Raw genomic sequence first — 72,089 nt, forward strand, 5'->3', positions numbered from 1 at the left:
TGTCTTCATTCAAGAACAGTAGAAGCTATCTATCAAGTGCCCACATATCTTACCAGTAATCACATGACATACAAAGCCACAGTGAAGTTGGAAAATGTAGTATATATATTTTCAGCAACATTTGGAAGATTTATTATTATGAAGAAGGAGGATTGAATAGCAGAGGGTAATCTGTTTTCTTTCTTTGTTTATTGCTACATTCTCTATGAGTTCTAAGACACCATGATGCAGAGAATGTAGCAATAAGCAATGAAATATTACATAATATATGTGGAGCTTGAAATGCTGCTCCATGACTAACAGGCAGAGGCTATGGAACTGTTCTTAGGGAATTTCAAGACACTGTGATGCAAAGAAAAGTTACACAACCTTTGTGCATCAGCCATGGGGCAACATTTCAAGTTCCAAATATATTATGTAATAATTAATTTTTAAAATGTCAGTTTGAGTTCCCCACCCACCCATAAAAGAAAAGACTGAGTAAGGATTTGAGTGAACGTAGTTCATTACAAAATGATCCAGAAAGCTTTATGAGAATATGGGGAAGTTAAGCAGGGAGATTATAAAAGCCAGTAAGTCACCACAGTGGATAATCAGGGTCTGATTCTATTAGGGACTTTCTGAAAAGCTGTGTGCTCTAAACCCTCAATTTGCCCAATGAAAAACAAGGAATGTAGGGTCATTATTCACCATATTCATCAAATTCCTTTCTTCATTTGTTGAGGTTTGCTCCTAGGAGCTGACTATTAGACAGTAGTGCCCTGCCCTGTGTATGAGCCAAACACAGTCCCCTGGCCCAAGAACACCATATTGAGATGCTAAAGAAGCTGTGTGCATGTATATGCAGGTAACCTGGAAAAAAAAAAAAAAGGCTGAAGAATTATGAGCAGGGCACCAGCAGTGACTGCTAGAACCCTATAAGATAATATATCTCCATTTTCCCAGTAAGGACATTTGATGCTATTAAAGGTTTTGAACACCTGCAATGTGGGATAACTGGGTTCAGTCCCTCGCTTGGGGAGATCCCCTGGAGGAAGGCATGGCAACCCACTCCAGTATTTTTGCCTGGAGAATCCCATGGACAGAGGAGTCTGGTGGGCTGCAGTCCATGGTGTCACAAAGCATCAGACACAACTGAGCAACTAAGCACAGCACAGCACGGGTTTTTTGAAACTTGCCTTGTTAGGGTCCCTGTAAGACTTCTAATCCTTTCCAATTTACTACATATCCTATGCTAAACAACTGATCAACTAGAGAATTCAAAGGCTCTCACTGTAAAATCTCTACTCTTTTCTTAGAATTGTGATCCTTCAATTTGACTGTGCTGTAAAAACTTGTCTAATTTTCTCCATTGATCCAAAGATGCTATTCAGTCTTCTTTTCACTCCAAAGCAGCTTCCAGTCCTTCTAAAGCAGCTCTGACTCCATTTCTTCCATTTCCAGAGTCTGTTGGTGGTAACTGCTGCCATGGAATAATTGGTTAAATAATGTAGCATTGAGTTGGTTGCTTGCATTTCTTATCCTCTATGAATCTGTACACTGCTATGGGAAGGACCAGTTTGACCTAGAGGAGGCTTAATATAATGTTGGTGCTGGATTTTCTGTGAACTTCTGTTTATAGGCAGAGAAAGGTAATTGTCTCCACCTTGGGGAGCATTCCCCTTAAAGCAGTTGAAGCGGTTTGAATTTTATTTTTCAGAATGAAGGGATGAAGTATGTACATTGTGTGTGCTAGTGTGTGTTTCTGTATCCACTTCTAGACTAAATGAAATGTGTGGGTCTGTTCCCATAAACTAATTTTTTTCCCATTCAATATATGATGTTACACAGAAGTAACTGAAAGATCAAAGAGAGAACAAAATTTAAACTTTTCCCAACCAATGAATTTTACCTTTTCTGCCTTTCCTGAGAGACTGCTACCAAATTAGAGGGGGAGGGGAGAATCTTTCCAAATAAGATATAATACTATAATATTCCTTCTTTCTTAAACAGAAAAAAATACAACTTATTGAAGACTTGCTTGATGACTCAGCTGCATTGATATTTAACATCACATTCTCTTTAATTCTCTCTCTCTCCCAATCCATCTCTCTTTCTCTCTCCAATACAATCTGCCTGGAATGTGTCCATTGTATCCTCACCCATGCCCCCTAGCTTTGACCCAGCCCTTGGACAACTTGGTTGGTTTGTCATATCCTCTGGGCAGTGCTTCTAACCCCTGGCATCACTTTCATAGGTTTACACTCTATTTAACAGTATTTATCAGCCTGGTGGGCTGCCGTCTATGGGGTCGCACAGAGTCGGACACAACTGAGATGACTTAGCATCAGCAGCAGCAGCATCCCAATTTTAAGTTTATAGTTATATAAATAATTATTTGTGTGACACAAGATTCTCTCTATATATAAGCCTTATAAGGACAGAACCCATATATTCCATTTTCACCACTGCATTTCCAACAAAATGTAAGATACAGGGCAATAAAAAAATTTGGCTAGATAATGATTTTAAAATGTTTAATTTAAAATAAAAAATAATAAACTATTTTCATTCTTTCACATATTCTTCTATTCAAAAAGTACAGTTTTTAAAATTTGTCATTATTTTAACTACAATATAAACCATAATTCCAAACTCTTTTGGATTTGAGGTCTTATCAAACTTGGATTTTACATATATATCTTCACGTGTAAGTGCTAAGTCTCTTCAATTGTATCTGACTCTTTGAGACTATGGATGATAGCCCACCAGTCTCCTTTGTGCATAGAATTCTCCAGGCAAGAATACTGAAGTATATGTACCACAGCTTCCTTATCCATTATCTGTGGATGGACATCTAGGTTGCTTCCATGTCCTAGCTATTGTAAATAGTGCCAATTTGTACTGATGTATGGCAAAAACTATCACAACACTTTAAAGTAGTTATCCTCCAATTAAAATAAATAAAAATTAGAAAAAAAAAAAAGAATATTGGAGTGGGTTGCCATGCCCCCCTCCAGGGGATCTTCCCAACACAGAGATCAACCTCTCTTCTTTTACATCTCCTACATTTGGCCACCTGATGCGAAAGCTGATTCTTTTGGAAAGACCCTGATGCTGGGAAAGATTGAGGGCAGGAGGAGAAGGGGACAACAGAGGATGAAATGGTTGGAAGGCATCACCAACTCAATGGACATGGGTTTGGGTGGACTCTGGGAGTTGGCGATGGACAGGGAGGTCTGGTGTGCTGCTTCATGGGGTCACAAAGAGTCGGACACAACTGAGCGACTGAACTGAACTGACCATTGGCAGGCAGTTTCTTTACCATTAGTCCCACCATATCTTCATAGTCTTACCTTATTTAATCATTTAAATAATGGTTTCACATTGACATTGGGTGGTGACAGCACAGCAGTGTTGTTAATTCTTCCTAAATGGCTGGATTTTTATTATTTTCCATTTTTTATTATTATGTCTTATCTTGCAATAAGCAATCTTTATGTGCATAAAACTTTAAAATTATTATTTATTTATTTAGATCAATTCCTAGAAGCAGAGGTCTGTATGTATAGATATTTATGCCTTTTTTAAAGAATCCTATCACTTCATGGCAAATGAATGGGGAAACAATGGAAACAGTGAGAAACTTTATTTTCTTGAGCTCCAAAATCATTGAAATAGTGACTGCAGCCATGAAATTAAAAGACACTTGCTTCTTGGAAGAAAAGCTATGACAAACCTAGACAGTATATTAAAAATCAGGGATATTACTTTGGCAACAAATGTCGATCTAGTCAAAGCTATGGTTTTTCCAGTAGTCAGGTATGGATGTGAGAGTCAGACTATTATAAAGAAAGCTGAGAGCTGAAGAATTGATGCTTTTGAACTGTGGTGTTGGAGAAGACTCTTGAGAGTCTCTTGGACTGCAAGGAGGTCAAACCAGTCAATCCTAAAGGAAATCATTTCAGTTCAGTTCAGTTTCTCAATCATGTCTGACTGTTGATTACTCCATAGACTGCAGCACGTGAGGCTTCCCAGGTCCATCACCAACTCCTGGGGCTTGCTCAAATTCATGTCTACCAAGTCGATGATGCCATCCAGCCATCTCATCCTCTGTTGTCCCCTTCTCCTTCTGCCTTCAATCCTTCCCAACATCAAGGTCTTTTCCAATGAGTTGGCTTTTCACATTGGGTAGCCAAAGTATTGGAGCTTCAGCATCAGTCTTTCTAACGAATATACAGGACTGATTCCCTTTAGAACTTAAAAAGCAAATTAAAAGATGTGATATTGAAACTCCAATTCTTTGGCCACCTGATGTGAAGAGCTGATTCATTTGAAAAGACCCTGATGCTGGGAAAGACTGAAGGCAGGAGTAGAAGGGGACGACAGAGGATGAGATGGTTAGATGGCATAACTGAGTCAATGGACATGAGTTTGGGTAAACTCCAGGAGTTGATGGTGGACTGGGAGGCCTGGCATGCTGCAGTTCATGGGATTGCAAAGAGTCAGACAGGACTGAGCTACTGAACTGAACTTAAAAACATCTTTTTAAAATACTCTCTAAAAGTAATATATCAGATTTAATTTCTCCCCACTATATAGGAGCCCCATTCTCTCTTTCCACTTCCAAGATAAATTAAACAACTTGGTCTGTATACCTTCACATTTTTCTCTATTTGTAGAAGCTTGAAAACATAAATATACATGAAAAGAAAGGTGTGTTTGTGCATTTCTCTTTTTCTTGATTTTTTTTTTTTGCTCAATCCTCCACCACATAAATTAAGGAAGATATAAAATATTATTTTAAATAACTACTATTTCATTGAATAGATTCTCAAAATGCATTCTTCTATTAATAGCTATTTTAGATTGTTTACAAGTTTTCTTTTGTTTTTGCCAGAGCAAATAATACTGTATAGAATATTCTTGTGCATAAACTGTACTTACCAAAATGAAACTTTGGAAGTTTCACTTCCACTCTCTAAAAAGAGATTTATACAAGTGAGATAACTGAGTCAGTCTATCTGCCTGTAAATTTCAATATTGTCAGATTTCTTTTGAAATATACTATAAAATCCACCTCTTCACTATATGAGATAAAAATAAAAGCAATCGTTTTCTGTTTCCTTGCCAAGCCTAACTGGGTGCTGATAACTGGATTTTTTTTTTTTTTTTCATTTCTGACTTGCCAGCTTCCAAATGCTGCCAGTTTTCCTATGTGTAATTTATCTTTTTCTCATGAATTTTAGGACCTGTTTTTGTAATTAATATATACACTTTTATCTGTAATATGGATTGCAAAACAGTTTATTAAAAATATATTGTTTATATATTTTTTCTTTTTAAATTAGTTGATGCAATAAAATATGCTGATGGCCAAATCTCTAACAACCATGGGTCTTATGGCATTGCACAAATGGAAGTCTGCATGTCTATGTCTAAATTTATATATCCTATGTCTAAATATTTGACAGTTATAAAGTATTATAAAATATGATGCTAAATAAAATATATCAGATCTCTGAATAATATACCTACATAACTAAATGAAAATTCAATTTAAAATTTAATACATACACAATGGCATAAGGACCCCTGGACCACATTACCATGAGGATGGGAGTGATTTCTATTTGTTGGACTTCCAACAGTCATCCTATATCATTTTCATTATATATTTTTTGAAATTTTTGGAAGACAAACATTACCTACCAACAAGTAACAATGACTGATAAATTGTTCAATGTTTTTACTTTCTTCTCTCTATACACCCTCATGCCCTTTCTTTCTTAATTTTTTCTTCCATTTATCAGTTTCTTCTGAATAATGTTGAATAGAGGCCATGATAGTAGTGATTCTAGTATCTATTCTACTACATAGTAGTTATCTAATATATCCTATAAAGTTCTCAACCTTGTAAGAAATCATTTTAAAGTGTCATGACTAATACAATGATTTCGGTAGATTTCTGAGATAGACATTTGGTCAAGTTAAAAAGAAGGCTTAAGATGTATTTATTTCCTAAAATTTTGAATGCTGAATGGTTGCTTACTATATCAAAATATTTCTTTGCACCTATTAGAATGATGGTAGAGTACTGTTATTTTAATATTCTACTGTAGTGTGTAACATTTCTGATTTTGAACATTTACTCACTCTTAAGATAATCATATATTTATGTATATATGCATTTATTTTTACAAATTTCTATAAATACGTTTTTAATGCACTTTTTAAGTTAGTTCAGTAAATATTTCTAAACCTGGCATGTTTTGTGTTTTTGTTTTTTTTTTAATTTGCTTTTAAAGGTGTTTTATTGTCCCTTTCATGGATTTATTTTTGTGTGTCTGCCTTCAGTAACCATGAACTCACTTTTTTTTTTTTTTAATGAAATCACTTCTTAATGTTGCATTCTCTCTTAACACAAGTAGAAGTCATTGCTCCAAAGAGCATGGGGAAAATATTTTAAGTATGCAAAGATCCCACTTTATTTGTGACTTAGTCATTCTGAATTTTACATGTTGTGTGTGTGTATGTGTATAATAACCTCATTTATGGAACTATACTATATTTTTCCTGTATTAGCTGGAGCAGGAATTGTGACCAGTGATTAACAACAGAAACTTGAGATTCATCTTGGCTCTACTTAACCCTTGCTCATGTTTCTAAATATATATACCATCTGATCACAGCAGAGTTATTTAGTTGACTCCTCAAGCTCTTGTTTTGTCAGTTTCTTTTTGTCTTCTCTGCATTGTTCAAGGTCAGCTTTGCTTTGCAACTAAACATCACTGTTCTGTCTTAACCATGATCTTTCTTCATAAATCTAATATAATGTATCAATGCCAAGAAACAAATATTAATATTTAGGCTTTATGAATCAGTTCATTGAACTGATTCTAAGTATTCCAATAGAAATAAACTACATATTTTAAAATAAGGGCACTAAGAAATTCTTTTTGGGTGCTCAGAGATTTTTCTTGCTTACTCATATTCTCCATATTTTTTCTTGTTGTTGTCCTACATAGCTTTTATTTTCTAGAGTTTATGATAAATTATGTGCTACATGGATGAAGGCATACATTGACGGTCAGATAAACACTTGTCGTTCAGTATCTCAGTCGTGTCTGATTCTTTGTGACTCCAGGGACTGCAGCACACCAGGCATTCCTGTCTATCACGAATTCCTGGAGCTTACTCAAATTCATGTCCATCGAGTTGGTAATGTCATCCAGTCGTCTCATCCTCTGTCGTCCCCTTACCTCCTGCCTTCAATCTTTCTCATCATCAGTGTCTTTTCCAAAGAGTCACTTCTTCACATCAGGTGAGCAAAGTATTGGAGTTTCAGCGTCAGCATCAGTCCTTCCAATGAACATTCAGGATTAATTTCCTTTAGGATAGACTGGTTTGATCACCTTTCAGTCCAAGGACTTGCAAAGTCTTCTCCAACACCACAGTTCAAAACCACCAATCCTTTGGGGCTCAGCTTTCTTTACGATCCAATTCTCACACCCATATTGGACTACTGGGAAAACCATAGCTGTGACTAGATGGACCTTTTTTGGGAAAGTAATGTCTCTGCTTTTTAATATGCTGTCTGGGTTGGTCATAGCTTTTTTTTTTTTTCCCCGAGGACCACGTTTCTTTTAGTTTCATGGCTGCAGTCACCATCTGCAGTGATTTGGGAGGCCAAAAATAAATAAATAAATAAAATATCTTGCTGTTTCCATAGTTTCCCCCACTTAATTGCTATGCCATGATGGGACCAGATGCCATGATTTTAGTTTCATGAATGCTGAGCTTTAAGCCAGCTTTTTCACTCTCGTCTTTCACATTCATCAAGAGGCTTTTTAGTTCCTCTTCACTTTCTGCCATAAGGGTAATGTCATCTGCATATTTGAGCTTATTGGGCATTTGTCCTGGCAATCTTGATTCCAGCTTGTACTTCATCCAGCCCGCCATTTCCCATGATGTAATCTGCATATAAGTTAAATAACAGGGTGACATTATACAGCCCTGATGTACTGCTTTCCCAATTTTGAACCAGTTTGTCATTCCATGTCTGGTTCTAAGCATTGCTTCTTGATCTGCATACAGACTTCTCAGGAGACAAGTAAGGTGGTCTGGTATTCCCATCTCTTGAAGATATTTTCACAGTTTGTTGTGATCTACACAGTCAAAGGCTTTAGTGTAGTCAATGAAGCAGAAATAGAGGTTATCCTGTAATTCTCTTGCTTTTTTTATGATCCATCGGATGTTGGCAATTTGATCTCTTGTTCTTCTGCCTTTTCTAAATCCAACTTGAACATCTGGAAGTTCTCAGTTCACGTACTGTGATAGCTTAGCTTGGAGAATTTTGAGCATTACTTTGCTAGCATGTGAAATGAATGCAATTGTGCGGTAGTTTTAACATTCTTTGGCATTGTCTTTTTTTGTGATTGGAGTGAATACTTTTCCAGTTCTGTGGCCACTGCTGAGTTTTTCAAATTTGCTGGCATATTGAGTGCTGGCCTTTTTATTTTATAAGAGTTACAAATATATTGAAAAGCATAGTCATGAAATATTCTCTTTGAGATAGAAATTCTTAATATTTAAATATATATATAATAATATCTTTGGATGGATAAAATGAATATCTAGGAAAATGGCAGTGAACTAAGAGTTAGTCAATCTGGACTTGGTTTGACTCTGTCTGACTACACATTATGTATTGTAAAATTTGTAAATCCGTGTCTATATTAAATTTTAAATAAAATAAACTTTCTAAATAGAACTTTCAAGCACATAGATGAATAAACATTTCCAACAATTCTACTCCTTTTTCAAACTAACAATTAACAATTTCCAGTATATCCTTTGACATTTTTGTGTAACCTGATACAACTGTTTAAACCTAAAGAGTTCTGTTTGTTGTTAGCTTTTACTTTGCTAATAAAGAGTCACATTATTAAATAATCTCATTGTTTCATTGTTTTCTCTAATAATATACCAATGGAAATTTTACAAGGTAACAGTTATTGATAGGTCTCAACCTTGTTAACTAAAAGACATTATAAAATTCAATATTCAAAAGACATTTAAAATTTGTTGTTTGGTTTTAATACTCAGTTTTTGCAACAAACTTACTCAAAATATATGCTTATATATCAGTGCAGTAGCTCAGTCATGTCCGACTCTTTGTGACCCTATGAATCGCAGCACGCCAGGCCTCCCTGTCCAACACCATCTCCCAGAGTTCATTCAAACTCACATCCATCAAGTTCATGATGCCATCCAGCCATCTCATCCTCGGACATGCCCTTCTCCTCCTGCCCCCAATCCCTCCCAGCATCAGAGTCTTTTCCAATGAGTCAACTCTTCACATGAGGTGGCCAAAGTACTGGAGCTTCAGCTTTAGCATCATTCCTTCCAAAGAAATCCCAGGGTTCATCTCCTTGACAATGGACTGGTTGGATCTCCTTGCAGTCCAAGGGACTCTCAAGAGTCTTCCCCAACACCACAGTTCAAAAGCATCAATTCTTCAGCACTCAGCCTTCTTTACAGTCCAACTCTCACATCCATACATGACCACAGGAAAAACCATAGCCTTGACTAGACAGACCTTAGTCGGCAAAGTAATGTCTCTCAAAGGTTGGTCATAACTTTTCTTCTAAGGAGTAAGCGTCTTTTAATTTCATGGCTGCAGCCACCATCTGCAGTGATTTTGGAGCCCCCTAAAATAAAGTCTGACACTGTTTCTACTGTTTCCCTATCTATTTCCCATGAAGTAGATACCATGATCTTCGTTTTCTGAATTTTGAGCTTTAAGCCAACTTTTTCACTCTCCTCTTTCAGTTTCATCAAGAGGCTTTTTAGCTCCTCTTCACTTTCTGCAATAAATGTGGTGTCATCTGCATATCTGAGATTATTGATATTTCTCCTGGCAATCTTGATTCCAGCTTGTGTTTCTTCCAGTCCAGCGTTTCTCATGATGTACTCTGCATATAAGTTAAATAAGCAGGGTGACAATATACAGCCTTGACGTACTCCTTTTCCTATTTGGAACCAGTCTGTTGTTCCATGTCCAGTTCTAACTGTTGCTTCCTGACCTGCATGCAGATTTCTCAAGAGGCAGGTTAGGTGGTCTGGTATTCCCATCTCTTTCAGAATTTACCACAGTTTATTGTGATCCACACAGTCAAAGGCTTTGGCATAGTCAAGAAAGCAGAAATATATGTTTTTCTGGAACTCTCTCGCTTTTTCCATGATCCAGTGGATGTTGGCAATTTGATCTCTGGTTCCTCTGCCTTTTCTAAAAACAGCTTGAACATCAGGGAGTTCACGGTTCACGTATTGCTGAAGCCTGGCTTGGAGAATTTTGAGCATTACTTTACTAGCATGTGAGATGAGTGCAATTGTGTGGTAGTTTGAGCATTCTTTTGCATTGCCTTTCTTTGGAATTGGAATGAAAACTGACCTTTTCCAGTCCTGTGGCCACTGCTTAGTTTTCCAAATTTGCTGGCATATTGAGTGCAGCACTTTCACAGCATCATCTTTCAGGATTTGAAACAGCTCAACTGGAATTCCATCACCTCCACTAGCTTTGTTTGTAGTGATGCTTCCTAAGGCCCACTTGAGTTCACATTCTAAGATGTCTGGCTCTAGATTAGTGATCACATCATCATGATTATTTGGGTCATGAAGATCTTTATTGTACAGTTCTTCCATGTATTCTTGCCACCTCTTCTTAATATCTTCTATATAGCATGTGACATTAAGGATTGCCGTATCAAAGTTTGTCATTATTATTATTATATTTTAACTTTTTGAATACTGTGAGATAATACCCAAGACATTGTGGTAGCTGACATTTCCGCAAGCAGTGGATGAGAGGAACAGTGTTATCAGCAGGTCTATGATCTGTCTAAATTGTTACAAGCATGATGGATTAAAAATAATATGTTTTAATTTTAGTTACTCTTATGGAGATTTAATATCTTTATTAGCGATTTTGATAACTTCAATAATCAACTGTCTGTCATGTATCTGTCAACAATATTGTGACATGAAGAAGAGTTGGCATTGCCCAGGGCAAGACAAAGTGTGTGCTGTCATCTTTTACATTTCAATACAAGTTTCTGTTGTAAAGAAGAACTAAAAAGCTTCTTGATGAAAGTGAAAGAAGAGAGTAAAAGGTTGGCATAAAGCTCAACATTCAGACAACTAAGATCATGGCATCCTGTCCCATCACTTCATGGTAAATAGATGGGAAAACAGTGGAAAGAGTGGCTGACTTTGTTTTTCTGGGCTCCAAAATCACTGCAGATGGTGACTGCAGCAATGAAATTAAAAGACATTTTTTCATTAGAAGGAAAGTTATGACCAACCTAGATAGCATATTAAAAAGCAGAGACATTACTTTGCCAACAAAGGTCCATCTATTCAATGCTATGGTTTTTCCAGTAGTCATGTATGGATGGGAGAGTTGGACTATAAAGAAAGCTGAGTGCCAAAGAATCGATGCTTTTGAACTATGGTGTTGGGGAAGACTCTTGAGAGTCCCTTGGACTGCAAGGAGATCCAACCAGTCCATCCTAAAAAATATCAGTCCAGGGTGTTCATTGGAGGGACTGATGCTGAAGCTGAAACTCCAATACTTTGGCCACATGATGTGGAGATGTGACTCATTTGAAAAGACCCTGATGCTGAGAAAGACTGAAGGCAGGAGAAGAAGAGGACAGCAGAGGATGAGATGGTTGGATGGCATCACGGACACAATGGACATGGATTTGGGTGGATTCTGGGAGTTGGTGATGGACAGGGAGGCCTGGTGTGCTGCAGTTCGTAATGTTGCAAAGAGTCAGACATGAGTGAGTGACAGAACTGAACAGAACTGAATACTCTTTGATAACGATGATTGGAAAAGAAATGATTTTGCCATATCAGTAGTTATAGTCCAAATACCTGATGCTATACTGATATATTCCAGTACAGTCATCCCAGGCTATAGATGTTACAACTTGTCAAGTTGTAGTTCTTTGTCATCATACATTTGAAGGCAATAAAGGGAAATGGACTATAGTTATAATGGAGTTCATCATAGTACAATTTAAGTCTTTTGTGTTGGTATTTATATAATTCTTCCTGGGATAAAACATTGTTTTTCATTTATTCCGTTAATCAGATAAGGACTGTTTCAGGAGCCTTTCCTTGATAACTTATTGCATAATAACTCTTAACTTTCAGAAAATAATTATAAAGTGGACATGGCAGACAAAGCCAAAAGTTCTTACATTTTTTTTAAAGACTAATAAAATGGCAAACTTCTGACACAACCAATGAAAGAACAATAGAGTTAGTTAGAGACAAAGAAACAGAATGTACACACATAAGCACACATGCAAGTAGTATTACATATAAAAAGCAGACATATGCTTAACTTTGCTGGACATTAGAAAAATACATACATAATTTCAAAAATGTACCAATACATTTGAAAACTCTTAGAACACTTTACTAAAAATATGTAGTAAACAAAATTTGCTCAAAGAGAAATAAACAATATGAATAAACCTAAAAATATTAAAGATAATAAACTATCCCCTAAGTAACTCTATTTTACCAAGATGCTTTACATATTGAAACTCAAAGTGAAAGTGTTAGTTACTCAGTCATGTCAGACTCTTTGTGACCCCATGAACTGTAGCCCACCAGGTTCCTCTTCCCATGGGATACTCCAGGCAAGAATACTGGAGTGGGATTGCCATTCCCTTCTCCAAGGGATTTTCCTGACCCAGGGATCAAACCCTGGTCTCCTACATTGTAGGCAAGTTCTTTACTATCTGAGCCACCAGGGAAGCTCAGTTTGTATATTAGATAATATCAATATTACTTGACCCATATCATCATAACACAACTAAAAAAGAGGGGATTCTGACAAAATCTATTCTAAAGTCACTATAATCTTTATAGCAAACCAGCTAAGGAGTGCAATTACAGACTACTTTCACTCATGAATATAGGTACAAAGACTCTTAAACTATTAGCAAACAAAATCTAGTAATGTGTAAAATAATATCAAATGAAGTCAAGTTCCTAGAAATGCAATGATTATGTTATAAAATCTGTTATTTCTTTTTTTTACTGAATTATGAGTTAAAGTGAAAACTCATAAAATTTTCTGAATAAATATAAAAGTGTGTTTGGACTATTTTAACACCTGTTTGTTTTAAAACCCTTAGAAAACTAGGAATAGTATCAAAATTCTTTTACACGATGATTATCTACAAATCAAATATCATGCCTAATGATAGAACATTAGAAATTGTTATTTTCATTTCAGAAATGAGTAAAATATATTAATAAATACTGTGTCTACCAGTCTAGAATTGGAGGCTCTAAATCAACAGAAATAACAAATAAATAAAAACAAGAACATTTTGGAAGAAACAAACCTATCATTAATTGAATACAGCAAGATTTCTCATAAACTTAGAGATTATAAAGGCAGATATAGAATACAATGCTTAGCAGATTTTTAAGATATAAGGTCAGTATATAAAGCTAATGAAATATACTTTTATCAATTTATACAACGTATGTTATGAGTCATACATGTAAACTAGCCATAAAATGAAAGTCCTTAGGAATGAGTTTTATAAATCTTATAAATGATCCTTCAAGAGAAATTTAATTTTCCAAAGTGTTTTGTGGAAATTGACAGTTTCTTAATTTTATATTAATAAAAGATCAAGATTGCTAAGAAAGCAGTATTGTACAGAATAGCCCCCAAATGAAGACAACCCACATATTCATCAATCTGATAAATGATTAAATATATATATATATGTCCATAAAATGGACTTGCTTGACTGTAATAATAACAATGAAGAATTGACATATGGTACAATATGGATGGATGAACCTTGAAAACACTATGCTGAATGAAAGAAGCCAGTCACCAAACACACATATTACATGACACTACTTACATGAAATATCTAGCACAGGCACACTTACAGATACCAAAAGTAGTGTTTATAAACCATAAGTGTTTATTTATGGCTCTGTAGATGATGGGGACTAGAAACTGACTGATGCCGGGGAACACGGTTTTATTACCAGGTGGTTAAAATGTCCTTAACTTAAACTGCAGTGATAGTTGTATAACCTGGTGAATATACTAAAAATATATTAAATTACACTCTTTAAATGGATGGAGATTTTAGTACATAAATTATATCTCAAAAAGATGCAGAAAAATACTGGCTACAACAGTTTGCAAAGGAACAGCTGTATATATTATGACAGTATGCTTTTGACACTGATTGACAAAAAATAGAGAGTGAAAAACAAGAGTCAAGCCAGAGATAGACAGATGCATTCATAAAAATTTGTTGAAATGGCTTTATAAAACATTGAGACAAAAGATGAAATAGTCAACAAATGGTTCTTGAAAAAATAAAATGGAATCCTTTGCATGATACACAAAAATAAAGATAAGTTAAAAAGCAGGAGAGAAAAAGATTAAGTCTTTTGGAGGGAATACATAAAAATATGTTTATTATGTTAATATAAGGAAATAATTATTAATATATAAGAAAATATAAGCCATGAAAGAAAATATTGATCAATATATGTAAAATTTGTGCATCAAAAAAGTAATAAAAATGATATGATAAGCCACATTGTACCAGAAGTTATTTACAGCAAATATATTACATTTTTATCTAAAATAAAGAACCACAAATAAGCAGAAAAAGAAAACAGTCTAAGAGAAAAATTATGGATAGATAATTAACACAAAATGAAGTTCTAGTTTACAATGAGCTTATGAAAATTTGCTGAACCTCACAAGGAAGTGAAGTCACTCAGTTGTGTTGGACTCTTGGCAACCCCATGAACTAGATAGAGCCTTCCAGGTTCTGCCATCAATGAGATTTTCCAGATAAGAATACTGGAGTGGGTTGCCATTTCCTTCTCCAGCTGATCTTCCCTACTCAGGTATCAAACCCAGGTTTCCTGCACTGCAAGCAGACTCTTTACCATCTGAGCCACCAGAGAGGTCCTCACAAGTGGAAGGAGAAAGGGAGTTAAATCCACAGTGGAGCACCTTTCACAGTTCAGTTCAGTTCAGTTGCTCAGTCGTGTCTGACTCTTTGCGACCCCATGGACTGCAGCATGCCAGGCCTCCCTGTCCATCACCAACTCCCGGAGCTTGCTCAAACTCATGTCCATCCATTCAGTGATGCCATCCAATTATCTCATCCTCTCTCATCTTCTTCTTCTCTTGCCTTCAATCTTTTCCAGCATCAGGGTCTTTTTTAATGAGTCAGTTCTTCGCATCAGGTGGCCAAAGTATTGGAGTTTCAGCTTTAATATCAGTCCTTCCAATGAACATTCAAGACTGATTTCCTTTAGGATGCACTTGTTGGATCTCCTTGCAGTTCAAGGGACTCTCAAGAGTCTTCTCCAACACAATTGAAACGCATCAATTCTTTGGCACTCAGCTTTCTTTGTAGTCCAACTCACATCCATACGTGACTACTGGAAAATCCATAGCTTTGACTGGATGGGCCTTGGTTGGCAGAGTAATGTCTCTCTGCTTTTTTAATATGTTGTCTCAGTTGGTCATAGCTTTTCTTCCAAAGAGCAAGCACCTTTTAATTTCATGGTTTCAGTCACCATCTGCAGTGATTTTGGAGCAACCCAAATAAAGTCTCTGACAGTTTCCCTTGTTGCCCCATCTATTTGCCATGAAGTGATGGTACCAGATGCCATGATCTTAGTTTCCTGAATGTTGAGGTTTAAGCCAACTTTTTCACTCTCCTCTTTCACTTTCATCCAAGATGATGTGATCACTCACCTAGAGCCAGACATCCTGTAATGCAGTTACCTGAACACTCACAGGCAAGTATGAGTTAGTCTCTTGTGGGGTCACTGCTCCTTTCTCCTCAGTCCTGGGGTACACCTTTCTCATTCTTACTCTATTTTTCTAGAAAGAATGGAAAACAGAGAATACTATGTCTTGATGAAGACATAGATCAATGGGAGTGCTTTTGTAATTCCTTTGTTAATGGTGTTATAGATATTAATTGTTGCAATCTCTTTGAGTAATTATTTTTTATAGTAAAGTTGAAGATTCAAATCTTCTGTTACCTAGCAATCCATTTTTAAATATATTCCTTAGAGAATTTCACATGTTTATAAATGAGATACCTATCTTAATTCTTGTTACAAATAACACTACTTAGAGTGTGTGTTTATATTGGAAATACATGTGTATACATTATGTACATATACCCACAGTAACACAATCATTTTCTTATCAACAGAAGAATGGGGTAAGTTAATAGGGGTTTATTTATGCAATATGAATATAATCATTGAAACTAGAAACACTGAAGTAACAAAGGCCAACATGAAGAGTGTGACAAATCTATTGATTGACAAAACATACACAGTAAGTAACTATTAGATAAACATGAAAGACAAGACATATATAATAAAATATAACATACTTTTATATAGACTTTATTCTATATATGTACATATTTACTAAGAGAGTATATACATACACATGTGAATAAAGAAATCAAATTCAGATTACTGCTGATTATTGGAAAGGAAAACAATTGTATTTGATGCAACCAGATGGGTTTCAGATACTACAACTGGATTGGAAATATAATATTTATTTATGATGGTAAAACATAATTTTTTAAATTTTATTCTTTATGAGTTTGCTGTATTTCAAAAAATTTTAAAAACTAAATAGGCTTGTAACATATACTAATAGTTTGTGCTGCTCAGTGTGTCACTCAGTTATGTCCAACACTTGTGACCCTTTGGGCTGTAGCCCAACAGGCTCCTCTGTCTATGGGACTTTTCAGGCAAAAATACTGAAGCAAGTTGCCATTTCCTCCTTGAGGGGATCTTAGAGCATTTAAGAAATACGTACTCTAATTATTGTTATTCTATTCATTCTTTTCAACAACATAGCAATTCTCCAAAGTTTAGAATTTTCAAATTATCCTTGTCAGTGTATAAATCACACTGAATAGCTTCTGAATAGTGAAATAATTCTAATATATTTGCTGTCACTACACATTTTGCTGGGCAATTATATAGACCATGCTCTGGAATGTTTAGTCCAATGTGTTCAAAGAAGGCTACAAGAAACTAACAGGTGTAATAATGCTTATTAAAATAATTTTAATAAGAAACTATAAATACTAATTTAAAATACATTTTAGAGTAGGAACATAGTTACAGGTATTGAATGCATTTTATTCAAATGGTTGTTGTTTATTTGCTAAGTTGTATCCAACTATTTTGCAATCTCATGGGCAGTCTCCTCTGTTCATGAGATTTACTGGGCAAGAATACTGGAGGGGGTAGCTGTTTCCTTCTTCAGGGAATGTTTTAAACCTGGGTATGGAACCCACAACTTCTGCATTGACAGGCGGATTCTTTTCCACTGAGCAACCAGAGAAGTTCCAAGATATAATCAAATTGAAAGTAAAGGATAGCATCACGGTGGTATAAGTTGTCTCTCCCTTTTGTCTTCTCCTTAGAATCTAAAATTTACCCTTCATTCATGAACAAAAAATACCTCTTTGGGATCTTTGAAACCAGCACCATATGCCAAGCTTCTCAGAAGGAGCACTGCCCATCCATGCATCAGGAAATAGGATAGACTTTGGTGCAAACTGTGATACCAGCAGAAGCCTGTGAACCAGCCTCATCCCTCTTAGCTGTATTCAGCAAACACCTGGAGGGCCCTGACTTGAGCAGATAAGCCCTGACTTTTTTTTTAGTAGTCCCAGTGTCTAGAGGAAAGGTTCAAATACTCTGTTGGAGGGGTGGAAATGCAAGCTTGGAGGCATAGGAAAGAGTAAGAGAAACTTTACCAGTGTACCCCTTACCTATGATAGAGCAATGTGGAACTGAACTAGCCTGCCATGACCTCTCCTGTGAGGGAAACGAAGAGTGGTGAGTGCTCAGCTTCACCAGTGTGCATAATGCTGCAGGGGAAAATTTTTTGGTACCACAGCACCCTGTGTACAGAGACAAGACCTCCATGACTGGGGAAAGGGTGGTCAAGAAAGAGGCAAATGAGAACATGAGATGGCATTAAAGGGATCTAGCAGAAAGCATGCCCACAAACTGCTGGCTAAACATAACTGTCTGAACCCCTTAACTGGCCCAAATTCATAAACTACCAAACCCTTACTTCTCCTCCTTAATATGCTGCCAGTTCCTTTCATGCTCTTTCAAGAGTGAAAGTGAGAGCAAGCCCCAGTAAATAGTAAGTACATGTAGAAAACAAGCTGAGGTCTTATGGCAAGAATATATGTGTGTTCTTAGCCACTCAGTCCTGTCTGACTCTCTGTGGCCCCTGGGCTGTAGCCTGGAATTTTCCAGGCAAGAATACTGGGGTGGGTTGCCACTTCCTTCTCTGAGGGGATCTCTTCGACCCAGGAAGGGAACTTGTGTCTTTTGTGTCTCCTGCATTGGCAGGAGGGTTCTTGAAGGAAAGAAACTATAAACTTCAGCTTCAGTACCACCTTCAGGAAAACAAAACTGAAGTTTCCAGCAACCATCCTGAGGAGCTGTGAAATCAAGAAAAAATACTCAAGAATTCTGCCACAAGAAGAAGCAAGGGTTATGAAACAACTGTATTGATACAAAATCAGAGAAAAATCTCAGACAAAATCTGATGTAAGACGTTCTCCCATCTGAAAAGTAGCTAGTAAACATTGTTGGATATGAAAACTCTTTCAAAGGTAAAACTGCAAAGCAACATTCCAACGAACATGAAGAATCAAGGAAGTATGGAACCACTAAAAAATATCAATGAAGTGAAGTGAAGTTGCTCATTCGTGTCTGACTCTTTGCGACCCCGTGGACTGTAGCCCACCAGGCTCCTCCATCCATGGAATTCTCCAGGCAAGAATACTGGAGTGGGTTGCCATTTCTTTCTCCAAGGGATCTTCCTGACCCAGGGATCGAACTCAGGTCTCCCACATTGCAGGCAGACGCTTTAATCTCTGAGCCATAATCAAACCAAATACACGGAAATCTGAGATTTACCCCCAAAATAGATTTATTTGGCCACACCGCCTGCCTAACATGAGTGCTCTTAGTTTCCTGACCAAGGATCAAATCTGTGTCCCCTTCAGTGGAAGCTCAAATATTTAACCACAGGACTGTCAGGAACATCTCAACTCAAAAATATTTAAAATAACTATCTTGAGGAAAATCAGTGAGCTACAGAAACAAAGTGAAAAAATACAAACAAAAAACACAGAGACACAATCAAAGAATAGAAAATTAATACATGAATAAAATGAGAGATGTAGCAAAGATATATGAATAAAAAACAGATTTTGAATAAAAAACAGAAATTCTGAAACTAAAGAACTTAGTGACTGAAATGATGAATGCAAAAGAGAACACAGATAGCAAAATAGACCAAACAGAAAAATGAATCAGTGAATTGGACTGTAAGAATTTTGAAACAACCCAATAAGAGGAGAACAAAGAAAAAAGGATGAAAAAAAAAAAAAACCACAGAAAGTCTTTGTGATCTATAAGATTCCAACAAAAAAGCAAATATCAGAATCACTAAAGTCCCAGAAGGAAAGAAGAAGGAGAAGGGTGTATAAAGCTTATTTAAACAAATAGTGGCTGAGCACTTCCCAAATTTTGGAAGGAACTTAAACATTTAATTTCCCAAAGTTAATAGATCACTTATCATTTCAATCCAAAATGATCTCCCAAACATGATAATGAAACTGTCAAAAATCAAAGATTAACAAAATTCCTAAAAGGACCAAGATTAAAAAAAAAAAAAAAAGATTATAACCTACAAAGGAACTGCAATAGACTATCAGAGTTCTCAGTAAAACACCTTACAGGTCAGAAAATAGTGCAATGAGTAAATACATATAGCAACCAAGAATACCCTATCTGGCAAAGTTAGCTTTCGGATATGAAGGAGAAATAAAAGATTTCCCCAATAAATAAAAGCTGAGGGAGTTTATCACCACTAGACCTGCCTTACAAGAAATGCAGAAACGAGCTCTTCAAGTTAAGAGAAGAAGATGCTAATCAGTAACGTGAAAACAAATGGGAAAATACACAACACACTAGTAAAGGTGAAAATATATAGTCATTTTGGAAAACTTTAATTCTATAATAGAATGATGAACTGACCACTTAGCTATAGTGCAAATGTTAAAGTATATTAAAAATAACAATGTGTATGTGTGCTCAGTTATGTCTAATGCTTTGTAACCCATGGGCTGCAGACCACCAGGCTCCTCTGTTCATGGAATTTTCCAGGCAAGATTACTGTCATGGGTTGCCATTTCTGTTTCCAGGGGATCATCCCAAACCAGGGATCAAACTCATGTCTCTTGTTTCTCCTGCACTGGCAGGCAGATTCCTTGCAACTACTACCTCTCCCCCAAATAATAACTACTATAATTTGATAATGAGTATTCAGTATAAAAGGAGGTAACTTGTGACAGTAAAAACATAAAAGGAGGTGGTTGAATCGGTAGAGTTTTGCATAGAATCAAAGTTGCTATCAGCATAAAATGGACTATTATAAGATATTTTATATAAAACATAACCACAGAGCAGAAGCCTACAGTAGATTCAAAATGATAACAAGAAGGACATCAGAGTATACTACTAGAGAAAATCATAAACTACTAAGTAAAAGCAGAAAAGAAGAGGAAAAAAATAATAGAACTACAAAACAGCCAGAGAGTAATTATAAGATGTCAGTAGTAAAGTTTTTAAATATCTATAATTACTGTAAAAATAAATGGATTGAATTATCTAAATAAAAGACAAAGAGTGACTGGTTTGAAAAACATGACCCAAGTCTATGATGCCTTCAAAAGACTCACTTTAGTTTGAAGAATAGAATTGGCTTGAGGTAGTGGGATGGAAAAAGCTATTCTATGCAATTGCAAACCAAGTGATATTGCTATACAAATATCAGATAAAATAGACTGTACTCCAAAAAAAATAATGAGATAATCACATTATCATTATAATGTTAATGGGGTCAACTCATCAAAAAGATATAACAACTGTAAATATATATGCACCTAACATCAGAGCAGAGAAGGCAATGGCACCCCACTCTGCAGGGGGCACTCCACAGAAAGAGAGAGGCAGTGGAACTTCCCTCAGCAAAGCCGAGGGGTCCCGAGGAGAGGTGAGCCTGCTGTCCGCCAACCCAGCCCCTCGGCGAGCGAGAGACAGACGCGACAGGGGTTCCGTCTAAGCAGTTCCGCTTTATTGCTGCAAGCTCCCAACTTATAAAGGCAAGCGGGGGCGGGGGATTTGCCAGGGACTTTCCATAGTTGCACCAATCACATTAAAGGTCAAATCGTCATGTGCCATCATTATAACAGGAGTCTATGGTGATCTCTATCTGTAGGGAAATCAAGAGAGCCAATCAAAAGTTTTGACAAACAACTTAGGCCTCGCCCTCATCTCTTCTGCCAGGCGCCATCTTAGCTCTAAACCGCAAAGTTAGCCCTTCTTTTTAAGGTTTCCCATTTAGGGCCCCACACCACTCCAATACTCTTGCCTGGAAAATCCCATGGATGGAGGAGCCTGGTAGGCTGCAGTCCATGGGGTCGCTAAGTCGGACATGACTGAGCGACTTCACTTTCACCTTTCACTTTCATGCATTGGAGAAGGAAATGGCAGCCCACTCCAGTGTTCTTACCTGAAGAGTCCCAGGGACAGGGATGCCTGGTGGGCTGCCGTCTATGGGGTCGCACAGAGTCAGACAAGACTGAAGTGACTTAGCAACTTAGCAACATCGCAACATCAGAGCACGTAAGTGTATTAAGAAAGTGCTGTCAGATCTGATGGAGAAGTAACAATACAATGATATCAGAGGAATTCAATAGCCCACTTTCATTAATGGATAGAAGACAGCAAAAGAGACACAGATGTATAGAACAGGTTTTGGGACTCTGTGAGATAGGGAAAGGGTGGGATGATTTTGGAGAATGGCATTGAAACATGTATAATATTATATATGAAACAAATCGCCAGTCCAGGTTCAATGCATGATACTGGATGCTTGGGGCTGGTGCACTGGGATGACCCAGAGGGATGGTACCGGGAGGGAGGGGGGTTCAGGATGGGGAATACATGTATACCTGTGGCAGATTCATGTTGATGTATGGCAAAACCAATACAATATTGTAAAGTAATTAACCTCTAATTAAAATAAATAAATTTATATTTAAAAAAGAAAAAGAAGACTGAAAATTAACTGGGAAACATTGAACTTGAACTATACTTTAAACCAAATGAACTGAACTGACATATATAGAGCATTCCACACAACAGCATAAGAATACAAATTTTTCTCAAATGCATTTGAAACATACTCTAAAACAGATCATATAAGCCACAAAAGAAGTCTTAACAAACTTGAGATTGATGTTACATCAAGTTTTTAAAAATTTTTTCTGACCACAATAGTGAAAATGTAGAAATCAACAAAAAAAGAGAAAGGTATAAAATTTTGAAAATCAACAACATATTCCTTAACATTCAATGAGTCAAAGAAAAATTCAAAATGGAAATCAAAAACATCTTGAAAATGAAAACACAACACACTCAAAGCTATGGAACACTGATGAATTTGTACTTTGAGAAAATTTTATAGCAACAAATGCATGTGTTAAAAAATAAAGAAAAGATCTCAAATACACACATATGTTATATTTCAAGGAACCAGGGGGAAAAAGAACAAATTGAGCTCAAAATAAGCAAAAGGAAAGAAACAACAAAAATCAGAATGGAAATAAGTAAAACAGAGACAAGAAAAACAGAAAATAAAATGTATATAAAAATATTTTTTCTAAAAATAGAAAATAAAGTTAAAGCCTGCTTTATTTAAAAGATAAACAAAATTGGCAGAACTTTAAGTAGACTAACTCCAAATAAATTTGATAAAATTTGCAAATAAAATCAGGAAGGAAAAAGAAGAAATTGCAATTGAAATTACACATACATAGGATCATAAGAGACTACTATGTACAACTGCAAGCTAACAAATTGGATAGACTAGAAGAAACAAATTCTTAGAAACACACACCTAAGAATGAATCATAAAGGAATAGGAAACAGACCAGTAACAAGTAAGGAGATATTGACTCAGTAATCAAAAACCTCCCAACACAGAAAAGCCTAAGTCCAGTTGGTTTCACTAGCAATTCTACCAAACTTTTAAGGAAAATGTAATGGCAATCCTTTTCAAATTCTTCCAAAAGTATTAAAGAGGAAAAAAAAAAAAAAAAAACACAGACAAAAACTTGCAAACTTATTTTAAAGGCCAGAATGATACTAATACCAAAGCTAGATAGGGACATTACAGGACAAGAAAATAATAGATCCATCTTCCTGATAGATATAGATGCAAAAATCTCAATAAAATATTAGCAACCTAATCCAACACAACATGAAAATGATTTTGAACCAGAATCAAATGGAATTTATTACTAGGACACAAGAATAGCTTACTATATGCAAATCTTTAAATATGAAATATAACATTAATAGCTTGAAAGATAAAATTTATATGATCAACTCAATAGATGCAAAAAATTGAGTATTTGACAGATTTCAATATTCTTTTATAATAAAAATGGATTGGATATAAAAAATAAAAAAAAGACCATCTATAACATACTCAAAGCTAATATCATATACAATGATGGAAGGTTAAAAGCTTTTCTCTTAAGATCACAGACAAGACTAGAATGTCTACACTTACCACTCTTATTCAATATAGTGGTTGGATATAGAAGGAATATTCTATAAAAAATAAAAAAAAGACCATCTATAACATACTCAAAGCTAATATCATATACAATGATGGAAGGTTAAAAGCTTTTCTCTTAAGATCACAGACAAGACTAGAATGTCTACTCTTACCCCTCTTATTCAATATAGTTCTGTATGTCCTATCTAGAGCAATCATCAGGCAAGTTAAATAAATAAAATCCATCCACAATTGGAAAGGAAGAAATTAAATTTCTGTTATTTGCTGCAAAAGAAATAAAGTAAGCCCATTCTCAATAACACCAAAAACAATGAGGTATTTAGGAATAAAGTTAATGAAGAAAGAGATAAATTGTACAAAGAAAAACAAGACTGTCATAAAAAAATGAAGGGACAAAAATTGAGGATATTCCATTTTCATGGATCAAAATAATTAGCATTGTTAAAATTTCCATATTATTCAAAGCCAAATATAGATTCAATGCTATTTCTATCAAATACCAGGAACATTTTTTTGTAGAAGTAGAACAAAATAAAATCTGTAAGAAACTACAAAAACACAAAAACCAGAAACAGTCCTGAGAAAGCTGGAGGCATCACATTTCCTGACTTCAATCTATACTACAAAGATATAGTAATTTAAACAATAAGATACAAGCATAGATATAGACACATAAATCAATTAAACAAAACAGAGAGGCCACAAATAACCCCCACATATATGATCAGCTAACATTTTAACAAAGGAGCCAAGAATATTCAATGCTCTGGGACAACAGAGAGGGGTGGGATGGAATTGGAGGTGGGTGGGGGGATACAAGAGGGAGGGGATATATGTATACCTGAGACAGTTAACTTTGGCAAGTTGATAAGGAGTCCAAGCTTAAGGCCTCTTTAAGGAGGATATAAACATTCTTTCTTTTTCACATTCTTTTGCCTTAGACAGTAGGGCTGGTAGGCAGGAACATCTCCTGTTCAGGGACATGCTTTTTTTTTGAGCTTCAAATGTATGTTATGGAAGGAGGTCTGGCTAAAAACTTCCATAGCCTTAAGTTTTGGGTTAACCTGTTCCTTCTGGCTAATCTCCTGCCGATGTCATAGGGTGTATGTTATAGGAAAGGGTCTGGGAAAAATTCTCACAGCATTGAGGTATTTTTTATTTGTTCTCAGTAGCTAATTGAGAAGAACGAGTGAAAGTCACTCCGTTGTGTCTGACTCTTTGTTATCCCGTGGACTATACAGTCCATGGAATTCTCCAGGCCAGAATACTGGAGTATCATTTCCTTTCTCCAGGGCATCTTCCCAACCTAGGGATTGAAGCCAGGTCTTCCACATCACAGGCAGATTCTTTACCAGCTGAGCCACAAGGGAAGCCTGAGAAGTACATACGACTCCATTTAAACTAGTGAAGTGGGTACTCTCCTGCTCCCTTCTGATGTCTATGTCAGAAGCTTTTTCTGTCACTTTCACTTTAAATAAAATATACACAAAACTCTGAGTGATTGAGACCGTTTTTGGCCCCCAAGTTAAATTTTATCCTTCAGAGACAACAAAATGTGGCAGCACTGTTCACCGTTCACCACTAAACTATCATACCTATGGCTGATTCATGTCAATGTATGGCAGAAACCAGCATAGCTGGTAAAGAATCCACCTTCAATGCAGGAGACTTGGGTTCATTCCCTGGATTGGGAAGTTCCCTTCTCCAAGGGAACAGCTACCCACTCAGGTATTCTGACCTGGAGAATTCCATGCATTGTATTAGTCCATGGCGTCACAAAGAGTCGAAGATAACTGAGGGACTTTCACTTTCACATGGCAGAAAACAACACAATATTGTAAAATAAGTATCCCCAAATTAATAAATAAATAAATTTTTAAAAAATGATAAATATTTGACTTGAGGGGGTGTTAGCTAATGATATAGAAGTAATCACATTGCAATATATAAATGTATCAAATCAACATGTGCATCCTAAACTTATACAATATAACACGAAGATGATTGGATGTCATAAACCTGGAAGAGCCAAAATACAAATGTCAAATGAATCCTAAAGTTCAAAGTGACGCATCCATGCTGCAAAGATAATGGGTAATGGGAAAATGTAAAAGATTAGCTATTTGAAAACTCATAGAAAAAGTGTTTTACTGTATGCCAGGTAGAAAACAAGCAGTAAATAAAAATGGAGGAGCAGAAATAAGTATGGGGGAAGTGAAAGTCACTCAGTCGTATCTGACTCTTTGTGACGCCATGAACTATATAGTCCCTGGAATTCTTCAGGCTAGAATACTAGAGTGGGTAGCCATTTCCTACTCCAGGGACTCTTCCCAACCCAGGAAACTAACCCAGGTTTCCTGTATTGCAGGCAGATTCTTTACCAGCTGAGCCACAAGGGAAGCCCAAGTATGGGGAAGGAGGGGAGATATCTATCTCAAAATATCCTTTAAAATCTAATAAAGACTATGTATGTGTGTGTAATTGAATCACTTTGCTGTAGATCTGAAATTAACACATTGTAAATCACCTATATTTCAATAACACTTTAAAAAAATCCTTTAAATAATCTTATATTGATATCTTTAAATAGCCTATATATATATATTAAAGTATTTCTGGAAATATACAAATCTATGCAGAAAGGAACTTAGGCTAGAATACAGGGATATGGGAGGAAATTTTTTCACCATATTAATTTCACCCTTTAATTTTAAATTATGAATTGTGTGAATATATTGCCTACTCAAAAATTTTAGAATGCTAACACTAGGGGGTTAGAAAGAAAGAAAATCAAAGCCTAACTGTTTACAAAATTTAAGTTCCCAAGCTCTAAACTACAAAGATCTTTATTTTTTTAATTTATTTTTTATTTTACTTTACAATTCTGTATTGGTTTTGCCATACATTGACATGAATCCACATTTCATGATAGGTAAATAAAAATTTTCTATCAGGGAAAAAGCAAAGTGTATTTCAATAACTAATTACAAGGCCAACAATGTGCCCATGATCATTAAGTATTCTTTTCTCATTGATAATTCCCTGTCATTGCAAAAATTTTCCATAAAGAGGTGAATTCTGAGAGGGTAGTTATGTTTTTATGACTTGAAGAAATTCTATAAGGCAGTGATGCTTTTATATATCTCATTCACTCACTTATCAATCCATTAAATGTTGAACTGATCACCTACTATGTGTTAGGGGAGAAAATATTCTTCCCTTAAGGGCTTTGCTGGGTTGTTATACAGACAAATGGTAACACATACACACATGCATAAACTTTAGATTCAGAATAAACAGTATTTAGTCTAGAAAGTTTTGGGTGTGTGCCACAATTACTGGCTTCAGAAAGTAATATTCAGAAAAAAAATAATAATTCATGAAATAATAAGGCTGGTAGTAATTTTCTAGAAACTACAAAGAGATGAGTATCATTATTTCTTAGAGGTTATAATGGCAAAGATTTATTTTAAAAAATTATAGGGTTCATGATCCACTAAACATCATTCTATTCTGGCAAAAAGAGAATAGAACTATGGACAGAAGTTCATGACATTCTACAGGAGGCAGGGATCAAGACCATCCCAAAGAAAAAGAAGTGCAAAAAAAGGCCAAATGGTTGTCTGAGGAGTCCTTACAATTATCTGAGAAAAGAAGAGAAGCTAAAGGAAAAGGAAAAAAGGAAAGATATACCCATTTGAATGCAGAGTTCCACAGAATAACAAGGAGAGAAAAGAAAACATTCCTCAGTGATCAATGCAAAGAAATGGAGGGAAATGTTAGAATGGGAAAGACTAGAGAGCTCTTCGAGAAATTTAGAGATACCAAGGGAATATTTCATGCAGAGATGGGCACAATAAAGCACAGAAATGGTATAGACCTAAGAGAAGCAGACAATATTAAAAAGAGGTGGCAAGAATACACAGAAGAACTATACTAAAAAAGATCTTCACAACCCAGATAAACACAATCGTGTCATCACTCACCTAGAGCCAGACATCCTGGAATGTGAAGTCAAGTGGGCCTTAGGAAGCATCACTACAAACAAAGCTAGTGGAGGTGATGGAATTCCAGTTGAGCTATTTAAAAGATAGGCAATGCCAAAGAATGTTCAAACTACTGCAAAATAATACTCATCTCACATGCTGGCAAAGTAATGCTCAAAATTCTCCAAGCCAGGCTTCAAGAATAGGTAAATTGTGAACTTCCAGATGTTCAACTGAATTTAGAAAAGGCAGAGGAAGCAGAGATCTAATTGACAGCATCTGCTGGATCATTGAAAGAGGAAGAGAGTTACAGAAAAAATCGTCTACTACTATGACAAAGTTTTTGACTGTGTGGATCACACCAAACTGTGGAAAATTCTTAAAGAGATGGGAATACCAGACCACTGTACCTTCCTCTGAGAAATCTGTATGCAGGTCAAGAAGCAACAGTTAGAACTGGACGTGGAACAACAGACTGGTCAAATCAGGAGAGGAGTTCATCAAGGCTGTATATTGTCACCCTGCTTATTTAACCTATACACAGAATAGATCATGTGAAATGCTGGGCTGGATGAAGCACAAGATGGAATCAAGATTGCCGGGAGAAATATCAATAATCTTAGATACACATATGACACCACCCTTATGGCAGAAAACAGAGAAGAACTAAAGAACCTCTTGATGAAAGTGAAAGAAGAGAGTGAAAATTGTTGGCTTAAAATTCAACATTCAGAAAACTAAGATCTTGACATCTGGTCCCATCACTTCATGGCAAATAGATGGGGAAACAGTGGGAACACTGAGAGACTTTACTTTCTTGGGCTCAAAAATCCCTACAGATGGTGACTGCAGCCATGAAATTAAAAGATGCTTACTCCTTGAAAGTAAACCTCTGACCAACCTAGACAGCACAGTAAAAAAAGTAGAGACATTAGTTGCTGACAAATGTCCCTCTAGTCAAAGCTATGGTTTTTCTAGCAGTCATGTATGGATGTGAGAGTTGTACTATAAAGAAAGTTGAGTTTCTTTAGGTAGATATATCCCTAAGTATTTTATTCTTTCTGTTGCAAGGGTGAATGGAATTGTTTCCTTAATTTCTTTTTCTACTTTCTCATTATTAGTGTATAGGAATGCAAGGGATTTCTGTGTGTTGATTTTACATCCTGCAACTTTACTATATTCATTGATTAGCTCTAGTAATTTTCTGGTGGAGTCTTTAGGGTTTTCTGTGTAGAGGATTATGTCATCTGCAAACAGTGAGAGTTTTACTTCTTCTTTTCCAATTTGGATTCCTTTTATTTCTTTTTCTGCTCTGATTACTGTGGCCAAAACTTCCAGAACTATGTTGAAGAGTAGCAGTGAAAGTGGGCACCCTTTTCTTGTTCCTGACTTTAGGGTAAATGCTTTCAATTTTTCACCATTGAGGATAATGTTTGCGGTGGGTTTGTCATATATAACTTTTATTATGTTGAGGTATGTTCCTTCTATTCCTGCTTTCTGGAGAGTTTTTATCATAAATGGATGTTGAATTTTGTCAAAGGCCTTCTCTGCATCTATTGAGATAATCATATGGCTTTTATTTTTCAATTTGTTAATATGGTGAATTACATTGATTGATTTGTGGATATTGAAGAATCCTTGCATTCCTGGGATAAAGCCCATTTGGTCATGGTGTATGATCTTTTTGATGTGTTGTTGGATTCTGATTGCTAGAATTTTGTTGAGGATTTTTGCATCTATGTTCATCAGTGATATTGGCCTGTAGTTTTCTTTTCTTGTGGCATCTTTGTCAGGTTTTAGTATTAGGGTGATGGTGGCCTCATAGAATGAGTTTGGAAGTTTACCTTCCTCTGCAATTTTCTGGAAGAGTTTGAGTAAGATAGGTGTTAGCTCTTCTCGAAATTTTTTGTAGAATTCAGCTGTGAAGGCATCTGGACCTGGGCTTTTGTTTGCTGGAACATTTCTGATTACAGTTTCAATTTCCGTGCTTGTGATGGGTCTGTTAATATGTTCTATTTCTTCCTGGTTCAGTTTTGGAAAGTTGTACTTTTCTAAGAATTTGTCCATTTCTTCCACGTTGTCCATTTTATTGGCATATAACTGCTTATAGTATTCTCTTATGATCCTTTGTATTTCTGTGTTGTCTCTTGTGATCTCTCCATTTTCATTTCTAATTTTATTGATTTGATTGTTCTCTCTGTTTCTTGATGAGTCTGGCTAATGGTTTGTCAATTTTATTTATCCTTTCAAAGAACCAGCTTTGGCTTTGTTGATTTTTGCTATGGTCTATTTTGTTTCTTTTGCATTTATTTCTGCCTTAATTTTTAAGATTTCTTCCCTTCTACTAACCCTGGGGTCCTCCATTTCTTCCTTTTCTAGTTGCTTTAGGTGTAGAGTTAGGTTATTTATTTGACTTTTTTCTTGTTTCTTGAGGTATGCCTGTATTGCTATGAACTTTCCTCTTAGCACTGCTTTTATAGTGTCCCACAGGTTTTGGGTTGTTGTGTTTTCATTTTCATTTGTTTCTATGCATATTTTTATTTCTTTTTTTATTTCTTCTGTGATTTGTTGGTTATTCAGAAGCATGTTGTTCAAGCTCCATATGTTGGAATTTTTAATAGTTTTTCTCCTGTAATTGAGACCTAATCTTAATTCATTATGGTCAGAAAAGATGCTTGGAATATAGAAAACTATAAAACACTGCTGAAAGAAATCAAAGAGGACACTAATGGATGGAGAAATATACCATGTTCATGGATCGGAAGAATCAATAAAGTGAAAATGAGTATACTACCCAAAGCAATCTATAGATTCAATGCAATCCCTATCAAGCTACCAACGGTATTTTTCACAGAACTAGAACAAATAATTTCACAATTTGTATGGAAATACAAAAAACCTTGAATAGCCAAAGCAATCTTGAGAAAGAAGAATGGAACTGAAGGAATCAACTTGCCTGTCTTCAGGCTCTACTACAAAGCCACAGTCATCAAGACAGTATGGTACTGGCACAAAGACAGAAATATAGATCAATGGAACAAAATAGAAAGCCCAGAGATAAATCCACACACCTATGGACACCTTATCTTCAACAAAGGAGGCAAGAATATACAATGGAGTAAAGACAATCTCTTTAACAAGTGGTTCTGGGAAAACTGATCAACCACTTGTAAAAGAATGAAACTAGATCACTTTTTAACACCACACAGAAAAATAAACTCAAAATGGATTAAAGATCTAAATGTAAGACCAGAAACTATAAAACTGCTAGAGGAGAACATAGGCAAAACACTCTCCAACATAAATCACAGCAGGATCCTCTATGACCCACCTCCCAGAATACTGGAAATAAAAGCAAAAATAAACAAATGGGATCTAATTAAAATTAAAAGCTTTTGCACAACAAAGGAAACTATAAGCAAGGTGAAAAGACAGCCTTCTGAATGGGAGGAAATAATAGCAAATGAAGCAACTGACAAACACCTAATCTCAAAAAATATACAAGCAACACCTGCAGCTCAATTTCAGGAAAATAAATGACCCAATCAAAAAATGGGCCAAAGAACTAAATAGGCATTTCTCCAAAGCAGACATACATACAGATGGCTAACAAACACATGAAAAGATGCTCAACATCACTCATTATCAGAGAAATGCAAATCAAGACCACAATGAGGTACCATTTCACACCAGTCAGAATGGCAGCAATCCAAAAGTCTGCAAGCAATAAATGTTGGAGAGGGTGTGGAGAAAAGGGAACCCTCTTACACTGCTGGTGGGAATGCAAACTAGTACAGCCACGATGGAGAACAGTGTGGAGATTCCTTAAAAAATTGCAAATAGAACTGCCACATGACCCAACAATCTCACTGCTGGGCATACACACCGAGGAAACCAGAATTGAAAGAGACACATGTACCCCAATGTTCATGGCAGCACTGTTTATAATAGCCAGGACTTGGAAACAACCTAGATGTCCATCAGCAGATGAATGGATAAGAAAGCTGTGGTACATATACACAATGGAGTATTACTCAGCCATTAAAAAGAATACATTTGCATCAGTTCTAATGAGGTGTATGAAACTGGAGCCAATTATACAGAGTGAAGTAAGCCAGAAAGAAAAACACCAATACAGTATACTAACACATATATATGGAATTTAGAAAGATGGTAATGATGACCCTGTATGCGAGACAGCAAAAGAGACATAGATGTATAGAACAGACTTTTGGACTCTGAGGGAGAGGGAGAGGGTGGGATGATTTGGGAGAATGGTACTGAAACATGTATACTATCATGTAAGAAACAAATCGCCAGTCTACGTTCGATGCAGGATACAGGATGCTTGGGGCTGGTGCATGGGGATGATCCAGAGAGATGATACGGGGTGGGAGGTGGGAGGGGGTTCCAGGATTGGGAACTCATGTACACTTGTGGTGGATTCATGTCAATGTATGGCAAAACCAATACAGTATTGTAAAGTAAAATAAAGTAAAAATAAAAATAAAAAGTTGAGAGCCAAAGAATTGAGGCTTTTGAACCGTGGTGTTGGAAAACACTGTTAAGAAAGAGTCCCTTCGACTGCAAGGAGATCAAATTAGTCCATCCTAAAGGAAATCAGTCCTGAATATTCATTGGATGAACTGATGCTGAAGCTGAAGCTCCCATACTTTGGTCATCTGATGCCTAGAACTGACACATTGGAAAAGACCCTGATTCTGGGAAAGATTGAAGGTGAGAAGAGAAGGGAGTGATAGAGGATGAGATGGTTGGATGGCATCACCGACTCAACGGACATGAGTTTGAGTAAGCTCTGGAAGTTGGCAATGGACAGGGAAGCCTGGCGTGCTGCAGTCCATGGTGTTGCAAAGAGTCGGACATGACTGAGCGACTAAACTGAATTGAAACAGGAACAATGTGGTGACAGATTTTGTCTCCATACAGAAGCTGAACAATGAGTGTTATTTCCTTTGTCTCTAAAGCTCAGTCTGTTATCATTGTACAGAAATTACTGTCAGATTATCTGGAGAAACTCAAACACTGTGCATGAGTTCTGAGGAGAGGAAACTCAAAGGCTCCTGGGGCAGACACAAAAGACTTTGATGGAAAAAAAAAAAAAAAAAAGGCAAATTTTTACAAGGAAAGAGGGTGGGGAAAAAAGGAAGGAGGAATTTCTCTGAGTAACTATTTTCTCTCCTTAGGTAGAATTTCTGTTCTTTTTTTTCCCAAGAAATTCATTGCTTTATTGAATGTTTCTTATATATTTTCTCCTTCATATCTGAAATTTCTGTTCTTAAACAACCTCAAGTAATTTAGCCATTTAATTTCCAAGAAGTCTTGCTACCCAAGCAGATGCTAGAAGTCAAGAAAGCAAATACATTTAATATTCAGGGAGTGGCTATATTTTGTCTTCCCCGTGGTGTTACATACTTAAAATAGGAGTTGAGATAAGAATAAAGATAAGAAAGTGTATTGCTTTTGTTATTGTCCATTTAGGTATTCTGAGAGGTTCTTCCAAACTAATCTGCACTGAGTTGCAATATTCTTTGAGTAATAATGCCTGAGATTAATGTAAAAACCTTCTCTAACAAGCTAAAGGATTTTTACGTACATTATCTAATTAGTCTTCTTAAAACTTTGCATAAAAGAAGGTTGGTGCTTGTGACCCAATAAGCACAAAGGAGAAAATGTAGATGTGAAATTCTAACTAATATCACTTAGCAAAGCATTCATGATGGCTACTTGAAGAGGCTCCTCATCCTTACCAAATGTTTTTTTTTTTTTTTTTTTTTTAAGATTTTTCTTTAAGCCAGGTTTTATTGGCTTGTTAGGTAGAGGCAGGGCAGAGGACTTGCAAGTAAAGAAATTTGGTTTGAAATTCCATCTGTGCTAGTTATCAAACTGGGTGACTTTGGACATGTTAGACCTTTCTAAAGCTTCTAGAAAGATGTTCCTGAATATCTTTCTAACATGTAAAATGTTAACAGCCAGAATATTGTCATTTTGAAGATTCAGTTAAATAATGTGTATAAAATTCTGGCATCACCGAAGTGATGGACATGAACTTGGGCAAACTCCAAGAAATGGTGACAGACAGGGATGCCTGGCATGCTGCAGTCCATGCAGTCGCCAAGAATCAGACATGACTGGGGGACTGAACAACAACAACATAAAGCTATAAGAACTGTTACTTACAGAATGAATGTTCAACCAATATTAATTCCTTTATGCTCAGTCCTTCAATCATCTCCGACTCTTTGTAGCCTCATGGACTATAGTCTGCCAGGCTCCTGAGTCCATTGAATTCTCCAGGCCAGAATAGTGGAGTGGGTAGTCATTCCCATCTCCAGGGGATCTTCTCTACCCAGGGAATCAACTCAGGTCTCCTGCACTGCAGGCAGATTCCTTGCTGTCTGAGCCACTAGGGAAAACCAAGGACATAATATTAGCTCTAAAATGTCACATCCAATAATACAATACTAAAAGCCAGAGCCAATATTTATTTATCTAAATTTTTATTGAAAATGCACTTTATTAACAATTTTGTGTCATTTTCTTATTACAGCAAAGTGACTGCTGTGTGTGTGTGTGTGTGTAACTGAATATATGTGTATTTATTTATCCTTTTTAGATTCTTTTCCATTAAAAGTTATTACAAGATACTGAGTATAGTTCCCTGTGCTATATAGTAGGTGCTTGCTGTTTATCTATTTTATATATGGTGGTATGTATATTTTAATCCCCAAAACATGATTTTCCATTCCCTTTTCCCTTTGGTAACCACTATGGAGAACAATATGAGGGTTTCTGATAAATTTAAATATAGAGAAAATTTATGATCCAGTGAGCCCACTCATGGGCATATATCTGGAGAAAATTTTAATCTGAAAAGATACATGCACTACAATGTTTATTGCCACACTGTTTACAGTGGTCAAGACACAGAACCACCCTAAGTGTCCATAAACAGATGAGTGGGATAAAGCAGATATGAGGAATATATACAATGAGACACTACTCAGACATAAAAAAAGAATGAAATAGTGCCATCTGTAGCAACATGGATGAATCTAGAAATTATCATAAAAAGTGAAGTAAGCCAGACAGAAAAAGACAAATATATGATATCATTTATATGTGGAACCAGAAAAACTGATACAAATAGAGATACTCATAGACACAGAAAACAGACAAATATTTATATATATATTACAATGTATTAAGTTAACTGAAAAGGGTTAGTCTGCATCCTATTCTTTCAATAAAGCCTTGAGAGAGTTCTGAACCCCATTTTAGGCTCCAACACATTAAGTTGCTCCATGCATCTCTCCACAGATGCACAACAGAATCTTAGACTCTCTTAATTCTTCAGCTTCCCCACTTTTCTCCCTGCTTGCTCAAAACACATGTTCTTCATTTTATGCCCCATTTCTATGGAGATTTTCTAAGTGCTCTTTTTATAAACTCATTTATATTAAGTTATTAATGTCTTGAACAAACTGTCTTGGAAAGTCAGTGTTTTCTTTTCTTTTTTTTTTCTTTTTTTTTTGTATTTTGCTAAAGTGGAACAACTGCCCAAGAGATGAATCCTATAATTTGACTTACACATTATAAATATTCAAAGAAGGAAGTATGAATCATTGTCTATACTGTTTCATAAATCATGTGGGTGGATGGGATAGGAGTTCAAACAGCTACTCAAGTGCCAGGAACTTTATAACCATCTTCTCTAATTAAAAGAGCTAGCAGTGTCTGTTGCACCAGTGTGTTTCATTAAAAAGAAAAAAGTTCTTGCTCTTACTCTCAAAATGATAACATTTAAGATAATTAATTATATAATAATCGTATCTTTCATCTGCATGTACACACAACCACATACATAAGCAAGTTAAATTTAAAAATAACATTAGTAATTCACAGAAATTAAATAATTTTATCCTAAACATACACTTGTTATAGCCAGTGTACAAAATTTGGAGCATAATACTTATCAATGGACATGAGTTTGAGTAAACTCCAGGAAATGGTGAAGGACTGGGAAGCTTATGTGTTGCAGTCCACGGGGTTGCAAAGAGTTGGACAGTCTACTCAGTGACTGAACAACAACAACAACTTACAATATGGCACATAATACAGATTATTTTCATGAAGTGACTGACTATATCTATAGTCCCTCCTCTAATAAAACGTTATCATATTGAGACTTCCCTGGTGGTCCAGAGATTCTTAATTCAGGGGGCTCAAGTTCAATTTCTGGTTGGGGAAGTAGATCTTACATGCCACAACTAAAAGATTATGCATGCCACAACTAAGACCTGGCACAGCTCCCCAAAAAACAAATAAATAAAAAAATATTAAAGATATTATCACCTTGTATCACCAGGCTAGGTTTAAAATTTATTTTATTTAAACCTAATTTATTATGTTTTATGTCCAAGTGACCTGGGAAAAGAAAGCCAAGAGAACTCAGAGGTGTGTGTTTTCAGTGAAAAAGTTAAGCATAAGTGTGAGTTTGAGTTGAATTTTGAACATAGTTAGAAATACAAGTGGCACGTTATGGTGGACATGTTAAATTCAGAGTAAGGTTTATGTGTCTGGAACTTGTAAAGATGTTCTGAAGTTATGAGTTTCAGAGGCACTGATATATAAACAATATGTGAAACTATTCCACTAAAGTGAAAGTGTTAGTCACTCAGTTGTGTTGACTCTTTGCAATCCCATGGACTGTAGCCCTCCAGGCTCCTATAACCGTGGGATTCTCCAGGAAAGAATACTGGAGTGGATATTCCCTTCTCCAGGGGATCTTCTCCATCCAGGGTTGAATCCAGATCTCCCGCATTGCAGGCAGATTCTTTACCGTCTGAGTCATCAGGGAATGAAAGCAATATACAGACAATATATAAAACTATTCCAATAAGCTTATAATCAAATGCTACTCATTTTACAGAATAGTTTATGGCATGCACATTGAGTAGATTATAAGCTTCTTAGAAGGTGTTAGGAAACCAAACTGCCAACACTGGACTAATCATGTATAAATTATCAACAAATATTCAGTAAGTTGACTTGCTTTGGCACAAATAAAATGCTGTGACCATCTTTCTTTCAACTCCTATGTGTTTCAATTTTATTCTCTATAAAAAGGTATTTCTGAACTAGATACTGTTTCCAATTCCTTTCAAGTCTAAAGCTCTGATTTTATATATTGTTGAACACTACTATATAACTCTTGTTGGTAGTTTATTAAATGTCTATAGATGGATCTTCAAAAGCCCATGATTAAGTGAGATATCCTGGTTATCATTCTGGGTGAGCAAAGAAAGTTTTGACTTGTGCCTTAAAAATAACTTTATTGTACAAAGGTCTATGCAGCCAGGAAATATATTTGGTTCAAGTGGTTGGTTTTCTTATTGAAAGATAGCACTGAATGTTTCAGCCTGTTTTATCTATATGAAACAATTTATTTTAGGTGACTTTTATAAATGTGTGACTTTTCACCTATTATGTCTCAGAATGGAATACAATTGGAAAATACTTTTTGGTACAGAAATTTTAAAGTTATGCACTTAACGGAATTCTTTTAGGAACAAACAGGTGATTTTTCCAAATAGGAAGCAACATTGTGAAAGATGGATATTTGTTATGTATTTGCATATTGCAAAGATTTCAAAAGATTCTCTTTTTCTTTCATTTCTTTCTCAAAGTGTGTTTACTACCTATAGAGTTTTAACAAGTAATTTGTGTTCAATGAAACTGTTTTTCTCACATCAGAATATTGACATGGTCAAGAAATAGCTCAAAAAGTTAAAATTAAATAGCATTAGATAATATTACATAAAGTTGAATATACACATATGAATACACTTACACTATTCGACATAATTTTACCAAACACAGTACAAGCTTTTAACAAACCCTTAAAAATATAATTGCTTATTTCTGAATGGAGTAATCATGGAATAAAATGAAGAAAAAGCAAAGTATAATATACTCCAAAGGTATTAAGATACAGAATTAGAATGGGACTATTTAAAGTCCAGCTAACATTTCCAGAGAATCTAAGGTATGACAGACTTAAAACTTGGAATTCATGCAATGACTATGCCACTTTATTTCCTAAACTCTCCTATAAATGATGTTGACCTTATTTTACAGGTTAGATAATTGAGAAGTCAATGATATTTTCCAAAATTTTATAAGGTATATATATATATATATATATAAACATATAAACTTATATATATATATAAACTTATATATATATATAAGTTTAGTAGCTAAATCCAGGCTACTCATTTAAGTTTTAATCAGATAAATAATTATTATTTTTAGTATAAGTAAGTATCAAATACATATCTATGTCAAATATACATAGCTTATCTGCAATTTAAACTTAACTGTATATCCTGTATTTACACTTGCTAAATCTGGGAACACTATCTATGATTATATCCAGAATTTTTCACTAGAATACCCTTTTATCTCCACTATTTGCTATATAATTTAGGCATCTGGACATTCTGTATAGATGCAGCAAATTGTAAAAGTACACAAAATTTGGAGCTATTAATAGAAGAGGAGGCTTCAAGTATATTTGGCTACTGGTTGGCTGGATAGCCTTAAGAAACTACTTAATGTTTAATACTTTATTTACTATAAAACATGAACTGTTCTGAACAATTGATCAAGTTGTCTCATAACTGGACTTTTCCCAGGTGATGCAAGGGGTAAAGAATCTGCCTGCCAATGTAGGAGACACAAGAGATAGGGCTTTGATCCATGAGTTGGGAAGATCCCCTGGAATAGGAAATAGCAACCCACTTCAGCATTCTTGCCTGGAAAATTCCAAGGACAGAGGAGCCATGGGGTCGCAAATTGTTGGACATAACTGAGAGGCTGAGCACACAAACACCTCACAACTAAACAACTTAGAAATAATTTATTAGTATTATTATATCTCATGAATCTATGGGTTAGTAAAATGAGTAGGGATCAGGTGGGAATTTCATCTACAGATGACACCAACCAAGCAAATCTGATAACTGGCAACTGGCAGCTAGACCAGTCTGAAGCAACAACAACAATTTTTCTCTCCAATCTATTTTATATAAGCATATTTTATCTGATATTAATCCAATCATGCTAGCTTTTTGTTTTTACTCGCATAGAATTCTTTTTCCGGCATTTCACCTTCAATCTATTAATATATTTAGATCTAAAGAGGACATATACTGGATCATGATTTTTCATCCACCATGTCAGTCTCTGCTTTTTGCTAAGAGACTTTAATGCATTTATACAGACTCAATGGACGTGAATTTGAGCAAATTCCAGGAGATAGTGAAGAACAGGGAAGACTGGTGTGCTGTAGATTATGGAGTCACAAAAAGTTGGACAAAACTTAGTAACTAAACAATAACACAAAGCAATTCTGATATTACTTCTATCATTTTTCTGTATGTCTTGAACTTTCTGTCCCTCATTTCTCCATCAATGCTTTCTTTTTTATTTAGCTAACTTTTTAGTTCATAAAGTTTGGTTCATTTCTCACTTTCCTTTTTGTATATACTGCAAACTTTGTATATTTGTGTGGTTAGCATGGGGATTACACATAACATTCTAAAGATATAACAATTTAATATTAATTGACATAAAATTAACATCAACCACATATGATAATTTGACTCCTACATCACTCTTCCATCTCTACATTAGTCATAACACAAATAACTTTATGCATTGTGTGCCTAACAATGTAAATTATATTTTTGCATTTGTCTTTTAAAGTCTGTGTAAATTTTTCAAATGGAATTAAATATTAAAATTATAATAGAGCTGGCTTTTACATTGCTCATATATTTATCCGGATACTTACATCTTCATATGGTTTTGAATTACTTTCTAGTGTTCTTTTTGTCAAGCTGAAGGACAATTTTCAGTATTTGTTATAGGTTAGGTGCAGCTATTATCAACTCTCATATTTTATATTTATGTCTTCACTATATTTATGTCTTCATTTCTCCTTTATTTTAAAAGACATTTTTGCAGGATGTGGAAATTTAAGTGAACTTTCCTTTTCTTTCAGTACTTTGAATATGTCAATTCTTTTGTGTACTCTTAAGATTTTTGATAATAAATCAGCTATTGGTAGTAACCAGATTGAGGAACTCTTGTTTATAACAAGTTACTTTTCTCGTACTGTTTTCAAGATTTTTTCTTTCTTTGTTTTTAACCAATTTGATTAGAATTTGTTTAATTGGAGGTCTCTTGGAGCTTATCTTAATGAAAATTCACTGAATTTCTTGGATTTACAAATTCATGCCTTTCATTAACTTTTGGACTTTCTAGCCATTGTTTTTTCAAGTGCTCTCTCTGCTTCATTTTCTTTCTCTCATCATGTTGGGACTCACATTGTAAATTGGTCTGCTTCATAACGATTATGGATCCTTTATGTTGTGCTCATTTTTCTTTTCTCTCTGTTCCCCAAATTTGGTAACTTCAATTATCTTATATTCAGTTCATTGATTATTGCTTCTTCCTGCTTAAATATGTGTTGTACTGTGCTTCATCACTCAGTCCTGTCTGACTCTTTGTGACGCCATGGACTATAGCCTGTTGGCTCCCCTGCCCATGGGGAATCTCCAGGCAAGCATACTGGAGTGGATTGCAATTCCCTTCTCCAGGAGATCTTCCCAACCCAGGAATCAAACTGGTTTCTCCTGCATTGCATGTGGATACTTTACTTGCAGAGCTACCAGGGAAACCCACTCAAATATATTCCATATATAATAGAATTCTACTGAACCATAAAAAAGAATGAAATTCTGCCATTTGCAACAGTTTGAATGGACCTGTAGGGTACTACGTCAGGTAAAATAAGTCAGACTGAGAAATATAAATGCTATATGATATCATTATATGAAAAATCTAAAAAGTAATACAAATGGACATATACAACAAAAGAGAAATGGATTCACAGATACAGAAGACAAACTAATGGTTACTAATGAGACACTTGAAGCTGAGAGGGAGTGAGATAGTGTTATGGGATTAAGAGATACAAACAACTATGTATAAAATAAATAATATATACAAAATGGATTGGTTGTAAGGATAAGTTATATGGCCAATATTTGTAATAATTTATGAAGTATAATCTATCAGAATATAAACCACTATGTTTTATACCTAAACTAACATAATTGTGTGAATGAATTATATTTTAATTAAAGAGAAGGAGCCAAAGCAAAAGAACACCCAGTTGTGGATATGACTGGTCACGGAAGTAAAGTCCTATACTGTAAAGAACAATACTGCATAGGAACCTGGAATATTAGATCCATGAATCAAGGCAAATTGGAAGTGATCAAACAGTAGATGGCAAGAGTGAACATTGACATTTTAAGAATCAGCAAACTAAAATGGACTGGAATGGGGGAATTTAACTCAGATGACCAATATATCTACTACTGTGGGCAAAAATCCCTTAGAAGAAATGGACTACTCATCATAGGCAACAAAAGAGTCCAAAATACAGTACTTGGATGCAATCTCAAAAAAGACAGAATTATCTCTATTAGTTTCCAAGGCGAACCATTCAATATCATAGTAATCCAAGTCTATGCCCTGACCAGTAATGCCAAAGAAGTTGAAGTTTAACAGTTACATAAACATCTATGAAACCTTCTAGAAATAACACCCCAAAAATATGTCCTTTTCATTATAGGGGAGTGGAATGCAAAAGAAGGAAGTCAAGAAACACCTGGAGTAACAGGCAAATTTGGCCTTGGAGTACAGAAAGAAGCAGGGCAAAAGCTAATAGAGTTTTGCCAAGAGAACACACTGGTCATAGCAAACACCCTCTTCCAACTGTACAGGGGAAGACTCTGCACATGGACATCACCAGATGGTCAATACAGAAATCAGATTGATTATATTCTTTGCAGCCAAAGATGGAGAAGCTCTCTACAGTCAGAAAAAGCAAGACAGGGAGCTGACTGTGGCTCAAATCATGAACTCCTTATTGCCAAATTCCAACATAAATTGAAGAAAGTAGGGAAAGCCATTAAATCATTAAGGTATGACCTAAATCAAATCCCTTGCAGCTATACAGTGGACATGAGAAATAGATTCCTAGGATTAGATCTGACAGAGTGTCTGGAAAACTATGGACAGAGGTTTGTCATATTGTACAGGAAGCAGTAATCAAGAACATCCCTAAGAAAAAGAAATGCAGAAAGGCAAAGTGGTTATCTGAGGAGGCCTTACAAATAGCTACGAAAAGAAGAGAAGTGAAAGGAAAAGGAGAAAAGAAAAAATAAATGCATTTGAAGGCAGAGTTCCAAAGAATAGCAAGGAAAGATAAGAAAGCCTTCCTCAGTAATCAGTGTAATGTAAAAGAGGAAAATAATAGAATGCAAAAGACTAGAGATCTCTTCAAGAAAATTAGAGACAGCAAGGGAAATTTTCATGCAAAGATGAGCACAATAAAGGACAGAAATGGTATGGAACTAACAGAAGTAGAAGATATTAAGAGGTGGCAAGAATACACATAAAAACTATACAAAAAAGATCTTCACAACCCAGATAATCATAATGGTATGATCACTCACATAGAGCCAGACATCTGGAATGCAAAGTCAAGTGGGCCTTAGGAAGCATCACTATGAACAAAGCTAGTAGAGGTGATGGAATTCCAGTTGAGCTATTTCAAATCCTAAGAGATGATGCTATGAAACTGCTGAACTCAATATGCCAGCAAATTTGGAAAACTCAGCAGTGGCCACAGGACTGGAAAAGATCAGTTTTCATTGCAAATCCAAAGAAAGGCAATGCTAAAAGTTGCTTATGCTAACACACAATTGCCCTCATTTCACCAATAATGCCAAAGAAGCTGAAGTTTAACAGTTATATAAACATCTACAAAACCTTCTAGAAATAACACCCAAAAAAGATGTCCTTTTCATTATAGGGGAAAGTAATGTAGTAAAGCAATGCTCAAAATTCTCCAAGTCAGGCTTCTACAGTACATAAATGGTGAATTTTGCAGAAGTTCAATCTTGATCTATCTAGAAAAGGCAGGGGAACTAGAGATCAAATTGCCAACATTTGTTGGATTATGGAAAAAGGAAGAGAGTTCGAGAATATCATCTACTTCTGCTTTACTGATTATGCCAAAGTCTTTGACTGTGTGAATCACAAAAAAACTGTGTAAAATTCTTAAAAGGATGGGAATACTAGATCATCTTACCTGCCTCCTGAGAGATCTGTATGCAGTTCTAAAGAAACACTTAGAATTGCACATGAACAACAGACTGATTCCAAATTGGGAAAGGAATATCTCAAAGCTATTTAACTTATATGCAGAGTACATCATGAGAAATGCTGGACTGGATGAAGCACAAGCTGTAGTCAAGATTGCTGGGAGAAACATCAATAACCTCAGATATACAGATGACACAATCCTTATGGCAGAATACGAAGAAGAACTAAAGAGCCTCCTGATGAAAGTGAAAGAAGAGAATGAAAAAAGTTGGCTTCAAATTCAACATTCAGAAAATGAAGATCATGGCATCTGGTCCCATCACTTCATGGCAAATAGATGGGGAAATAGTGGAAACAGTGACTTATTTGGGGGACTCCAAAATCACTGCATATGGTGACTGAAGCCATGAAATTAAAAGATGCTTGCTCCTTGGAAGAAAAGTTATGACCAACATGGATAGCCTATTAAAAAACAGATACATTACTTTGCCAACAAAGGTCTGTCTAGTCAAAGCTATGGTTTTTCCAATAGTCATGTATGGATGTGAGAGTTGGACTATAAAGAAAGCTGAGAGCCAAAGAATTGATGCTTTTGAACTGTGGTGTTGGAGAACACTCTTGAAAGTCCCTTGGACTGCAGGGAGATCCAACCAGTTCATTCTAAAGGAAATCAGTCCTGAATATTCATTGGGAGGACTGATGCTGAAGCTGAAACTCCAATACTTTGGCCACCTGATGTGAAGAGCTGACTCATTTGAAAATAACCTGATGCTGGGAAAGATTGAAGATAGGAGGAGAAGGGGACAACTGAGGATGAGATGCTTCAGTGGTATCACTGATGCAACAGACATGAGTTTGAGTAAGCTCTGGGTGTTGGTGATGGACAGGAAAGCCTGGTCTGCTGCAGTCCATGGGGTCTCAAAGTCGGACATGACTGAGCGACTAAACTGAATTGAAAGAAGATAGAGCATATATCCCCACTCAAGTCTGGGCACTGCACTGTGACTTTATTTCAAAGAAAATCATACAGAAAGGGAGATAAGAAGAGTAAGTTTATAGTGAAGAAATCTGTCCAACATAGTTAACCTATTTAAAAAATTGATGTTGCCACTAAAATGACTAACTCTCTTTTAAAGTAGCAGAAAATTGTAATTTGGGGCAAGCAAACTATGGCAAACATAGGCAGGTCTGGAGAAAGGGGAATGGGGCTGGCTTTTCCAGGAGAAAACAGGGAACTTGGGAGGAATTTGGTGATTCTTTACTAGCTGCAAACAATGGACAGCATGTTGTGGCTGGATCGGAAGAAAATCTTCCTTCTTGTTGGAGTCTGTAAGCTGCTGATGATGCATGTGTGGGACTTCTTCCTTTCAGGCTTTTTGATTCCATTTTAAAAGAGGTTTTTGTTTTTTCTTTTTTTCCCCACACTATCTCAGCAATATGATGAAAAATAATATGTTGATAGCTAATATTAACATGATATGCTATAAGAAAATGACACTTTACCTTTGTGGTCTTCCTCCCCAAAACCCATTTGTTGTTGTTGTTGTTCAGTCGTGTCTGATTCTTTGTGACCCCCATGGGCTGCAGCATGCCAGGCTTCCCTGTCCTTCACCATCTCCCAGACTTTGCTCAAACTCCAAAACTCATGAAATGAAGTGAAAGTCACTCAGTCGTGTCTAATTCTTTCTACCCCATGGACTATACAGTCCATGGAATTCTTCAGGTGGATCTTCCTGATCCAGGAATCGAACTGGGGTCTCCTGCATTGCAGGTGGTTTATTTACCAACTGAGATATCAGGGAAGCCAGTATAGCTCCCGTCTAATAATGGAAAAAACACCAAACAATTATGCAATGACCCCATTCCCAGATATATCTCCAGACAAAACTCTAAGAAGATACATGCACTCCAATATTTATAGCAGCACTGTATACTGTAGCCAAGACATGGAAGCAACCTAAAGGCCCATCAACAAATGAATAGATAAAGAAGATGCCACACACACACACACGCACACACACACACACTTACCACACATATACACAATGCAATAGGACTCAGCCATAAAAGAGAATGAAACAATGCCATTTGCAGCAAACATGGATGGATCTATAGAGTATCATACTAAGTGAAGTCAGAAAGTTAGAGAAAAATACTATATTACATCACTTATATAAGGAATATAAAATACAATATGAATGAACATATTATGAAATGAAAATAGACTAACAGACATAGGAAACAGACTTGTGATTATCAATGGGAGAGAGATGGGGGAGGTATGGATCAGGAGTTTGGGATTAGCTGATGCAAATTATTATATATACAGTGTATAAACAAGGTTCTACTGTCTAGCAAAGACAACTATATAAAATATCTTTTAGTAAACCATAATGAAAATAATTTATTAAAATGTATATATATATATGTATGTAGCTGAATCACTTTGCTATATACCATAAATTAACATAACATTGCAAATCAACTATGCTTAAATAAAAGATATTTAAAAAAGAAAAAACATCAAACAAATTCCAATTAAGCAATATTCTGCAAAACACTTGACCAAACCTCCTCAAAATCATCAATATCACAAAAAACAAGGAATGTCTGAGAAACTTTCACAGGCTGCAAGAGTCTAAAGTAACATAACTACTAAATGCAATCAGTTCAGTTCAGTCGCTCAGTCCTGTCCGAATCTTTGCGACCCATGAATCACAGCACGCCAGGCCTCCCTGTCCAACACCATCTCCCGGAATTCACTCAGACTCACATCCATCGACTCCGTGATGCCAGCAGCCATCTCATCCTCTGTCGTCCCCTTCTCCTCCTGCCCCCAATCCCTCCCAGCATCAGAGTATTTTCCAATGAGTCAACTCTTCGCATGAGGTGTCCAAAGTACTGGAGCTTCAGCTTAAGCATCATTCCTTCCAAAGAAATCCCAGGGTTGATCTCCTTCCAAATGGACTGGTTGGATCTCCTTGCAGTCCAAGGGACTCTCAAGAGTCTTCTCCAACACCACAGTTGAAACGCATCAATTTTTTCGTGCTCAGCCTTCTCCATAGTCCAACTCTCACGCCCATACATGACCACAGGAAAAACCATAGCCTTGATTAGACGGACCTTAGTCGGCAAAGTAATGTCTCTGCTTTTGAATATACTACCGAGGTTGGTCATAACTTTTCTTCCAAAGAGTAAGCGTTTTTTACTTTCATGGCTGCAGTCACCATCTGCAGTGATTTTGGAGCCCCAGAAAATAAAGTCTGACACTGTTTCTACTGTTTCCCCATCTACTTCCTATGAAGTGATGTGACCAGATGCCATGATCTTCGTTTTCTGAATGTTGAGCTTTAAGACAACTTTTTCACTCTCCTCTTTCACTTTCATCAACAGATTTTTTAGCTCCTCTTCACTTTCTGCCGTAAGGGAGGTGTCATCTGCATATCTGAGATTATTGATATTTCTCCCAATAATCTTGATTCCAGCTTGTGTTTCTTCCAGTCCAGCGTTTCTCATGATGTACTCTGCATAGAAGTTAAATAAGCAGGGTGACAATATACAGCCTTAACATACTCCTTTTCCTATTTGGAACCAGTCTGTTGTTCCATGTCCAAATCTAACTGTTGCTTCCTGACCTGCATACGGATTTCTCAAGAGGCACGTTAGGTGGTCTGGTATTGCCATCTCTTTCAGAATTTTCCACAGTTTATTGTGATCCACACAGTCAAAGGTTTTGGCATAGTCAAGAAAGCAGAAATAGATGTTTTTCTGGAACTCTCTTGCTTTTTCCATGATCCAGTGGATGTTGGCAATTTGATCTCTGGTTCCTCTGCCTTTTCTAAAAACAGCTTGAACATCAGGGAGTTCACGGTTCACGTATTGCTGAGGCCTGGCTTGGAGAATTTTGAACATTACTTTACTAGCATGTAAGATGAGTGCAATTGTGCAGTAGTTTGAGCATTCTATGGCATTGCCTTTCTTTGGAATTGGAATGAAAACTGACCTTTTCCAGTCCTCTGGCCACTGCTGAGTTTTCCAAACTTGCTGGCATATTGAGTGCAGCACTTTCACAGCATCATCTTTCAGGATTTGAAACAGCTCAACTGGAATTCCATCACCTCCACTAGCTTTGTTCATAGTGATGCTTTCTAAGGCCCACTTGAATTTACATTCCAAGATGTCTGGCTCTAGATTAGTAATCACATCATCATGGTTATCTGGGTCCTGAATATCTTTTTTTGTACAGTTCTTCCATGTATTCTTGCCACCTCTTCTTAATATCTTCTGCTTCTGTTCGGTCCATACCATTTCTGTCCTTTATCGAGCCCAACTTTGCTTGAAATGTTCCCTTGGTATCTCTAATTTTCTTAAAGAGATCTCTAGTCTTTCCCATTCTGTTGTTTTCCTCTATTTCTTTGCGTTGATCTCTGAAGAAGGCTTTCTTATCTCTTCTTGCTATTCTTTGGAACTCTGCATTCAGATGCTTATATCTTTCCTTTTAACCTTGGCTTTTTACCTTTCTTCTTTTCACAACTATTTGTAAGGCCTTCCCAGACAGCCATTTTGCTTTTTTGCATTTCTTTTCCATGGGGATGGTCTTGATCCCTGTCTCCTGTACAATGTCACAAACCTCATTCCATAGTTCATCAGGCACTCTATCTATCAGATCTAGACCCTGAAATCTATTTCTCACTTCCACTGTATAATCATAAGGGATTTGATTTAGGTCATACCTGAATGGTCTAGCGGTTTTCCCTACTTTCTTCAATTTGAGTCTGAATTTGGCAATAAGGAGTTCATGATCTGAGCCACAGTCCGCTCCTGGTCTTGTTTTTGTTGACTGTATAGAGCTTCTCCATCGTTGGCTGCAGAGAATACAATCAATCTGATTTCAGTGTTAACCATCTGGTGATGTCCATGTGTAGAGTCTTCTCTTGTGTTGTTGGAAGATGGTATTTGCTATGACCAGTGCATTTTCTTGACAAAACTCTATTAGTCTTTGCCCTGCTTCATTCCGCATTCCAAGGCCAAATTTGCCTGTTACTCCAGGTGTTTCTTGACTTGCTACTTTTGCATTCCAGTCCCCTATAATGAAAAGGACATCTTTTTGGGGTGTTAGTTCTAAAAGATCTCGTAGGTCTTCATAAAACCGTTCAACTTCAGTTTCTTCAGCATTACTGGTTGGGGCATAGACTTGGATAACTGTGATATTGAATGGTTTGCCTTGGAGACGAACATCATTCTGTCGTTTTTGAGATTGCATCCAAGTACTGCATTTTGGACTCTTTTGTTGACCATGATGGCTACTCCATTTCTTCTGAGGGATTCCTGCATGTAGTAGTAGATGTAATGGTCATCTGAGTTAAAGTCACCCATTCCAGTCCAGTTTAGTTCACTGATTCCTAGAATGTCGATGTTTACCCTTGCCAACTCTTGTTTGACCACTTTCAATTTACCTTGATTCATGGATCTGGCATTCCAGGTTCCTATGCAATATTGCTCTTTACAGCATTGGATCTTGCTTCTATCACCAGTCACATCCACAAGTGGGTTTTGTTTTTGCTTTGGCTCCATCCCTTCATTCTTTCTGGAGTTATTTCTCCACTGATCTCCAGTAGCATATTGGGCACCTAATGACCTGGGGAGTTCCTCTTTTGGTATCCTATCATTTTGCCTTTTCCTACTTTTCATGGGGTTCTCGCTTGCCATTCCATTCTCCAGTGGACCACATTCTGTCAGGCCTCTTCACCATGACCTGCCCGTCTTGGGTTGCCCCGCAGGCATGGCTTGGTTTCATTGAGTTAGACAAGGCTGTGATCCTAGTGTGATTAGATTGACTAGTTTTCTGTGAATATGGTTTCAGTGTGTCTGCCCTCTGATGCCCTCTTGCAACACTTACCATCTTACTTGGGTTTCTCTTACCTTGGCATGGGGTATCTCTTCACTGCTGCTCCAGCAAAGCACAGCCGCTGTTCCTTACCTTGGACGAGGGGTATCTCCTTACCACCACTGTTCCTGACTTTCAAAGTGGGATAGCTCCTCTAGGCCCTCCTATGCCTGCTCAGACACCACTCCTCGGGTTGCTCCTCCTGGCCACTGGCCCTGGCCTCAGGCGTGGGTGGCTTCTCCTGGCCGCCGCCACTGACCTCAGATGCAGGGTAGCTCCTCTCGGCCGTTCCTGCGCCATTGCAGCCTGGCACCATAGGCTGCTTCCGCTGACCTCAGACGTGGGGTAGCTCCTCTCGGCCACGATTAGCGAGCCGGTGCACAGCCGCCTGCGCTTAATGCAATATGATGTCTTAAATGAGATCCTGAAACAGAAAAAGGACATTGCACCAAAACTGAGGAAATTTGAGTAATTATAATGTATCAACATCAATTCATTAGTTTCAACTAATGAATCCTGCAAAATATTGTCAATAGGAAAAACTAGGTGTGGGATATATGTGAACTCTCACAGCCCTCCAAGTAATTATTCTATATATTGTAATGTGGGAATCTAAGTGCCTATGTCAGACTCTTTAGAGGAAAGGCAGATCAAGTGATTAAAAAAAAAAAAAACAGATGAAATTCCTGCCTCTCTGATCTCATATACTAGGAAAAAGACAAACCACAAATGGGTAAACTAATAAAATGATAATTTTGCATAACATAAAATGTTAAGGGAATGAATCATATATTAAAATAAAGTGTCTTTGTGAGACAAAACAGATATTGATGTTTGATATTTATTGATATTTAGCCAGATTATCAGCAAGGCAAGTTACAGTGCTAAAAACCACCAAGATTCTGACTATTCACTCACATATTATGCAAAATAAAACAGCAATATTAAAAGAAGTAAAATATTTTCAAATTATTTTCTTTTGACAAGTTATTATTGTGTTTATTAGTACTCACCCAGAAACTGTATTTGCTACAGCAATGAAAATACATTTATTTTGATCTTCAGGCAACTACATCTGAGCTCAGATCTAGAAGGTAAGAAAGAATCAGAGAATTCAAAAGCAAGGAAGGGTCAAAAATCCTGTTTTGTTTGTTTGTTTGTTTTCTATAGGATAGCTCTTGCAGTGGTTAGTTGTCTTTAACTTCATTCTAAACAATTTTTTAAGATGGTATTGTGATAGGTGTAATATCAGCATGCATTTAAAAAGAAACAAAATTGGTGAAATTTTGATAGCCATTTTAATATTGAAGATGGAAGAAAAAGTACCATTTTGGCATACATGCTTTATTATTTCAAGAAAGGTAAAAATGCAACTGAAACACAAAAAGAGATTCGTGTAGTGTATGGAGAAGGTCCTGTGACAGACCAAATGTGTGAAAAGTGGTTTGCAAAGCTTTGTGCTTGAGATTTCTTGCTGAATGATGCTCTGCATTTGGGTAAACCAGTTAAAGTTGATAGCAATCAAATCGAGACATCAACTGAGAACCATCAAGGTTATACTACATGGGAGATAGCTGCCATACTCAAAATATCCAAACAAAGATTTGAAAATCACTTATACCAGCTTGGTTACATTAATTACATGGGAGATAGCTGCCATACTCAAAATATCCAAACAAAGATTTGAAAATCATTTATACCAGCTTGGTGATGTTTGGGTTCCATATAAGTTAAACAAAAAAGAAAGAAAAAAAAAAAACCTTCTTGACCATCTTTCTGCATTCAATTTTCTACTTAAGTGTAACAAAAATGTTCTGTTTTTAAAACAAATTATGATGGGTGATAAAACATAGATACTGTACAATAACGTACAGTAGATGAGATCAAGGGACAAGTGAAACAAACCACCACCAACCACACCAAAATCCAGTCTTCATCCACAACAGATAATATTGTATGTACGGTGGGATTGGAAGGGAATTCTCTATTATGAGTTCCTTCCAGAAAACCACACAATTAATTCCAAGAGCTGCTCACAATTAGGCCACCTGAAAAGCAGTATTCAAGAAAAAGTGTCTGGAATTAGTCAACAGAAAACATGTATTCTTCTATCAGGATGATGAAAGAATGAATGTTTCTTTGATGACCAGACAAAAGCAGTTACAGCTTGACTAAGTTCTGCTTCATCTACTATATTCACTAGACATTGTCCTTTGGATTTACATTATTTTGGCCTATACAAAATTCTCTTAATGGAAAAATTTTTGATTCCCCAAAAGACTGTAAAAGGCACTTGGGACAGTTCTTTGCTCAAAAAGATTTTAAAAAGTTTGGAATATGAAGTTCCTTGAAAAAAGGGAGAAGGTAGTAGAACAAAATAGTGAATACATTGTTTAATGAAGTTCTTGGTGAAAATGAATTGTGTCTTTTATTTTTACTTAAAAACTGAAGGAACATTTCAGCCAACCCAATAACAATGGCTACAGTGAAAGCGAAAGTTGCTCAGTCATGTCCGACTCTGCAACTCCATGCATTATGCTGCCAAGTCGCTTCAGTCGTGTGCGACCCCAGAGATGGCAGCCTACCAGGCTCTTCCGTCCCTGGGATTCTCCAGGCAAGAACACTAGAGTGGGTTTCCATTTCCTTCTCCAATGCATGAGAGTGAAAAGTGAAAGTGAAGTTGTTCAGTCGTGTCTGACTTCGCGATCCCATGGACTGCAGCCCACCAGGCTCTTCCGTCCATGGGATTTTCCAAGCAAGAGTATTGGAGTGGGGTGCCATTGCCTTCTCCGCCATGCACTATAGAGTCCATGAAATTCTCCCGGCCAGAATACTGGAGTGGGTAGCCGTTCTCTTCTCCAGGGAATCCTTCCCAACCCAGGGATTGAATCCAGGTCTCCCGCATTGCAGAAGGATTCTTTGTTAGCTGAGCCACCAGGGAAGCCCAAGAATACTGGAGTGGGTAGCCTATCATTTAGCAGATTTCCTAACCCAGAAATTGAATCAGAATCTCCTGCATTGTAGGCAGATTCTTTACCAGCAGAGCTACCAGGGAAGTGATACAACATAAGTACATACAACAGCAACAAAAGTAACAATTTTAAATATATTGAGTGCTTCCCTTATATGCCATGGATTATTCTTAATATTTTATGGGTACTACCTGTTTTGGTTCTAACAACAACCCTGTGTGATAAGTATTATTATGTATCCCAGCTCTACTGGTAAAAAAAAAATGAGATTCAGAGACATTTACTTACCACAAGGTAGGATTTGAGCTCATGTCATCTGAACCCATAACATATACTCTTAACCTTATGACCACACTGCAGGCTCTGATTCAGCCAACATTTGTTGAGTGTTTAATGAATCCTAAGCAATGTTCTAGGCAATCACTCTTATTAATCAACCAGGGTAGGTTGGTTCTAGAGGCCATGATCCATTTAGACACAGAGGCAGGGATGTGTTCGAAGTGCTTTTAGAATAGAAATAAGCCCAGGAGAACTAGCAGCAGAGTGTAATTAGGAGATCAGGCTTTGACTGTATTATTTGCTTTTCTAAATACTATCTTCTATTGTTTTCTTTTGTGCATAATTGTATTTATGGTGAGGTTTTCATAATTAGCATTTTTTAACTTCTTGACTTAGAAACTTATTTGAAATCTATTTTCTACAATTGATAGATATGTTAAAACATTTATTTCTGATTTTATTCTTTTGTTTTTAAGATGTAAACTGTTACAAAGATTGCTGAAAGCTTTGAAGTTGAAGGTATGTACATCTAATGATCAAACAATTCTACTCCTAGAGTCAACCCTCTTAATCTTATACTGAGATGGAGTGGACTCTATGGTCATTCTTCCTCCCTCCCTGCCCATGTCTTCCACATGACTTTTGACTGTAGAAAAATTTTAACCAAAGAATAAGTTTGATCAGAGAAATGATCAATCTCCAGAAGACTGTCAGAGCTGACTGTGAGGTTTCTGCATGTAGCCCCTCCCTTCACCTATAAAAACTCTGGACTGTTGGTAATCAGTGCATGGTGTTCTCCTTCAAACTGCATTTTGCCCTCTCCTCAGTTCAGTTCAATTCAGTCACTCAGTCATTTCTGACTCTTTGAGACCCTATGGATTGCAGCACACCAGGCCTCCCTGTCCATCACCAACTCCCAGAGTTTACCTAAACTCATGTCCATCAAGTTGGATGATGCCATCCAACCATCTGATCCTCTGTTGTCCCCTTCTCCTCCCCCCTTCAACCTGTCCCAGCATCAGGGTCTTTTCAGACGAGTCAGTTCTTCACATCAGGTGAACAAAGTATTGGAGTTTCAGATTCAACATCAGTCCTTGTAATGAGCACCCAGGACTGATCTCCTTTAGGATGGACTGGTTGGATCTTCTTTCAGTCCAAGGGACTCTCAAGAGTCCAACACCACAGTTCAAAAGCATCACTTTTTCAGCTCTTAGCTTTCCTTATAGTCCAACTCTCACATGCATACATTTTTACTACTGGAAAAACCATAGCTTTGACTAGATGGACATTTGTTTGCAAAGTAATGTCTCTGCTTTTGAATATGCTGTCTAGTTGGTCATAACTTTCCTTCCAAGGAGCAAGCGTTTTTAAATTTCATGGCTTCAGTCACCATCTGCAGTGATTTTGGAGTCCCCCAAGATAAAGTCTGTCACTGTTTCCCTATCTATTTGCCATGAAGTGATGGGACCAGGTGCCTTGATCTTAGTTTTCTGAATGTTGAGTTTTAAACCAATTTTTCACTCTCCTCTTTCACTTTCATCAAGATGCTCTTTAGTTCTTCTTCTCTTTCTGCTGTAAGTGTGGGGTCATCTGCATATCTGAGATTATTGATATTTCTCACAGCAATCTTGACTCCAGTTTGTGCTTCATCCAGTCCAGCATTTCTCATGATGTACTCTGCATATAAGTTAAATAAGTAGGGTGACAGTATACAGTCTTGAAATACTCCTTTCCCTATTTGGAAGCAGTCTGTTGTTCCATGTCCAGTTCTAAGTGTTGTTTCTTGACCTTCATACAGATTTCTCAGGAGGCAGGTCAAGTGGTATGGTATTCAAATCTCTTGAAGAATTTTCCACAGTTGGTTGCAATTCACAAAATCAAAGGCTTTGGCATACTCAATAAAGCAGAAGTAGACATTTTTCTGGAACTCTCCCTTTTTCGATGATCCAGCGGATGTTGACAATTTGATCTCTGGCTCCTCTGACTTTTCTAAATCCAGCTTGAACATCTGAAAGTTTACAGTACATGTACTGTTGGAGCCTGGATTAGAGAATTTTAAGCAATACTTTGCTAGCATGTGAGATGAGTGCAATTGTGCGGTAGTTTGAGCATTTCTTAACATTGCCTTTCTTTGGGATTGGAATAGAAACTGACCTTCTCCATTCCTGTGACCACTGCTGAATTTTCCAAATTAGCTGGCATACGAGTGCAGGACTTTCACAGCATCATCTTTTAGGATTTGAAATAGCTCAACTGGAATTCCATCACCTCTACTAGCTTTGTTCAGTGTGATGCTTCTTAAGGCCCACTTGACTTTACATTCCAGGATGTCTGGCATTAGGTGAATGATCACACCATTGTGATTATCTGGGTCATGAAGGTATTTTTTGTATAGTTCTATGTATTCTTGCCACCTCTTCTTAATATCCTCTGCTTCTGTTACGTCCATAGCATTTCTGTCCTTTATATTGCCCATCTGTCCTTTATTGTGCCCTCCTCAGTTGCTGGCATCTGAAATAAAGCAACCTTTTCTTTCTATCAGCCTTTCCTCTTTATTAGCTTTAATTGGTTAGCTGCTGGATCCCCACTCTTGTTGCAGAACTAAGATGTTATTTCCATTTTTATCATACATGAATCCATTAATAAATTTCACACTACATCATTTTGTGTAGACACAAAATTCTCTTCATTTACTTTTTTTCAGTGCCCACAATGTACTCCACACAAAGTAGGAAGTCAATATGTTTGTATTGCAATGTACTCGAAAACTGAAAAAGAAGTGACGTAGCAAAGAGAATATATGTTCAGTTGTATATATTCTTTTGGAAAGCTTCTTTTAATTCTTTTGACCATTTCCTTCCCTGGCCAGTTGTAGGGGGTAGAGAGTTGCATAATTAAAAAATAAATCAGAACGACTTTATTATGGACAACTAGCACATAAAATATTAAGAAGTTTTATTTCTGGAGACAAGTAAGAAAAGATGAAGAAAGTCTGAGGATTATAGCATCCATGAATCTCTTGCTGCATTGTGTACTTCACTCTATTTTGAGAATCTCAAGAGATTAAGCGCTATGTTGTATTTATGCTTTATGTAATCAGCTAATCCCCAAAGATCTTAACATTTCTTCACCTCAGATAACACTCAATACACTTCAGTGCTTACATAAATACAACAAAATACAAGTTTACTCTCAAAAATACTGTCTGACTATATAGTCTTTTTGAATGACCATGTGGTATTGATAACATTTCAGTTTTACACTCCATAAGATAGTAAAATTTGACTATTATGAATTTATTGCCTAAAACTAAACTATTTTTCCCATGTAAGAGAGTCAAGACATATTTAGCATTGGAAATGGTAGAACATAATATAAAGAATTATTTTCAATTATATAACATTTATATTTTTAATCAAAATATCTTAATACTTGTGATCTCCTGCTTTTTAAGGATTTTCAGAATTAACAAGTGTCCAAAAATTCCCCAAACATTCTGAAATATGATTAACTGCTATTTTAAATGTATGCTGCAAATCTATGAAAGAAGAAAAAGAAGTGCATTCAAATAACAGATAAGGAAATTACTTAAAGAGATAATAATGAGACATTATTATGAGTGTGAGATGACCATTGTGGTTAATACACATGAAGTAGAAAACATGACACCTGGGGAATAACCCAGAAGGGAGCCTGATTAGTCAGGAGTCCCTCCTATTGATAGCAATTGATCCAGGGATAAACATGTGACTGGCAGATGAAATGCAAGGCAAGGTTGCAGCAAGATTTGGGAAACATAGTTTTCATGCACTAAAGAAAGTTAAAGGAACATGTTCCATCAGGATGTCAACAAAGAAATGTGCAGCATTATTAATATATTTTATGAACAATAAAAGAACATACTTTACAATACAGGGAACAAGGTTGACTGCAGAACAGAAGTGTAGAAAAATTTAGACTTTTTAGAGACTCAAAAAGCCTGTATTTACTTTAGTTTTCCTATTATATGCACTACTAGATTCATAATTGTATAAAGCAATTTGGAAAAGATTGTTTGGTTTTGAAGGAAAATACTTTAGCTACTACAGAGACTTCTAGAATAAGCCACTATTAAAAACAATAATATTTTTTGACATCCAACTTGCAAACTTTCTATGAGTTCAACTTTTCATAAGGGAAAAGGGTAAAAATCATCTTACCATTTTCACATGGGTTCTTTTTTCAGCTTCAACATCAGTCCTTCCAATGAACACCCAGGACTGATCTCCTTTAGGATGGACTGGTTAGATATCTTTGCAGTCCAAGGGACTCTCAAGAGTCATTGCCAACATCATAGTTCAAAAACATCAATTCTTCAGTGCTCAGCTTTCTGTATAGTCCAACTCTCACATCCATACATGACTGCTGGAAAAACCATAGCCTTGACTAGACAGACTTTTGTTGACAAAGTAATGTCTCTGCTTTTTAATATGCTGTCTAGGTTGGTCATAACTTTCCTTACAAGGAGTAAGCGCCTTTTAATTTCATGACTGCAATCACCATCTGCAGTGATTTTGGAGCCCCCCACACACACATACAAAGTAAGGAAAAGTAAGGGCAGAAAACTAACATTTACTGAGAGCTGAAATTAGGCCAGGATGACTAGCTATTTTCACATGGCACTTACATGAACTTCCTCTCAACTCTCTGAAGTTTGTGGTTTTATCTCCTTTTTAAGAATGGAAGTGGTTACTTCAAAAACTAAATAACTCTTAGAATTAGCATGAACTGTAAAAAAAAGTTGATATTTAAAGTCACTCCTAGCGAAAAAGTAATGAAAGCCTCTCATAAGCACATGAAAGACTTAAAGAAAATGCTACAATGAATCAAGAATGTAGATTGAATGCCTAAGTCTATATTTTTTCCTGTAAAAAATCAATTATTGAACACCTAAAAATATGAAACATGATATTCTGGAAAACAATGAAGGATGTCATTAGCAACACAAAATTTTGAATTATTTCTGGCTCACAAAATATTTTGAAAGTGGACCAGAAAAATAATCCTAGTACAGTTGTCATTGTTCCTATATTGGTCAAGTACATGGTCAGTAGATTTGAGAGCAGAAAAGAACTCCAGAGCAATGATCAGAATGATGATATTGGGGAGGTAGAGGATGCACTTATCTTGCACAAGGTAAGAGACATACCTCCATCTAGACCATAAATAACTAGGAATGTAGAGACCACACACCAAGATGGCAAGTCCTGCCCTACTTTTATCATACCTACTCCTTACAACCTAGTCTTTACCACCACCGCGGTCAGTCAAACATCATGGTAAGTAGTCCCTACAATGATGACAAAATAGGAATGAAGAGTAAGAAAGGGATTCTCTGATGACTCAGGGGGTAAAGGATATGCCTGCAGGGCAGGAAACACAGGGGATGCGGATTTGATCGCTGGGTAGGGAAGATCCACAGGAGAAGGAAATGGCAACCCACTCCAGCATTCTGTCCTGAAAAATCCCATGGACAGAGAAGCCTGGTGGTCTACAGTCCAAAGGGTCACAAAGAGTCAGACATGACTGAGTGACTAAACACACAGAGTACAAAAGACAGCAGACACAGCCAAAACAGCCAACATTTTGAAAGGTTGTTGCTGAGCCATGAAAGATGCCAGGATTCCTCGCCTCTGCTAAGTCGCTTCAGTCATGTCCAACTCTGTGCGACCCCAGAGATGGCAGCCCAGCAGGCTCTCTCTTCCCTGGGATTCTCCAGGCAAGAACACTGGAGTGGGTTGCCATTTCCTTCTCCAGTACATGAAAGTGAAAATTGAAAGTGAAGTCGTTCAGTTGTGTCCGACTCTATGCGACCTCATGGGCTATAGCCCACCAGGCTCCTCCATCCATGGGATCTTCCAGGCAAGAGTACTGGTGTGGGGTGCCATTGCCTTCTACATCTTTGCCTCTAGAAGAGAGGAATTCAATCTGGGGCCAATGATGAGGCTTCATCGTTCAGAGCATCTGTGTGATAAAATTTCATTAAAGTATAAAAGAGATAGACAAAGCTTCTAATATAGACATCAGAAGGGGTAGAAAGAGTGACCCCCACTAGCCTTTAGCAGTATGTTGCAGATGACACCACCCTTATGGCAGAAAGTGAAGAGGAACTCAAAAGCCTCTTGATGAAAGTGAAAGTGGAGAGTGAAAAAATTGGCTTAAAGCTCAACTTTCAGAAAACGAAGATCACGACATCTGGTCCCATTACTTCGTGGGAAATAGATGGGGAAACAGTGGAAACAGTGTCAGACTTTATTTTGGGGGGCTCCAAAATCACTGCAGATGGTGACTACAGCCATGAAATTAAAAAACACTTACTCCTTGGGAAAAAAGTTATGACCAACCTAGATAGTATATTCAAAAGTAGAGACATTACTTTGCCGACTAAGGTCTGTCTAGTCAAGGCTATGGTTTTCCCTGTGGTCATGTATGGATGTGAGAGTTGGACTGTGAAGAAAGTTTAGCACCGAAGAATTGATGCTTTTGAACTGTGGTGTTGGAGAAGACTCTTGAGAGTCCCTTGGACTGTGAGAAGATCCAATCAGTCCATTCTGAAGGAGATCAGCCCTGCAATTTCTTTGGGGGGAATGATACTGAAGCTGAAACTCCAGTACTTTGGCCACCTCATGTGAAGGGTTGACTCACTGGAAAAGACTCTGATGCTGGGAGGGATTGGGGGCAGGAGGAGAATGGGTCAACAGAGGATGACATAGCTGGATGGCATCAGTGACTCGATGGACGTGAGTCTGAGTGAACTCCGGGAGTGGGCGATGGACAGGGAGGCCTGGCGTGCTGCAGTTCATGGGGTCGCAAACAGTTGGACACGACTGAAATGACTTAGCAGCAATGTAGCTTAAGAAAAACATTTCCATAAGAAAAATTCATTGGTTAGCTGAAGGTTTGAGAAAAGTTCAGTTCAGTTGGAACCAGGTGTCATCATGGCAACAGAATTTTAAAAGAAACCTCCTTTTAATTTTGTATAGAGAAGGAAAAAACCTTACACTCATTTTTTTCCTCCATTTGGAGACCCCTAGCTTTCCTGCCTTGACTAGACAGACCTTGCCTGGCAAAGTAATGTCTCTGCTTTTCAATATGCTATCTAGATTGGTCATAACTTTTCTTCCAAGGAGTAAGCGTCTTTTAATTTCATGGCTGCAGTCACCATCTGCAGTGATTTTGGAGCCCCCCAAAATAAAGTCTGACACTCTTTCCACTGTTTCCCAACTATTTCCCATGAAGTGATGTGACCAGATGCCATGATTTTTGTTTTCTGCATGTTGAGCTTTAAGCCAACTTTTTCACTCTCCACTTTCACTTTCATCAAGAGGCTTTTTAGTTCCTCTTCACTTTCTGCCATAAGGACGATGTCATCTGCATATCTGAGGTTATTGATATTTCTCCCAGCAATATGTTTTTGAATTGTGGTGTTGAAGAAGATTCTTGAGAGTCCTTTGGACTGCAAAGAGATCCAACCAGTCCATTCTGAAGGAGATCAGCCCTGGGATTTCTTTGGAAGGAATGATGCTAAAGCTGAAACTTCAGTTCTTTGGCCATCTCATGTGAAGAGTTGACTCATTGGAAAAGACTCTGATGCTGGGAGGGATTGGGGTGGGAGGAGAAGGGGATGACCGAGGATGAGATGGCTGGATGGCATCAGTGACTCAATGGACATGAGTCTGAGTGAACTCCGGGAGTTGGTGATGGACAGGGAGGCCTGGCTTGCTGCCATTCATGGGGTTGCAAACAATCAGACACTACTGAGCGACTGAACTGAACTGAGCCTTGCTGCCTTACCCTCTCAATTTGAAGGAATTAAAATCAAGACAGAAGGAAAGTTAGTGGAAGAACTAGTGTATTAGAAAAATGAATCAGTAGACCAATAAAGACATTTAAAAATAAAGATAATTCCTATTGTCAGAGAGTGAATAGAATATTGTTTCATACATTGACATCTATACAAAAGAATAAAACAGACATTTTGGCATTTGAAATTTAATTACACACACACACATATCTGGGAGATGGTGTACGTGGAAACCTGGTACTGAAGTTCATGGGGTCTCAAAAAGTTGGATACTACTGAGTAACTGAACAACTATATACACACACACACCAACAGGAATGTAAAGAACTGATGAAAATGAGTCTCTAGAACATGGCAGAAAAGGGCAAATATTTAGTATGGGAAAGAAAATTCAAGTGATAAGGATAGAATCAGAAATACTAACCTAAAAATGTATTTAGATTTGCAAACATATTTAAGTCATCAGATTATAAAAGTTGTTCCTTGATAGTACAGAAAAGTATTAATAACAAAGATGAATATATTTTGGTGAATTTTTGAAAATTGAGGATGAACAAAAAATGTGGAAGCTTCTAAAGGAAAAAAGTAGATCTATTATTTATTATAAAAACATAACTGAGAAATAATGTCAAGTTCATATGAAGATTGCAGTGTGAATTAGAATTTTATACCTAGAAATACTATTAATAGCACTGAAATAATAACTATATTTTAAAATTTACACATACAAAAAATAAAAAAATCACAATCACATCTTTTCTAAAAATATAACTGAAAAATTCAACATAATAAAATAAAAAGTGCATATGTGAGAAAAACAAAATAGCAATATATCAAAAACAAAAATGAAACGTCAATATTAATATCAGGAAAAATAAAATTCAAGGTGAGTACATTAATAGGACCCAAGAAGTTATTTTTCATTTATAAATTATTTAATGAATCATGACTATATAGCAACTGGGTATATTTCTATACATAGGCAAACATCTTCTCTATCCAAAAAATGAAAAAAAAAAGTAAATTGATAAAAATGAAGGTTCAGTTCAGTTCAGTCGCTCAGTCGTGTCTGACTCTTTGTGACCCCATGAATCGCAGCACGCCAGACCTCCCTGTCCATCACCATCTCCCGGAGTTCACTCAGACTCACATCCATGGAGTCCGTGATGCCATCCAGCCATCTCATCCTCGGTAAATGAAGGTAGATATTTTTTTTTAATCTATAATATGAAGTTTGATTATGAACACATCAATAATATAGAAAACATTTGTAAAAATAAAAAACAAAATTTATTTAATTTTTAATCAACATAGATTGCTCATTTTTTTCAAACAAATTTAGACCAATTAAAAACATAAATATATTTATTGAAAACGAAGAAACAAAACAACAGTGGGAACAATGATAACTTTGAAAATTCTGTGAATGGGAGTTGAAGGTGGGGTTCATTATAGGAAAAAGCAAGGGCATGAATGGTGATCTAGGAAATGTTAGTGGGTATAATTTGCTGGCTGCTGCTATGATCCTAAGCTTACCTAGTTCTAATTTCATGGAGCTGTCACACTGTGGTCAAAAGTCACACAAACTCTTGATATCTAATGGTCAACTTATTAAATTATTTCAGTTGGCATTGTAAGACTGTGTCACATGGTAGGGAGGAGAACATCTTCTGATGGTCTGTGTGTTACATATCAGTGCTTCACCAATTTTTTTTACATTAAGCCTTCTCTTTAAAAAATTTTAAAATTGTAGTATAATTGCTTTACAATGTTGTGTTACTTTCTTCTGTACAATGAAGTGAATCAATTATATTTATACATATATCCCCTTCCTCTTGGGCCTCTTTCCCACCCACCCCCATCCCACCCATTTAAATCATCACAAAGCACTGAGCTGAGGTTCCCGTCCTTTATAGCATCTTTCCACTATAATATTTATATGATTGTTTTTCAGTTGCTCAGTCACGCTCTTTGTGACCCCATAGACTGCAGTATGCGAGACTTCCCTGTCCTTCACCATCTCCCAGACCTTGCTCAAACTCATGTTCATAGAGTAAGTGATGACATCCAACTATCTTATCCTCTGTCATCCCCTTCTCCTCCTGACTTCAATCACTGCCAGCATCAGGATCTTTTCTAATCATTTGGCTCTTCACATATGGTGGTCAAAGTATTGGAACTTCAGCTTCAGAATCAGTCCTTCCAATGAATATTCAGGGTTGATTTCCTTTAGGATTGACTGGTTTGATCTCCTTGCAGTCCAAGGGACTCTCAAGAGTCTTCTCCAACACCACAGTTCAAAAGCATCAATTCTTTGGCGCTCAGCTTTCTTTATAGTCCAAGGCTCACATCTATACATGACTACTGCATGGTACACTGAGTTAAATGGAGAGGAATTCCTGATGCTTCATTCCTATCTGGGTGCTTCCAAGCTGAGGAGAACGATACCATGGCATCTGCAACCAATTCACAGATCATAGTTTGTCACCTCACTTTGCTGCAGAAATTATATTTGTGGAAGTGTAAGGCTTAAGAATATATGTGCATAACTCAAGGAATAAAATAACATGACAAGCATGCAGATATAAAGATGTAAAGAGAAATTTTAAGCCTAAAATACTCTGCGTATGTGTATATGCCTGTCTGTAAGAGAGAAAGAGAGAGAGAGAGAGGAAAAAAAAGAGAGAGAGAGAGATTGATGTATGAAACATTTGCCCTTTTCATGCCCATTTACAAAGTATGCATGAGGACATATGTAATTCCCCTTGGGTGATCTAAAAGCTCAAAATATTCTTATATTTTTAAAGCAGCATGCCATGTTCACAGCTTGTTAGAATTGCTTTTTTTGTTAAATTGTAATAGAGTGCTTGAAATATTAACACCAAGGCCCTTCAGATTTCCTTTCGTGGGAACACTATCCACAGTTGACTAAATTCTACTTTTCAGTAATCATTTATTTAAAAAACTTTGGTTATATTAGTTCAGCTTAATTAAATTTTGTTTAACAGGTATTTCTGCTATCAATTCACAGTCAATTTTGAAATGAGTACATTTGCTCATTATGATTTTAAAATATGAATTGTTTGGCAGAAGTGTCGCTGAGCTTGAAAATCATTCTTTGGATATAAACCACTGGGCATCAGTCTTATAATATTTGCAGATGCATATTGACTCTGTTTACTACACACACACACACACACACACACACACACACACACCCTTAACTCCCCTTAGCTCTTAGGGAATTGGTTGTAGAAGCAATCTGGAGTATTATGAGATTAGCATCATATAGCCTCAGGATTCTCCTCCATCATGATTACTTACTGGATATATGATCCTAGCATCTTTTTTTTTTTTTTAATTTACTTCATAGCAGTGTTGTGAATGATTTAAGTAGTATATAAACATTCTTAACACAAAGCTTTATAGTTAAAGCTCAAAATATGGTATCTGATACCATTATATAATATGTAGCCAAAACTAATACATATGTATTGCTTTCTATATTGCAGGTATTATTTCAAACTTTCAAAGCATTAGCTCTAATAAAACTTGTGAGTTGTATATCAATAAAATTATCTCCATCTTGCAAATTAGATCACTGAAGCATAGAGAAGTTAAGTGATTTACCTAAAGAATTTTTGGTGATGATTTATAGTGTCCCAAGCATCCTTATTTGGGTCCTTGTGTGAATGATGCTTCCAAATTTAAGCAATTCATACCAAATAAGTACAAGATGTGTTGTCATAATCCCTTTCTACTGTACCCTCCAAAACTTAATTGTCTGCTAAAGAAAACTTTTTCCTTCTGTTTAAAAAATCTGCCACTCCAGACTTAATAACACTATTGAAAACTATATTAAAATCATTAGAAGTTGTTTTCCTATGTTTAAATTCCTTAGAAAATACTGCAATTTTTAATATCCATTTCATGCTACAGGTTATGGCCATCTATCTCAATATTTTGAAAGACCTTCTTCTTGCCATGGAAGTGATATGTTCACCATCCAACACACCAATTGCTCATTTACTTAGATTTTCAATTTCAGTGACCTTATACAGCTTTCAGTTCAGTTCAGTTCAGTTCAGTCACTCAGTCATGTCCGACTCTTTGTGACCCCATGAATCACAGCATGCCAGGCCTCCCTGTCCATCACCAACCCCCAGAGTTCACTCAGACGCATGTCCATCAAGTCAGTGATGCCATCCAGCCATCTCATCCTCTGTCATTCCCTTCTCCTCCTGCCCCCAATCCCTCCCAGCATGAGTCTTTTCCAATGAGTCAACTCTTCACATGAGGTGGCCAAAGTACTGAAGTTTCAGCTTTAGCATCATTCCTTCCAGTGAAATCTCAGGGCTGATCTCCTTCGGAATGGACTGATTGATCTCCTTGCAGTCCAAGGGACTCTCCAGAGTCTTCTCCAACACCACAGTTCAAAAGCATCAATTCTTCAGCTTTACAAAGTGTCAAATTAAATTATTTCACTTTGTCCTATTATTTCCTATCATTCTAAGTACTTCATTGGTTCCAGTCTGTTTTCATGGAATTTATATGGCAATGATTCTCCATCCTGGCACTTATCATAGTTATCAGTATTTTTTTTTTAATGCATTTGCCTAGTCTCCACCTGTAGGAATTCTGATTCAACTGATTTAATAAGCATTCTGAACATCCATATGTTTTAAAACATTCTTCCTATGTTTCTAATATGCACATTCTCTCAATTATTAATAGTTCCTTTCTTACTGTATTAGAAGTACAGTCTTCTCTAAGAATCCACCAGAGATTGGCTCTAGGACCTACCCCAGATACCAAAATCCATGGATATTCAAGTCCCAGAGGTGGCCATGTGTATCTGCTGTTACTCATCTACAGTTCAATCTATCATGAAACTTGAAGTACTGTATGTATTTACTGGGGAAATAAGTGGACTCCTGCAGTTCAAACCTCTATTGACAAAGGTCAACTGTATTCAGTTTGATGTGGAATCATGACTTCATCCTTTGTCAATAGTCTTAATTCCCCTTCTCTTTGTGCCACAAAGCTCTTCAACCATAATGGGGCCCTCACTTCTGCATTTCAACTCTTCTAAATTTCGATTCCATCTCTTTACCATGGGCTTCTCCATTCCCCTTTCCTTCTAGTCTCTGATTCTCAAGACTCAGAAAAACCTCCTTCCTTCTAGACCAGGCTATAGCCTGTGAAAGGAGATAGTTTATGTATTCATTCTGCCATGTAGAGTGGGGAAACTCCCAAATAATTTAAACTTTGTTGCATTTGTTTTTGTCTTGTTTTGTTATTTAATTCAAGCTATCACAAAGTCTAGTATGTTAATATTAGTCACTTAGTCATTTTCAACTCTTTGGGACCCCATGGACAGAGTCCACCAGGCTTCTCTGTCCATGGTATTCTCCAAGCAACAGTACTAGAGTGGGTAGCCATTCCCTTCTCCAAAATATCTTCCCCACCCAGGGGTCGAACCCAAGTCTCCTCCATTTCAGGAGAATTCTTTACCATTTAAGCCACTAGAGAAGTCAATTGTCATAATGGACAATATGAATTATCCAATGGAATATACATTACTTAGAATTTCTAAAAGTAATTGGTGTGTGAAATTCTGCCAATGTACCATTTTTTCCTTTTTTTTTTTTTCTTTTTACCCTTTGGAAATTTCTGTTTTTTTAAAAAATACAAGAACACAGAATATAAGCTCTGATTATAAAATACTCAGTTCATTCAGGGTCATGATTCAGGTTCATGATTGCTAGTCATTCAGTCTGAATTTTCTATCAGATGCTATATTCCAGTTTCTTGCATCCAAAGTACTAAGTGACAGAAACCATAAATGTTGATAGGAGCAAGTGAGATTCTTCACTGTGTGTTGATGACTAAAGTCTGTGTATCACAGCTGAGCACTAAATGAACACAGGGCACCTCTCCCTTTAGAGTCACAAGTTGGCACAACAGCTTAAGACTCATTAGAAAAACAAAGACACTGAGAATGGACCTTTAGGCTTTATAGCCAGTGCTTTTCAGAGTTTAAAAAAAGGCTCAGATTTATAAGTTTTCCTAAGAATTCAACTCACCCTACTCTGATTTGATTTGCACATCACCTAGTTAAATCATTCTAATAATTTAAAATGTTCTGGATGTTTTCTGATGAAATACATAGGCTACATCCTGGAGGCATGACAAGGCTTTTAAGACTGATGATTTACCCCCAGAGGATCAGGTCCTCCAAAAAGGGCTTACATTCTTGAAAATATAGGAGAAATGGGTATTACTGTTTAATGTGGTGGCCATATTAAAGTTTCATAAAGAAAAAGAAGATTAAAAAGACTTTTTTTTTTTTTTAATGGACAAAGGCAGAAAAAGTGAACTGACTATCTAGCAGAGGGACCAAAATGTTTTTATCATGTTTAAGGATGATAGACAGATAGAGTGTAGTACTAATATTAGAGAATAATAGATGGTGCAGTTGCAAAGGTATCATCAAACCAAATTCAGAGTCCATATATATTAGATTAAAGCAAGGTTTCTTAACCTTAACATCTGTGACATATTGCATGAGACCATTACCTGTTGTGGGGGCTGTTCTGTGCTTTGAAGATTAACAGAATCACCAGCCCAACTGAAGGATTTTGAATGAGAAAAAAAAAGTTTTTTTATGTTTTATGGAGATAATTCTGGTGATAATGTATAGAATATATTGGAAGTAAGAAGATCTCTTTTAGGTGCTAAGTTGCAATAACACAGAGACCCAGAACTAATTGGTGACTCTGGGAAGAGGAGGACAAAATGTTAGTAAGAAGATGGGAGCTAAGTAAACCAGGTTCATCAGAATGATGACTGAGTTTAAGGAGAGAGAAAAGAAATGCTGATGGTTTTGAAGACTTACATGGATACAGTGAATACTATTGTATTATTCCTTTTACTCTTCCAGGCAGATTTTATTGTGATTTCTTTCCTTCCACCTTTATCCAAGTACAAGTTAAATATTTCCTCTTGATATGATGGAGAGAATGAGTTATGGTGATTTAGACATATATATAAGTTAAAGATGGAGAACAATTTGTGTAACCAAGCAGGATGGGATCCTCCTGTGTACAAAAGCCTTCCCATGTCCCTGTTTCTTCTTTGTAGGAAAAAGGTTTCAGCTTCCTAGACGCTCCCTGAGTTCAAAGGGCAGATTCAAACAGTTTCTCCTTGGGAGAGGTAGATGTGAGGGAATGCAGAAAGAATCAGTAGTGTAGCTATGGAGCAGAGTCCTCGTTTCTCCTGGTACTTCCTCAAAGAATATACATAACAATCTGATGCAGAGGTCTCAGTTTTTCTGTAAGAACTAAGGCCCCTACCCAGGTGGAGGATGGTAATTTTGGACTGAGCATAAACCTGAGGATGCCAGACCAATTGGAACTAGAAGTTTGATTCCTGGACCACCCTATTTCCTCACCACCAACCAAACAGAGGGAGGTCACACACCTTGCACACAGTTCCCCAAATTTTGCCTATAAATCTCTTCCCCCAAAACCATTGGAGAGTCCAGGTCTTTTGCGCACGAGCCACCCATTCTCCTTACTTGGTCCTTACAAATAATCTTTCTCTGTTCTAAACAATGAATCTTCTCCAAACTCCAATACATCAGTTTGTTTGGAGTCACTATGTGTTGGGCACATCAACTTGGGTTCTGCAAGTTAAAAATTGGAAAATGACAATGTCATAGGTGAAGATCTTCATGTAGAGAGGAAGAAGGAGGCAGGAGAATAAAATGTCAGGAGGTAAATAAAGACTCTAAGTCAGAGACAGAAAGAAAAAAACTTTCAATAAGAGTAAAATCAGTTTCAATATTTGAGACATTAAATATCATATCTAACAAGAAACCAAAATATTTGTGTGAATAAAAGATACAGGCATTTATTGAGTAGTTTTAGGGGCAGGAATTAGATGGATGTGAGCTATGGAAGTTGATGATGGACAGGGAGGCCTGGCGTGCTGCAATTCATGGGGTCACAAAGAGTTGGACATGACTGAGCGACTGAACTGAACTGAACTGAACTGAGCTATGGAATGGTGACTGGTTATGTAGAGGCATAAGCTGAGTACTTTTTAAGTATTTTGTTAGAATAAGAAAATAAAGAAATGGAATGCTATTCTGGGAGCAATTCAAGTAAACAATTTCTGGATGCAAGAGAGATCTACATATATAGGAGGAATGCATAAATGAAAGAAAAACAATTGAAAACTTGGGAAGTGAATTCTAAATGTTGTTAGGGAAAGCACACTGATTGAAACCGCCCACCCTGGCTAGGCACCATAGTAACTATTTGCATGAGTTGTTTTATGACAGGAGCTCCTGATAAGGAATACGGAACTAATACACCACCACCAATTGGAAGAGTTCGGGAAAGGTTGAAAGGAGACACCGCGTATCCGTCCACTTCCCAGAATCCCTCTCGCTAGCATTCATCTTGGCTGAGTGATGCGTGTGCCACCAGGAAAGACTCTGAATTAGAATGATTGGCCAAAGACCACCGGGAAACTAATCCCATCACCATAAAACCCAAGACTGCTAGCCAAGTTCTCCTGGGTTCCCTTACCCTACTGCTCTCCACCCGGGTGCCCTTTCCCAATAAAATATCTTGCTTTGTCAGCACATGTGTCTCCTTGGACAATTCATTTCCGAGTGTTAGACAAGAGCCCAGTTTTGGGCCCTGGAAGGGGGTTTCCCTTCCTGCAACATAAATATTACAGATTTTGGTTAAATGTAGGCCTATCTCTGTGTTTTGTGTAACTGGGAAGAGCCAATTTTTACTCTTCTGTGGTAGATCTGTTTTGGGGCACACTTGAATTATTATAATTACACAAATGGCCTGCCTAGGAGAATCCTACTTCTCTGCCTGACTGTTAAGCTGAATTGCCTTTGTTCAGAAAACTGACAACCTACAGATTGCAGGAAGGAATAAATTAACATATTCCCCTGGATGTGAGCTATGGAATGATGGCTGGTTATGTAGAGGCATAAGATGAGTACTTTTTCAATATTTTGTTTGAATAAGAAAATAAAGAAATGGAATTGTTGTAGGAGGGGCACCACTTCCAGGGCACAAAACTGGGCTCTTGTCTAACACTCAGAAATGAATTGTCCGAGGAGACACACATGCTGACAAAGCAATCCAGACCCCAAAAAGATGGTTATTTTGAGACATTAGTCTGCCATTTCTCGGTCAGCCTTGCCTCAGCATTTCATCCCTTGGATTCACTGGCCTCTTGTATGGCAAGCAGAGTGAGCTTAGACTTGGTAACTTTTGTGTAGACTTTCATAAATGAACTACTTTCTGCTTTGATATCTTTGAGCTGTGTTAGGAAAAGCATGTCTACAAAAGGGAAAAGAAGTAACTGTGTTCTCCTAATGTCAAAGTCCTGAACAGAATCACATCCACAAGAATCAATAAGACTTGTGTATTTATAGCCAGTGCTTCTGGATGGAGAAAAAGGTGGCAGTTTTCTTTAGCAAACTTTATACTCTGGCCATTTGATTATCTTTAAATGTTTGCCACATTTTTGCAAGAGGCCCTAAACTTTCTCAGTAAAGCTTGTTAACCATACATGCTAAAACATCAAAGTTTCACAAGCCATGTTTACCCAATTTGTTCCCGAAAAGCAAAGAAGCAGAAATAACTTATTTATTGGCTCTAAAACAAGAAGCTTTAGTCATTTCAACTGAAATTCTTTATTTTTGTTTTGGTTTAGACATTAAAATCAGGACTGGTATTAAAATGCAAAGCCTCAAACTTGCCTGTCTATAGCTCACTGAATTGCCTCCTGCCTGTCTCAGATTTCCACTGTTGCTTTCAGGTGGGGAAGGTAAAATATTTGAATAATATGGGGTTTGCTCTTTGAGGTAAGTTAAAATTGTGGACAATATGAGAATTATTCATTTAATGCTGTTTCAAGTCAAGGGTGAAAAATGACTGTAGTTACTAGATGCTATAAAATAATGCAATGCAGTTTTTGTATGTACAGTCACCCTTTGTATCTGCAGGGAATTGTTTTCAGAAACTCCTGTGGATACCAAAACACGTAGTAGTTTTTCTATTATATAAAATGGTGTAGTACTTGTATATAACCTATATATATCCTCCCATATACTTTAAATCATTTCTAGATTACATATAATACCTAATGGCATGTAAATGCTATATGAATAGTACTACTTACAATATAGATGCTGTGTAAACTCAAGTTTTGTTTCTTGGAAGTTTCTAAAAAATTTTTTGGAATAGTTTCTATCATTGATTCGTTGAGCCCATGAAAATAATACCTCTGCATAATGGAGCCCAACTGTATGGTCATAGCTGTTTTTTGTTTGTATTTAACTTTAAATTTGCATACTTAATTATTCAACATATGTTCCTTCACCACAGTCTCAAAGAAATCACACATCATCAATGTTTATTACTATAGATGTTGATGAATTTCATCTCTGCTCCCACTTCCTACAAGTTAAAAACACAGACTGTGGAAGCTATTAGTTAATTTGAACTCATTCCCTGGTGGCTCAGATGGTAAAACATCTGTCTGCAATGTGGGAGACCCCGGTTCAATCTCTGGGTTGGGAAGATCCCCTGGAGAAGGAAATGACAATTCATTCCAGTACTATTGCCTGGAAAATCCCATGGACAGAGGAGCCTGGTAGGCTATAGTCCATGGGGTTGCAAAGAGTCAGGCACAACTGAGTGACTTCACTTTCACTTTCATTTGCCATCCCTAGCATTTTCTACCCACATTGTGTTCACTATTACTTACTGGAGAAAGACTTTGGAATTCTTTTTTTGTGCAGGCCTTATACTAGAGAATAAATATAAAAAGTGGAATGAGAAACACTTCCTACTCTCTTGTGGCTCACAGTAGGTATAGTCACTACAGAAGATGTACACGGTATGAGTGGGGAGGAGTCAAGGAAACCTTGAACAGAGGAGACCAATGAATGCTATGTTGAAATATGCCAGGTCATCAGTTAAAGTTATTGGGCATCCAGAAAATTGAAATAGCATGCACAAATCCAGACTCTGATAGGACATGATAGGTTTGGGAAATTGTAAGCATTTCAGAATATCCAAAGCTTAGGGAACATGGCTCCATGCTTAAAATAAGGAAAGATTCAGGAGTGACAATGTGAGAAAGATACAATCTAAGGAATGTTCTAGAAACTACATTTCCCTAACAAAGAAGCTAGTAATAGTGATTTAAAGTGGCTTTTGTGCTAATGGAGAGTATAAGCGGGAAAGTCCATGCTGCCCTCCAAATCCAACATCTGGAGATTTCTCTAAGGATGAAATTTTTATAAGAAATTAAGCAAGAAAGTCAAGGACTAGATCCAGAAGAGCTTCTCCTTCTGTACATTTTGAAGTGATAGAAGTCATAAAATGTTCTTGCCAGAATGAGATACTGGTTTCAAAATTCAGGAGGAGACGCATGGGATTCAGCAAAGTCTGGGCTGGAGTAGATTAGGACTGGAGTGAGGGCCCTTTACCTAGGTAGATTCTTTTCTTGGAGTTAAAGGACGCAAAGATGTGACTGAGATGATGCCATGAAACTCCTGCTAATGACTGTGTAACAGATTGGCATTGGATTTGTCTGCCATTGATCATACATTAATTACTTCTATTTTCAGGCAGCATTACGTAATGAAGTCAGACAGTTTCAGATTAGACTTAGCCCAATCATTAGCCATGAGACATCCAGGAAATTCTGAACCTACTTCCCTGCTTCCATCCTTTTCTCTGTTCCTTTCTTTCACATTAAAAATTCTATTCTTATGCATTTATTTGCATAGTATAGCTTATTGTTAATTAGGCATGTACACAATAAAAAATCAATTTTATGAAAACTGCTATAAAAACCAGAAAATCCCCACTTTCATCATCTCAATTCCCATTTCTTTAAGCAAGATATTATTGGTATTTATGTATTATTTTGGTATTTATATATTATTAGTGATTATATGTTATTTATATATTCCTTCAAGCAAGATATATTATATATGTAATTGGTGTTTATTTTG

Source organism: Oryx dammah, unplaced genomic scaffold (assembly GCF_014754425.2).
Source record: "Oryx dammah isolate SB20612 unplaced genomic scaffold, SCBI_Odam_1.1 HiC_scaffold_27, whole genome shotgun sequence".
Classification (NCBI taxonomy): Eukaryota; Metazoa; Chordata; class Mammalia; order Artiodactyla; family Bovidae; genus Oryx; species Oryx dammah.